Here is a 69,343-nt window from a genome sequence, read left to right on the forward strand (position 1 = left end):
ACGATTAAGGGCGCAATCCTATGACTGCTAGATAGCCATAGGATTGTTCGGTTTTCAGGAACTGACCTTGGAGCCCAGGCTCCCAGAACACTCCTCCCTGCTCCCCGTAGGCAGTGTGGATCGTCCCTGGGCTCCGCACTTGGAAGAGCAGCACAGAGCGGGGCAAAAGGGGGTGTTCCCGGGGGTGGGGAGGGGAAGTGCCGGTATGATGCTTCTTATACGTCGTCCGGCCTCCCCCCCCCCCGCAAGTCCCATGGCTAGACGGCTGAAATCAGCCATCTAGCTGCGAATGCAGGGCGGCTGGAGCACAGCGGAGAAGATTCCCCTCTGTGCTCCGCCCGCCCTGCATTGGATAGGTGGTCGCCTCCAAGTTTGGAGGTGGCTGCCCATCCCCATAGGATTGCTCCCTCCATGTGCCAACCCACAGCAAGAGCAGGAGGAGGAAGCCAACTGAAAGGAGAAGGGAGAATATTCCCAGCAGAGGAAGTTCACTGCAAGGGAAGCAACATCCTGCCTCTGCTGCATCATAGAAGCACCTGAGCCCAGAAGGAGATTGCCACACTGGAAACAGACCTCCAAGAGTGCCATCAGTGCATCAGCCAGAGGGGAGTGCACCTGACTTGCATTTGGCCTAGATGGTGTGAAGGGCCCAGCTCAAGAAGGCCTAGAGGCTTGCCCAAGCCAACCAATGACGGCCATCCCTCTTGCTGCTTCCATCTCCTTAAGCAACAGGTGGTCTGACTGGGCTCCAGCCTAGCCAGGACAGAAGTTGGGCTGGCTGGCTAGAGAGACTTACACTGAGAAACATTAAATACCCAGATTGTCACACAACTTAAATAGAGAAGGTACAATCGTCATTTTCTGCCAAAATCTCTCTCGTCGTGCTGAGGGATTTTGTGGCACTGAAGCCTCTGGCCAAGGTGCCACATCCCCCTGCACGGTCTCCAGCACCTGCTTCTTCAGGTCTGCAGCAGGAGCGCAGCCTCGGCACATCAGAAGTACACACCAGAAGACGAGGGAGGAAGTGCCCTCCACACAAGGGAAGCTTAGCCTGCTTCAGGCCGTTCATCTGGCATGGAATTTGACCCCTGCTAGGCCTCAAGTGGAGGGTGAGAAAAAGGTGCTGGAGGGACCTTAGATTTCTGACAGCGGCATTAACCAGGCCTGTGATTCTGCACCCCCTAGAAGGAATGCGCAGTAAAGCACATGGAAAAGGTACAGGGCTTGGGAGGGGCGGGGGGAGACATAATTCATATATTACTGTTTCTTACTGGGGGTTGTAAAATTTCCCACCTTGTAACTGCTCAAATTGGAGACCTCTGCTGATGCTTGCAGGGCCTAAAGGGCTGACCCACAACAAATATGAAAAATGCCCCACCCCATCCTGGGCATTTCTGGAGGGATGACATATGATAAGCGTAATGATTTTAAAAATGTTTAATTACAAAATACAAGTAACTGATTTAGGTTTTCAAAGTGTAAAGATGACAATAGAAAATAACGTGTGCTTTATCAAAACATGTGACATACCAAAATCAAGAGATAACAGCCTGCAGATCAGTCACTAGTTTAATATAAAAACTCACCAGAAGATTGAATAGGGTTTACAACACTGGTATTATTGTGGCTGCTGGTTCTTTTTATCTGTCTTGTGTTCCAGAACTAAAACGCTTGTGCTTGCCTTTACATCAAAATGCTTTAAAATACTGTTAAGATGTATAATACTCTGACCATACAAAATTATCTTTACAGACATCCTCCCTACAAAAGGATGAACACCCAGTCTTCACAGCATGCTCCCTTCCCGCAAAAGGAATTGCTGGATGAACTGCTGCGCCTTCTGCTTCTCTGCAATGCCCGGCTTGGGGCGGCTAGGAGGGGGACGCAGCAAGACACCCCCAAATAGACTAGCTGTAGAGGAAACATGAGAAAGCCAGTTAGTGCTTCATATACAATTTCCCTGCTGGGAGCGCTCTCTTGAGGGTCACTCTCCTCCAGCGGACCTTTTGGGGGCAAGGTGGCCTGTGTGCTTCAGGGCACCACAGTGGAGAGGTCAGCTCATCAACTTCTGGTTCAGCCCCTGCTCAAGGAGCAGCACACCCACTACTCAGTTGGGATGCATGCCAAACAGGTCACCACACCAAAAGGACCACCCCATGCATATCCCGATTCACTCTCCCACCTCACCCCAAGCCCAGATGATACCACCATCCAGATGGTGGCTCAGTTTTCCTTACCAAGAATATTCACATCCAAGTGATTTTTCCCAGAATGTTGCAGCAGTTCTCGCAGAAATGCCATAAGGTAACTGAAGACATTCTTATGACACTTGGGCAGCATGGAGACCACCTGCGAGCAATGGAAGAGGATGTCTGTTGCTCACGAAGGTGCCAGGCAGCAATGAGTGGAGAGCACGCTGCTCCATCCTACGTGGGAGCATGTGGGCCCCCAATTCTAGGGACCAGCCTCTCCCCAAGGGCGGCCTCACCTGACTGCTCAGCACGTAGCTGTCAGCATGCTCCAAGCTGCTGTCATACAGCTTGTAGCAGATGACCGGCTCAGGAAGGCTCTCCAAGAACAGGAGAAGAGCTTCGGCCACAGAATGGTTGCTGCCAACTGGCCAGGAGCAGTTAAAGAAAAGGCAAGAGCCAAACTGGGACCACCAGTTCCAACTATGTGCAATGCATGCTGAGCTTCCGGAAAAGCCCCACCCTCACACCAGGACCCCTCCTTCACAGCCCACATTGGAAGGCCCCAGCCTGGAGCACCAGGCTTGCTTGGGACAAGTGGAGACATCTGCAGAACCTGCCAGCCCATCAGTAGAATGGGAAAACACTGTCGGACAATTAACTATAGCAATAAGCCTATTGTTAATAACAAGTTATTTCATCTCTATACTGCCCAATACCCAATGCTCTCTGGGCAGTTCACAAAAATTGCATATGACAATACAAGGTAATAAAAACATAATATAGAACCTTTAACATAAAAATTTAAAACAACTTAAACAGCTAAAACAGTTTCAATAAAATACTGCACCTGATAAAAACAACACATAAATGTCCTATCATATTCCAGGGAGCAGAGGGCAATCTCAACTGGTGCTGAGAAGATGACAGTGTCGGCGTCAGGCAAACCACAGTGGGGAGAGCATTCCATAATCGGGGGGGGGGCACCACCGAGAAGGCCCTCTCCCTTGTTGTCCCCTTCCAAGCCTCCCTTGGAGGAAGGCCTCAGGTGCTGATCATAGTGTCCAGGTAGATTCATGTCAGGAGAGTGTCAAGTATTGTGGTCCCAAGCTGTGCAAGGTCAAAACCAGCACCTTGAATCGGGCTTGGAAACACAGAGGCAGCCAATGCAAGGAGGAGAGAATGGGTGTTGTATGCTCAGATCTTCTGGTCCCTGTTATTAATCTGGCTGCTGCATTTTGCACAAGCTGCAGCTTCTGAAGAGACTTCAAGGGCAGCCCCATGTAGAGCACATTGCAGTAATCTAACTTGGAGGTCACCAGAGCATAGATTACTGAAGCCAGGTTATCCCTGTCTGGATAGGGGTGTACCTGGGTTACCAGCTGAAGCTGGTATTAGGCACTTCATGCCACGGAGGCCACCTGAGCCTCAAGTGACAGAGATAATTCCAGGAGGACCCCCAAGCTACAAACCTACTCCTTCAAGGGGAGTGCAACCCCATGCAGAACGGGATGAACACCTTCCATCCAGTCAGAAGAACCAAACACTAACAGTATCTCAGTCTTGTCTGGATTGAGCTTCAGTTTATTAGCCCTCATCCAGTTCATTGTTGCAGCCAGGCACTGAACTAGCCCATCCACAGCCTCACCTGATGAAAAGAGAGGTAGGACTGCATGTCATCAGCACACTGATGGCAACACACTCAGAACTCCAGATGACCACACTTAATGGTTTCATGTAGATGCTGAATAAAATGGGGGACAAAACAGACCCTGGTGGAACCCCATACTGGAGAATCCATGGGGCTGAGCAATATTCCCCAGGCACCACCTTCTGGAGCTGACCTTCCAAGTAGGAGTGAAACAACTACAATACAATAGCACCCACTCCCAGCTCAGACAGTTGCCCCAGAAGGATACCATGGTCTCCTTGATCTGCTGACAGACAGATCAAGGAGAATCAACAGGGTCACACTCCTCCCATCTCTCTCCCTACGTAAGTCATCATACCGGGTGACCAAGGCTGTTTCCATGCCAAAACCAGGCCTGAACCCTGAAATGGATCCAGATAATTGGTCTCATCCAAAAGCATCTGGAGGTAGTTGGCAACCACCTGCTCAAGGACCTTGCCCAGGAAAGAAACATTTGCCACTGGCCTATAGTTGTTAAGATCTTCTGGGTCCAGGGAATATTTCTTCAGGAGTAGTCTTGCCTCTGTCAGCTGGCTCAGGACCACTCCCTCTTGCAAGGAGGCATTAATCACCTATCTTGCCCAGCTGGTCATTCCCTCCCTGTTGATTTTTATAAGCCAAGGGCAAGGATCCAATATGGAAGTGGATGCCCAAAGCTGTCCAAGCACCTAATCAACATCCTTGAGCTGTACCAGCTGAAAGACATCCAAGGCTGGACAAGGCTGTAACACTGGAGTCCAAGTCCTGACAGATGCAATATATTTTATCTTGGAAGTCTCTAGCAAACATCACAGTGGGCCTCTGATGGATGTCCTTATTTATTTATTACTTTTCTATACCTCCCAATAGCTGAAGCTCTCTGGGCGGTCCTTAGGGACAGCATGAAAGAAGTCCTGGACAACCCTGAAAGCTCTGCTGGGCAACACACAGAGGTTTCAATAGAGGCAGTGAAATATTGGTTTTTTTGCCACCTTTACTGCCCCTGAATATACTTTAGTATAGGCATTCACCAACATTCAATTATATCCGCTGGGAGTTTTCCTCCATCTGAACTCAAGCCTTTTCCTATTGTGTTTCATTGCTCTCAGCTCCAGGGTATACCATGGAGCCATATAAGCTCTACTGCAGAGAAAGTGCTCAGCAGCAATTGCATCAACTGCCCGGGTCATTTCTGCATTTACAGATCAACCAGGGATGATTTGCATTTGTAAATAAGCAAGATCATCTCCAGCCGTTGTCTTGTTCACCACAGAAGCTGGCCCTTGTAAAGGTGGCCGTGAGCTTCCCACCCATCACAGAAGAAGGAACATTAGACGGCATGGTCTTCTCCCTTCCAAGCAGCAGCTCTAACGGCAAGAGGCCGTGGGGGCAAGCAGCACCCCTGTGGGGAGGATCGGGGGCTCTGCTAGGGAGAAGGGCAAGGGGCATTTCTCAGCAGCATGGAAGCACAGCAGCCCTTCCAAACACCTGGCTTCAAAGGATACCGAGTGTATCCAGCATCCCTGTATCCAGACAATCGCGGATCTCTTCAAACTCAGCTGTCAGGCCTGGCTGCTGGAACAGGTCTTCCTGCAAACAGGGACAGCAGCATAACAGTGAGAAGCAAGCAAGAAAAGATCTGTGGAAAACACATCTCTTGTGTTCACATCCAGGAATGCTCTCAAACACACACTCACTTGCACACATTCTCTCTCTCTCTCTCTCTCACACACACACACACACACACACACGGCTCCTTCACACTGAGCTTTTATCCTGTGATTGAGATGGCCGTTTCACAGAAATTTGCGGGTTCTTTACACTACGCCATGACCCTGCCATGACCCTGCTGCACTAAATGCCCTTTGTTCCATTTTTAAATAGGTCGCAGATAATCAGCTCCCAAATTACCCCCTTGCGTTCAGCTTGAGTTCCCTCCGTGAAAAGAGGAAAAGCAGCAAGAAGAGGAGCGAGGTAAATGAAAGACAATGGAAGACATAGAGCATCTCTACAAAATCCTACATTTAAAACGGGGATTTCCGCTTCCATTTTAAATGCAGGATCACGACGACTCCATTTTTCATGCGCTTCCTCCCCCCCCCCCCCGTAGCTGAGTCTTCCATTGTCTACCATTGACCTCGCTCCTCTTCTAGCCACTTTAACTCTTTTGACAGAGGGAACTGAAGCGGAACACTACAGGGTAACTTGATAGCTCATGATCTGCGATCTTTTTAAAAATGAACAACGGGCGCTTAGTGCACGAGACACCCTGGAGGGTCACGGCAGGGTCACGGCATCATGCAAAGAGCCCGCACACTCCCATGAAGGAGCAATCTGAATCACAGGATAAAAGTCCAGTGTGAAGGAGCCCTCAGATACGGGGAGAAGGATGGGGGAAGGGGAGGGGGGAAAGGAAGCACGTATAAAGGGAGTCAGTTCTGATCCTGCATTTAAAACGGAAGCAGAAAGCAGAAATCTTAAATGCAGGATTTTAGGCTGGTGTAGAGATGCACACACACACACACATGTTCAACACAGCCAGGCTACCTAGCACAAGAAAATGCCTGGACACAGACTGAGCTGTGGTGGTGAAGCGGGGGCAACTTTATTTCCAAGAGCACTGAGCATCCACTGGGGCCCCTAGAAAGTATTTCTAAGCTCAATTGCCGGGGGGGGGGGGTCAGGGAGGGATCATAGCTGAGGGAAGGTTTCATTGCAAGCCCCCACCCCACCCTTAGGAAAGGGATGATTTCCAGGGGGTTACAGTTTGGGAGGCTAGGTCAACCCTCCCCTCCCTTTGCATTATGTCCCCCCATCTCTCTCTCTCTCTCTCTCTCACACACACACACACACACAGAAATTTAAGGGGAAAACCATCCATTGGTGCCAAAGGAAGCTTTTGGGGGGGCATGATTTGGATGGGAAATTAATTGGCTGGCTTTCCCTTCTGTGAGACCTAAAAAAGTCATAGTAATTATTTCTAAATTTGCACATATAGGTACATATTAGCATATGTACATTTTATGCAGACTTGTGCCCAATGGCCTGGGCCCCAAATGACCCTGTCCCCACATAATACCCCGTGAAAATTTTGAGGTCCAGAGATTTTCTGTGCTGATATGTGGTCTTGAGTATTGGGTTAACATAATAACTTGGGTAAAAATTCTGATTATTGCACAAAACATTTTTAGGTGCTATTTTCAAAATGGCAGACAATTTTCTTTAGTTTTCATCAACCACAGAAGTAACTATCTTGTGTTTGGTATCAAGTTATAGGTTTCGGGGGCCAAGGAGTTCAAAGAATACATTATTTGAATCATCGGAGTACTCCTTCCACCATTTTCCAAGAAGGCGCTGAAATGTTGTCTCATTTTCTTGACAAATCAATGTACAAACGTGATTTTGGCTTTAAACTATAGTTTTTTTGGGTCGCAGAAGTCAACAGTGGCATTAATTTTGATGGAAAGGCAGTCTTTCTGCCATTTTGAAAAATGGCACCCATACCTGTATTGATATATGCAATCATATTTAATAGGTTTTTCTCTTTTCAGGTTTGGTGAAATGAAAAATACAGAACTATGACTGAAATGGCTGGAATGAGCACAGTGGCCCGTGGTGTTCTGTTGCAACAAACATCTGAGAACTACTTTGACAAGAGAAAGTGCATTATATGTCAAAAAGACTCCAAAGAAAATATAACTTCTACCAAATATGGACAAAAGAGAGTTCAGGATGCAGCCGAAATATGGGAAGACATAGTGCAAAAACATTTGAAAATGATGAATGCAGAAGAACAAATAGTGTACTAGTGTAACAATAAGTGCTATAACAGATGCACCATGGAAAAATCACTTGGAAAAATTGCAGATGGCAAAACAGAAGTTACTGAAATGAGTACTGAGGAAGAGTTATCTCAACAGTCATCCAATACTGTTCACTGTCAAGTCAGGGGACACCAGACAATGTCAGCTGCATTATATGTGGCTTTGTTAGAGCAAACAACGAAAGGACAAAATACAGAATCAGTACTTCTGATCGAGCAAATACGTTTCTAGCAGCTAACATAACAACATAACATAACAACATAAAATATGTTTCTAGCTGCAAGTTTTTTTAAGGATGAAGTTTTTGACTGAGTGGCTGATCTTAATAGTGACAGCCATGCATTAGAGCAGATTTATATGCTCATCCTAACTGTACACATGCATATCTAACAAGATATGAGAAAAGCCTGAAGGAGCATCATGACTGCCAGCCACCAACCAAGTATCAGCTCTTCCAGAAGGCAAATGACATTTTAGAGCTACTTCTAAATGCTCAGTATGGTTTAACTCTAGCAGAAATAAAAGAACTGATGATAAATATTGATGACACAACCTTGATTTACAACAATGAAGTTAAAATTTTTCTTGTGAGAACATAGAATCGAATCTAGTGAGTGTGTTGCTCAAAACGACTAAATGAACCGTTAATTGTTTTTCAAATAAAATTACTCCTGAAGTTCTGGCTGCCAAAATAAGATCGCAAGAGGCTGTTAGCACTGCAGGATCGATATTATGGAAAGCATTGCAAGATGTGGATTTTAAATTACATGATAGGCTATGTGATGAATCTGAGCTCAAGGAGTCATGGGAATCAACAATGTCTTCCTCACATTTTTTTCATCTGTCTTTAACATTAGCAAATCGAAATTATTACAATGTAAATATTTCTCAGAAGAAAATGAATCAGATGATAGTTTCGATGACATTTCAGAGCTGCAAACTTATTTCAGACCTGCCATGCCAGAAGGTAAAAAACAGGCCAGTCATTTGACCTAGTCTTCCAGAGGCTTTCATTGTCTCAGATGATATGGATATCATGTCTTCTGGTGATGTTGTTGCAAAGGCAGCTACAAATGATTTTCTCATAATGCTTCTTAGGCGTGGACTGCCACATGTAGAAAAAAAGAAAGTTCCTACATGGTGTGGAATTCATGCCACAATCTCCAAGGATATAGTTTGTCAAGGGTTGGTTTCTTGCCAGTGATACCACATCCAGTTACCGACTATGCAACTGTGTATAAAGCTAAAAAATACCTTTCAAAATGTATGTGTCCAACTTGAAGACCAGCCTGTCCTACTAGTTTTCTGTGACAAAGAGGTTTTTCATATTGTAGCTTTTTTCTGTCTCATTCAGAAGAATTCACTGATCTGTATCCTATGATGTGCATGTTCCATATGACAAAAGTAGCATTAAGGTGTGCAGGAAAATACATCAGTGGAAGTGGCATGGATGATGCCCTTATTGAAGCAGAAATTTTTGGCAGTAAAACTATCTAGTCAGTACTGAATGGAACTCGTTATGTTTGGTCTTTCCAAGGTATAATAATATCAGAAGCAATACAAACACTACAGTGGAATGCTTTTTGGTGCAAAGAGGACAAATCAGTGTTTGTGGATGTCATTCAAGAGGTTAATAAGGTACAGAATGTACTTGACCTGTTGCAGAACCCAGAGTCAGAGAGACCACGGAGTGAAGGAAAAAGAGTTTATTTAACGCGCAGGCTTAAGGCTGGAATCACTTCCAAAGAGCCAGAAGGCCCGATTTACATCAGCACATTGTTTTTATAGATATTGTGACACATAGGAAACGGCTCCTCTTCTCCCTCCCATGTGGGGTTGCAGTCCTCAACATTTCTTCTCCTAGCACCATTGTTTATAATACAATAAATGGGTTATAGGGTAGCCATGATAAGCAGAGAACAGAAGAGAACAGCAGAGAACAAGACATACAATTCTATGACCTTAGCCTTTGTTGACAAGAAATTCTTGTCTCGTCAGCTTACAAACATATATTTCAGAGAGCAAGAGCTCAGCAAGAACATGAAGCATGAGGCTGCATGAGGCTACTTAGTCTGACCCCCGATATGGCTGCTACAGACCTAAGAGACACCCCCCCCCCGCAAGCTTACAAAATGTTGATGAACTAAGTGGGAAGGTTGAATATCTGAAAACCAAGTTTGAAGCTTTTGTTAAAGAATGTGGAGAGAAATCTGAACTGTGTAGGTACTGGGAAATCTTCCTCAAGATAGTTTCACTAGTGAAAAACTTGATTGTTGCTGATCGGGATGGTAACTGGAATCTACATGTTAAAATGGTTGAGTCTTTACTTTCTGTTTTTCATGAATCTGACTGCATCAATTACCTATGGTACAGCAGCTGTTACCTGGAGAGAGTAAGGAAACTGGACCATGAGAACCCCTTCCTTTACCAAAAATTAACTGAAGGACATTTTGTTGTGAAGGATAAAGAGGAGAGGTTCAATGCTGTAGCACCTGATATCAAGTTGGAACAAACCATTAAAAGGTCCCAGAAAAGTTCAGAAGGTGTTGTCGGGCAAACTCGAAGAGGTAATTACATTGCTGAGTGGCAGTTAGCGTACCACAAGGTTTTGATGATATGCAATTTGTTTCAAGAGCTTACCCATTCTGATTTAGTGGATCAACGTGATACTGTACACCATCATGATCTTCTGGGCAAAAAAGTTGAGCATTTTGATGAAAATATTGCACAACTCATAGTGTTCATATGACAGCATGGAAATCCATATGAAGTAACTGAGTCAGTGCAACTTTGTAACAAAACAATACCTGGATATTATAAGGGATAGACTTCTTGATTTCTTCAGACATGGTTCAGACCTTTATCAGCACCTCACACAGGAGAGATTTACATTAAAAAATAAAAAGCTGTCAGATGCAATCTTGAAAGTAAAGCTACCAACTTTTGCTACAAAAAGCATCCCAGAGCTTGCCACACCCAAACTTATAACTAAGAAATTAATTTCTCAAGCACACAGAGATACAGAGATTGCGAAAGAAAGGGAGAATCAACAGAGAAAATTATGGAGCATGATGTACAGCCAACAAACATGCTGTTTGATGGTGATGCACCTACAAAACCAGCAAAACACATTCTCACAGCACAGCTCGAGAAGAATTGTTCCCCTGAGGATTTGGAATTCAATGCATATTCACCACTGAAAGCCACTGCTGTAGTCAACTTTATGTCCCAAGCATGAATGGTTAAGATGTCAGCAATGAAAAGCTTTGGAGAAGTTGTTAATAACATAGTCAAAGGATCAACGTGTATCTGTTCTCCTCTAGAACTTCATTTTGTTTTCGGCAGCTATTTGCAGCTGTCAGTAAAAGAATGTGAGAGGATAAGAAGAGAATCTACCAGTGGTACAGTAATTCTGGCTGAAATCAAAAACAATACACCAACACCTGTTCAACTTGAAAAATTCTGGTCATCTACCTCAAACAAGAAAAGTTTGCAGGAGCTGGCATGAACAAGATTGCAAGAGGAAGCAGGAAAAGCCGTATTTCCATGGATATCTAGCGCTTCAGTCGTTGATGATGAGCTGGAACCTGCAGTTCTATTCACAAGAGAAGGGAGTCATGTTCTTGAACAACTAAAGAATATATTGGAAGAGGCTGACCTTAGAATTGTTCCACATGTAGACTGGGCAGTTAGCAATGGTACAGAGAGAGTTGTTGTGCTTTCGAATGATACTAATGTCATCGTCTTGCTTCTTTGGTTTATGTCCAATTGGGTTTACAAAGGTATGTCTCCATTATCGGTATGTTTTGGAACAAGGAAAAATTGTCACTTCATTCCAGTTCATGTACTCTTCAAAAAGCTAGGTCCACAGATATCAAGTGGTCATAAAGGATCATATTCTAACAGGAGATGACAAAATGAACAAAATCGAGACCAACGTTCAAGTTCTAACTGCTGAACCAACAAAATATCTCACTGAAGTTGAGGAAACACCCAATGAATGTCATTTTGAGGAAGTGGAGAAGTACCTTCTACATGTCTGGAAACCTCACTGAAAATGTGACACTTTTGCCAGTCTGCGTTTCAGTGAGTATAGAAGACCTGTACCAATCAGTGAGCTTCCGCCCATTTCATGCTCTATAAGAGGGCATATCACAAGAGCATTTTATCTGGTAAGATGTGCATGCCTCTTAGCGAGTGTTCGTCCAAAAGTATACCCATGTGATTATGGTTGGAAAAATGATGATGATGTCCTAAGACCAAAAATGTTCTTGAACTTCCTAACAAATTACCTTTTACGTGTATGTAACTGTAAGGTTTGTGGTATAATGAGATGTCCATGTCGAAACAGTGGTCAAATACATGCATTTTTGTAAATGTTTCGGGGGGGGGGGAAGCAAAAATGCTTATGTTGAAATGCTTTAATAGTTTTGTATAAATGTGGGTTTTTTATGTTTAAGTAAGCCTTTAGATACATACTGAGAAAAAAAGGTAAAAAATGTGAACCAGTAACAGTAGCTGATGAGTATACAGAATAAAATATACTCAGATTTCATTCATAGAATCATAGAATAGTAGGGTTGGAAGGGGCCTACAAGGCCATGGAGTCCAACCCCCTGCTCAATGCAGGAATCCAAGTCAGAGCATCCCTGACAGGTGGCTGTCCAGCCTCGTCTCGAATGCCTCCAGTGTGGGAGAACCCACCACCTACCTAGGTAATTGGTTCCATTGTCGTCTTGCTCTAACAGTCAGGAAGTTTTTCCTGATGTTCAGCCGTAATCTGGCTTCCTGTCACTTGAGCCCATGATTCCGTGTCCTGCACTCTGGGATGATCGAGAAGAGATCCTGGCCTTCCTCTCTGTGACAACCTTTCAAGTACTTGAAGAGTGCTATCCTATCTCCCCTCAGTCTTCTCTTATCAAGGCTAAACATGCCGAGTTCCTTTAGTCTCTCTTCATAGGGCTTTGTTTCCAGTCCCCTGATCATCTTTGTTGCCCTCTTCTGAACCCTCTCCAGTTTGTCTGCATCCTTTTTAAAGTGTGGTGCCCAGAACTGGACACAGTACTCCAGATGAGGCCTAGACAGTGCTGAGTTGAGGGGAATTAGTACTTCCCGGGATTTGGAAGCTATGCTTCTATTAATGCAGCCCAAAAGAACATTTCCCTTTTTTACAGCCACATCACATTGTTGGCTCATATTCAGCTTGGGATCTACAACAATTCCAAGATCCTTCTCGCTTGTAGTACTGTTGAGCCACGTCTCCCCCATCTTGTAACTGTGCATTTGGTTTCTCTTTCCTAGGTGCAAAACTTGGCATTTATCCCTATTCAATTTCATTCTGTTGTTTTCTGCCCAGCACTCCAGTCTTTCAATATCACTTTGAATGTTGTTTCTGTCTTCCAAAGTATTAGCTATTCTGCCCAATTTGGTGCCATCTGCAAATTTGACCAGCATTCCCTGCACCTCCTCCTCCAAGTCATTAATACAAATGTTGAAGAGCCCTGGGCCCAGGACTGAGCCCTGTGGTACCCCACTCGTTACCTCTCTCCAGTTTGAGAAGATCCCATTGATAAGCACTCTTTGAGTCCGATTCTGTAGCCAACTGTGGATCCACCAGACTGTTGTTTCATCTAGCCCACTTTGAGCTAGTTTGCTCCTCAGGATATCATGGAGCACTTTGTCCAAAGCTTTGCTGAAGTCGACATATATGATGTCGACAGCATTCCCACAGTCCACAAGGGAGGTTACTTGATCAAAAAATGAGATCAGATTCGTCTGGCAGGATTTGTTCCTGACAAATGCATGTTGGCTTTGAGTAATCACTGCATTGTTTTCAAGGTGCTTCCAGATGGATTGCTTTATCATCTGCTCCAGAATTTTCCCAGGGATTGATGTCAGACTGACTGGTCCCAGGTTCTTCCTTTCTACCCCTTTTTGAAGATAGGAACAACATTAGCCCTCCTCCAGTCATCTGGCACTTCACCCGTCCTCCATGATTGCTCAAAGATAATAGACAGTGGTTCTGAGAGTTCTTCTGCCAGTTCCTTTATTACTCTAGGATGTAGTTCATCTGGCCCTGGAGATTCGAACTCATTCAAAGTAACGAGGGGTTCCTTGACTATATGCCTATAGATCTCAAGCTGCAATCCTGCCCCTTCAGCCTGTACTTTGCCTTTGTTAGGGGGGGTCATAGACCCTCTTCTGGGGGAAGACTGAGTCAAAGTAGGAATTGAGCACTTCTGCCTTTTCTTTGTCATCTCTTGTCATTTTGCCATCCTTATTTAATAGCTGAACCACCATTTCTTTCCTCTGCCTTTTACTATGCACGTAGCTGAAGAAAGCCTTTTTGTTGCTTTTAGCATCCCTCGCTAGCCTCAGCTCGTTCTCCGCTTTAGCCTTCCTGATGCCATCCCTGCAATTCTGTGCTACCTGCCTGTACTCTTCCTTTGTTGCTTGGCCTTCTTTCCACTTCCTATATGTGCCCTTTTTTGTTTTCAGGTAATCTCTAAGCTCTTTGTGAAGCCACATTGGCTTCTTCTGTTGTCTTCCATCTTTTCTTCTTCTTGGAATTGTTTGTAATTGTTCCTTAAGGATGTCCTTTTTTAAAAGCTCCCACCCATCTTGGACTCCTTTTCTCGTTAGAGTCACTTGCCATGGGACCTTTCTGATCATTGTTTTGAGTTTGTTAAAATCAGCTTTCCTAAAATCCAGGGTACACATTTGACTACACTCGGCTTTTGCTTCCCTTAGAAACAATAATTCAAGTATAACATGGTCGCTTTCCCCCAGAGTTCCTGTAACTGCTACTTTATCCACTAAGTCATCTCTGTTGGTTAGGATCAAGTCAAGGATAGCCAATCCTCTAGTTCCTTCCTCTACTTTCCGTAGGAGGAAGTTATCTGACACAAAAGTCAGGAATTTCCTGGAGGGGCCATGTTTTGCAGAATGTGTCTCCCAACAAATATCAGGGAAATTGAAGTCCCCCATTACTACTACATCATGCTTCCTTGAAGCATTGACAATTTGCTTTTCAAAAGTTTCATCCTCGTCTTCTCCTGGATTGGGTGACCAGTAGTAGACTCCGATCACCAGGTTCCTTTTATTCTTTGCTCCATTAATTTTGATCCAGATGCTCTCGATGGGGCTACCAAGCTCATCCTCCTGTATTTTTGTGCAGAGGGATGTATTTTTCACATACAGGGCAACCCCACCTCCCTTTCTGTTCCTCCTGTTCTTTTTGAACAAGATATCCTTCAGTTGCTGTATTCCAGTCATGACAGTCATTCCACCAAGTCTCAGTTACACCTATCAAATCATAATTTCCCTCTTGTATTAAGAGTTCAAGTTCATTCTTTTTGTTTCCCATACTCTGGGCATTAGTATATAGACATCGAAGACCATGTGCTTCACAGTCTGGCTTTCTTCTTACATGTTTCTGAAGACTATTATTGGGCACTATTAGAGCTGTTCTCTCTGTTGCGGTGCATGAGCCTACGTCCACTGTTACCCCCAACTTTACGTCTCCCTTCCCCATAGGATTCAGTTTAAAGCCCTCCTGATGAAGTTCTTCATGCTGTGGCCAAACACATTCTTCCCAGCCTTTGTGAGGTGCAACCCATCCCTTGCCAACAGTCCATCTTCTAGGAAGTATAGCCCGTGGTCCCACAATCCAAATCTCTCGCACCTGCACCACCTTCGTAGCCAGTCATTCACCGGGAATATTTTTCTTTCCCTTTCTGTCCCTCTTCTAATTACTGGAAGGATGGATGAGAAAACTATCTGGGCCCCAAAGTTCTTGAGTTTCCTTCCCAAAACTTCAAAGTCTGACGTGATTTCTTCGTAGCTCTGCTTGACGGTATCATTTGTTCCCACATGGATGAGAAGAAAGGGATATCTGTCAGTGGGCTTTATGAGTGCAGGCAACCTTTCAGTCACGTCTCTAATCCGTCCTCCTGGAGACAGCATACCTGGCGAGTCCATGGATGTTCGCAACATACTTGGGTCTCAATCCCATGTAGCAAGGAGTCTCCCACTACTACTACTCTTCTTGCTGTAGGCCTGGGTTTCATCGCCTCTGCTTGACTGACCTTCAGCCTCTTGCTCACCCTCATGTAGGTTCCCCTGTAATTCTTCCTCTGAAAGTTGTCCTCCAGTCTCATCCTCAAGTACCAGGAATTGGTTCCACAGCTCCACTGCTTCCACTGGTGCAGAGTGGCGTCTAGTTCTTCTTCTCCTAAGTGTCACCCTTTTCCAAGGAGTATCCTCTACTCCATTTTTCCTCACCTCAGCATTTCCCACTTCTACCTCAGCTTACGGTTGCTCTTCAAGCTTCTGGTCTTCCCTTTGCTTCTGTAGTTCTACCATTCTGTCCAAGAACTCTTTGTGTTCTCTTATTCCCCGGAGGGTTGACAGTCGTCGCTCCAGTCCTCTTACTTTTCCTTCCAGCAGCGTGATCGACTTGCACTTGTTGCACGTTTAGGCCATGTTATTCTCAGGCAAGAAAGCAAACATTGCACACACCTTGCAGGTCACCACCACTGGAGAGTCTTGTCCTTCCATAACCTCTTTTCCCTTTTTGTGTCTAGCTTTCTGATTGTTCTGGACTAGCCTGTGCCTGGTCCTCTACTCACTAGAGGTTAAAAGCAGAGTACCACTGGTGTGGAAGCGTGTGTTACAAGAAAAATAATTTTAAAAAATGTTGGGGGCCTCCCCCTTGACCTCCCCTGGCCAACTCGTTTGCTCCCCCTGTTCACTCGCTCTGATCGCTCACTCTCTGGGAGCTTGCTTGCTTCTGTAGTCCCTGGACCAGCTGGAGCAGCTTCCTCTGCTATGCTCAGCTGGGAGGCAGGAAACAGACTGAAGCTTCCTGCCCACAGCTGCTGGGAGTACTCCGGCCACACACCCCAATTCAGTTGGAGCTCTCAGGAGCACCTGGTGAGTTCACAGCCACTCAGGAGGATAAAGGACCGCTCCCTGGGCATCCTGCAGCCCACTTATCTCTTTGCCTCTGTCTCCTTTGTCTCTTCTACCACCCAGTGAGCTCACAGCCACTCAGAAAGAAAAAGGACGGCCCCCTGGGCTTCCTGCAGCCCAGTTACCTCTTTGCCTCTGTCTCCTTTTTCTTCTTTGTCTCTTCTACCACTGCAACTCCCCTGGCCAACTCCTGTTTGCTCCCCCTGTTCGCTTGCTCTGGCCACTCACTCTCTGGGAGCTTGCTTGCTTCTGTAGTCCCTGGACCAGCTGGAGCAACTTCCTTTGCTCTGCTCAGCTGGGAGGCGGGAAACAGACTGAAGCTTCCTGCCCACACAGCTGCTGGAAGTACTCAGGCCACCCCCTCCCCCAATTCAGTTGGAGCTCTCATTCCTTTTTTTTAATGAATGGTACAATAAACCATTACTAATTCATAATTTTTTAGCATACATCATGAAAAAGTGACCATACAAGTTACACATTCACATTACGTGGCCTATTGTAGGGATAAAAGTTTGGGCAACATTTTTACAATGGTGGAAGGACTGCCTTTCCATCAAAATGAATGCCATTGTTGACCTCCTCGATCCAAAAAGCCTATAGTTTAACGCCAAAATCACATTTGTATATTGATTTGTCGAGAAAATGAGACAATTCAGCACATCTTGGAAAATGGTGGAAGAAGTACTCTGACAATTCAAATAATGTATTCTTTGAACTCCTTGATCCCCCAAACCTATAACTTTATATCAAACACAAGACAGTTACTTCTGTGATTGATGAAAACTAGTGACCTAAAGAAAACTGTCTGCCACTATGAAAATAGCACCTAAAAAAGTTCTGTGCAAGAATGAGAATGTTTACCCAAGTTATTACGTTAATCTAATACCTCAAGATCACATATCAGCACAGAAAATCTCTGGACCTCAAAATTTTTATGGGGGAATAATGGAGGGACTGGATTACATTTTTTGAGTGCCTAGCAATGCTCCTGTGTTGAAAGCACATTTGCCAGGACGTTTGCAAGTGCTTAGCATGACAGAAGCATTCCCCCAGTCTTATTTAGCTCTCCTATACCTGGTGCCAGAGCTAGACACCAACTCTACTGAGAAAGATACCATTGTACCATGCCTAACCCAAGCACAAGAAAGCAAGTTCAGACCCAAATGAATCCTAACCTGTTGGCACGCATTGTGATAGAGGTGGTCCACCATCATCCACAATTCCTTGGGGATGTCCAATGGCTTCTTGTCCCAGAAGGCATCATCTCCTGGCCACAATGGCATCAGGGTCTGAATGGGAGCAAGATTATGCTCTAAATGCAAGGCATCATGGGGCAAAGGGCAGTAATCCAGCTGACAGTAAAACTCACCAGATCTCTGATGGCCTCTGGCAACATGTCTTGGATCGGCTCCCTCATGTAACTAAGTGTCTGTATGGAGGACCCAAAGCAGCTGGGCAAGTAGTTCCCTGATACAGACAAAAAGTAATCCTTGCCATGATTGAGATGCAGCACCAAGATGTCCTCCAGGGTGTCCTCTCCAGAATTCAGGGTTGTTGCTGCTGATTTATTCACAAACAATTCCAACTCAATTGTCACCACAGCATCTTCAGGGAGAAGACAGACGTTATGACAACACCTAATTCAAACTCTCAGACAATCTCATGAGGGATGGGGGAACATGATGGGACTCTGTAAGAAATGACCCAGACAGAACATAAGAAAAGCCATGCTGGATCAGGCCAAAGGTCCATCTAGTCTAGCATTCACACAATGGCTAACCAGCTGTTGATGGGAAACTCACAAGCAGGACACAAGTGCAACAGCACCCTCCTGCCCATGTTCCCCAGCAATTGGTGTACACAGGCTCACTGCTTCTGGTACCAGGGGTAGCACATAGCTTCTCATCCATGTGGGAACAAATGATACCGTCAAGCGGAGCTACGAAGAAATCACGTCAGACTTTGAAGTTTTGGGAAGGAAACTCAAGAACTTTGGGGCCCAGATAGTTTTCTCATCCATCCTTCCAGTAATTAGAAGAGGGACAGAAAGGGAAAGAAAAATATTCCCGGTGAATGACTGGCTACGAAGGTGGTGCAGGTGCGAGAGATTTGGATTGTGGGACCACGGGCTATACTTCCTAGAAGATGGACTGTTGGCAAGGGATGGGTTGCACCTCACAAAGGCTGGGAAGAATGTGTTTGGCCACAGCATGAAGAACTTCATCAGGAGGGCTTTAAACTGAATCCTATGGGGAAGGGAGACGTAAAGTTGGGGGTAACAGTGGACGTAGGCTCATGCACCGCAACAGAGAGAACAGCTCTAATAGTGCCCAATAATAGTCTTCAGAAACATGTAAGAAGAAAGCCAGACTGTGAAGCACATGGTCTTCGATGTCTATATACTAATGCCCAGAGTATGGGAAACAAAAAGAATGAACTTGAACTCTTAATACAAGAGGGAAATTATGATTTGATAGGTGTAACTGAGACTTGGTGGAATGACTGTCATGACTGGAATACAGCAACTGAAGGATATCTTGTTCAAAAAGAACAGGAGGAACAGAAAGGGAGGTGGGGTTGCCCTGTATGTGAAAAATACATCCCTCTGCACAAAAATACAGGAGGATGAGCTTGGTAGCCCCATCGAGAGCATCTGGATCAAAATTAATGGAGCAAAGAATAAAAGGAACCTGGTGATCGGAGTCTACTACTGGTCACCCAATCCAGGAGAAGACGAGGATGAAACTTTTGAAAAGCAAATTGTCAATGCTTCAAGGAAGCATGATGTAGTAGTAATGGGGGACTTCAATTTCCCTGATATTTGTTGGGAGACACATTCTGCAAAACATGGCCCCTCCAGGAAATTCCTGACTTTTGTGTCAGATAACTTCCTCCTACGGAAAGTAGAGGAAGGAACTAGAGGATTGGCTATCCTTGACTTGATCCTAACCAACAGAGATGACTTAGTGGATAAAGTAGCAGTTACAGGAACTCTGGGGGAAAGCGACCATGTTATACTTGAATTATTGTTTCTAAGGGAAGCAAAAGCCGAGTGTAGTCAAATGTGTACCCTGGATTTTAGGAAAGCTGATTTTAACAAACTCAAAACAATGATCAGAAAGGTCCCATGGCAAGTGACTCTAACGAGAAAAGGAGTCCAAGATGGGTGGGAGCTTTTAAAAAAGGACATCCTTAAGGAACAATTACAAACAATTCCAAGAAGAAGAAAAGATGGAAGACAACAGAAGAAGCCAATGTGGCTTCACAAAGAGCTTAGAGATTACCTGAAAACAAAAAAGGGCACATATAGGAAGTGGAAAGAAGGCCAAGCAACAAAGGAAGAGTACAGGCAGGTAGCACAGAATTGCAGGGATGGCATCAGGAAGGCTAAAGCGGAGAACGAGCTGAGGCTAGCGAGGGATGCTAAAAGCAACAAAAAGGCTTTCTTCAGCTACGTGCATAGTAAAAGGCAGAGGAAAGAAATGGTGGTTCAGCTATTAAATAAGGATGGCAAAATGACAAGAGATGACAAAGAAAAGGCAGAAGTGCTCAATTCCTACTTTGACTCAGTCTTCCCCCAGAAGAGGGTCTATGACCCCCCCTAACAAAGGCAAAGTACAGGCTGAAGGGGCAGGATTGCAGCTTGAGATCTATAGGCATATAGTCAAGGAACCCCTCGTTACTTTGAATGAGTTCGAATCTCCAGGGCCAGATGAACTACATCCTAGAGTAATAAAGGAACTGGCAGAAGAACTCTCAGAACCACTGTCTATTATCTTTGAGCAATCATGGAGGACGGGTGAAGTGCCAGATGACTGGAGGAGGGCTAATGTTGTTCCTATCTTCAAAAAGGGGTAGAAAGGAAGAACCTGGGACCAGTCAGTCTGACATCAATCCCTGGGAAAATTCTGGAGCAGATGATAAAGCAATCCATCTGGAAGCACCTTGAAAACAATGCAGTGATTACTCAAAGCCAACATGCATTTGTCAGGAACAAATCCTGCCAGACGAATCTGATCTCATTTTTTGATCAAGTAACCTCCCTTGTGGACTGTGGGAATGCTGTCGACATCATATATGTCGACTTCAGCAAAGCTTTGGACAAAGCGCTCCATGATATCCTGAGGAGCAAACTAGCTCAAAGTGGGCTAGATGAAACAACAGTCTGGTGGATCCACAGTTGGCTATAGAATCGGACTCAAAGAGTGCTTATCAATGGGATCTTCTCAAACTGGAGAGAGGTAACGAGTGGGGTACCACAGGGCTCAGTCCTGGGCCCAGGGCTCTTCAACATTTTTTATTAATGACTTGGAGGAGGAGGTGCAGGGAATGCTGATCAAATTTGAAGATGATAGCGCTCTTCAAGTACTTGAAAAGTTGTCACAGAGAAGAAGGCCAGGATCTCTTCTCGATCATCCCAGAGTGCAGGACACGGAATAATGGGCTCAAGTTATAGGAAGCCAGATTCCAGCTGAACATCAGGAAAAGCTTCCTGACTGTTACAGCAATACAACAATGGAACCAATTACCTAGGGAGGTGGTGGGCTGTCCCACACTGGAGGAATTCAAGACGAGGCTGGACAGCCATCTGTCAGGGATGCTCTGACTTGGATTCCTGCATTGAGCAGGGGGTTGGACTCAATGGCCTTGTAGGCCCCTTCCAACCCTACTATTCTATGATTCTCTGTAACAACCTTTCAAGTACTTGAAAAGCGTTATCATATCTCCTAGTTTTCTCTTCTCAAGGCTAAACATGCCCAGTTCTTTCAGTCTCTCTTCATAGGGCTTTGTTTCCAGTCCCCTGATCATCTTTGTTGCCCTCCTCTGAACCCTCTCCAGCTTGTCTGCATCCTTCTTAAAGTGCGGTGCTCAGAACTGGACACAGTACTTCAGATGAGGCTGAACCAGTGCTGAGTAGAGGGGAACTAGTACTTCCCGGGATTTGGAAGCGATGCTTCTATGAATGCAGCCCAAAATAGCATTTGCCTTTTTGGCAGCCACATCACATTGTTGGCTCATATTCAGCTTGTGATCTACAATTCCAAGATCCTTCTCGCTTGTAGTGCTGTTGAGCCACGTCTCCCCCATCTTGTAACTGTGCATTTGGTTTCTTTTTCCTAGGTGCAGAACTTGGCATTTATCCCTATTACATTTCATTCTGTTATTTTCTGCCCAGCGCTCCAGTCTTTCGAGATCACTTTGAATTTTATTTCTGTCTTCCAGGGTATTAGCTATCCCACTGAATCTGGTGTCATCTGCAGACTTGATCAGCATTCCCTGCACCTCCTCCTCCAAGTCATTAATAAAAATGTGGAAGAGCACTGGGCCCAGGACTGAGCCCTGCGGTACCCCACTCGTTACAGCTCCCCAGTTTGAGAAGGTCCCATTGAGAAGCACTCTTTGAGTCCGATTCTGTAGCCAACTGTGGATCCACCGGATCGTTGTTTCATCTAGCCCACTTTGAGCTAGTTTGCTCATCAGGATAGCATGGGGCACGTTGTTGAAAGCTTTGCTGAAGTCGAGGTATATGATGTCCACAGCATTCCCACAGTCCACAGGGGAGGTTACTTGATCAAAAAAATGAGATCAGATTCATCTGGCAGGATTTGCTCTTGACAAATGCATGTTGGCTTCGAGTAATCACTGCATTGTTTTCAAGGTGCTTTATCATCTAACCTGAACCTTCCACCAATAAGCTTCATGCGTTGACCCCTCTGGGTTCTCCTATTATGAGGGAGAAAAATGCCTTGCTATATTCTCCACAACATGTATAATTTTGTACACCTCTACCACGTTTTCCCTTACCCTCTTTTCCCAAGCTAAACAGGCCCAGCTGTTGCAACCTTCTCTCATAGGGGAGATGCTCCACCCCCTTGATCATTTTAGTTACCCATTTCTGCACTTTTTCCTGCTCTAAAATATCTTTCTAAAGTGTGATTACCAGATCTGTACACAGTATTCCAAGTGTGGTCGCACCATAGATCTGTATAAAGGCAGTATGATATTGGCAGTTTTATTCTCAATTCCTTTTCTAATTATGCCTAATATGGAGTTTGCCTTTTTTTTTTTTTTTACAGCAGCCGCACACTGGGTTGACATCTTCATTGAGCTGTCCACCACAACCCCAAGATTTCTTTCTTGGTTGGTCACCGCTAGCTCAGATCCCATCAGGTTATACTTGAAGTTGGGATTTTTGGCCCCAGCGTGCATCGCTTTACACTTGCTTATGCTGAACTGCATTCTCCATTTGCATACCCATTCTCCCAGTTTGGAGAGATCCTTTTGGAGCTCCTCAGAATCCCTTTTCATTTTAACCACTTTAAATAATTTGGTGTCACTGGCAAATCTGGCCACTTCACTGCTCATTCCTAACTGCAGATCATGTATGAACAAGTTGAAAAGCATTGGTCCCAATACAGATCTCTGTGGGACCCCACTATTTACTTCCCTCCACTGCGAGAATTTACCATGTATTCCTACTCTGTGTTTTCTGTTCTTTAGCTTTACTGATCCATAAGAGGACCTCTCATCTTATTCCACAACTGCTAAATTTGCTCAGGAGTCTTTGGCAAGGGACTTTGTCAAAAGCCTTTTGGAAGTCCAAGCAACTGTGTCTACTACATCACCCCCTGTCTACATGTTTATTGACACTCTCAAAGAACTCTAAAAGGTTCTTTGAGACAGGACCTACCTTTGCAGAAGCTGTGTTGATTCTATTTCAGCAGGGTCTGTCCTTCTATATGGTTACTAATTTTATCTTTATTAATGCTTTCAACCACCTTACCTAGAACAGACATTAAACTAATCAGACTGTAATTTCCTGGATCCCCTGGGATCCCTTTTTGAAAATTGGTGTTACATTGGTCATCTTCCAGTCCTCTGGTACAGAGGCTGGCCTTAGGGACGTGTTGCATATTTTGGGCAGAAGATCAGCAATTTCATATTTGAGTTCTTTAAGAACTCTAGGATGGATATCGTCTAGGCCCAGTGATTTATTTACTTTCAATTTGTCAGTAAGGCTGAGAACTTCATCTTCGTCACCACTATTTGCCTCATTTTCTCAGACTCCCTTCCTGAAAACACCAGTTCAGGCACAAGTATGTGTCCCATATCTTCTGCAGTGAAGACCAAAGCAAAGAATTTGTTCAGCTTCTCTGCAATCTCCTTCAGTCCTCCTTTAACTCCGTTGTCATCTAATGGTCCAACTGCCTCCCTAGCTGGTTCTCTTCTTTCTGATATAAATAATTTTTTATTGTTGGTCTAGATATTATTAGTGATATGCTCTTCAAAATGCCTTTTTGCATCTCTTATTGTGTGCTTGCATCTCCATTCTGCAAGCTTGTGCTCCCTTTTGTTTTCCTCACCTGGGCAAGACTTACATTTCCTGAAGGAAGCCCTCTTTTCTCTAATAGCTTCCCTGGTCGTTATCCATGCTGATGACCTCCTGGGCTTGGTGCTTCTGAGTTTCTATTATTGTGGTTTTGAGTAACCTCTAAGCATTTTGAAGGGATTTAAGCCTCTTGACTCCCCCTTTCAAATTCCTTTTCACCGGTTCCCTCAATTTTAGAGAAGTTTCCTCTTTTGAAATCAAATGTGACTGTGTTGGACTTCCTGGGCAATTTTCCACTTAAATATATATTAAATCTGATAGCACTCTGGTCACTGTTTTCAATTGGTTCAACAACATTTACATTTCACATTGGGTCCTAGGTGACACCATTTAGGATTAAATCCATGGTCGTTTCCCCTCTGGTCGGTTCCATGACCAACTGTTCTAGGGCATAGTCATTTAGGGCAGGGGTCCCCAACCCTCAGGCTATGGACTGGTCCCGGTCTGTGGCCTGTTAGGAACCGGACCATACAGCAGGAGGTGAGCAGTGGGTGAGTGTCCCTGTTCTTCAAATAATAGGCTACATAAATCTTTACATAGCCTATTACTGCAAAGAACAGGGACGCAAATGGCGTAGCGGGCACCATTTGCATCCCTGTTCTTTGCAGTAATAGGCTATGTAAAGATTTACATAGCCTATTACTTGAAGAACAGGGATGCAAATGGCGTCGGCTATGCCGGATGCCATTTGCGTCTGCAGTCCGGGCGCAGTGCGTGGACAGCAGCGGATGGACCTGGACCAGCTGCCGTCAGGTAGGTTCCGTCCCGGGGGGATTTCGGGGGGTGAGTAATAATAATAGAAATAAAGTACAGAATAAATGTAATGCACTTACATTTAACCATCCCCCCGGTCCGTGGAAAAATTGTCTTCCACGAAACCAGTCCCTGGTGCCAAAAAGGTTGGGGACCACTGATTTAAGGCATCAAGAAGTTTAACCTCTTTGTTGTGACTGGAATACACATTTATCCAGTCAATATGGGGGTAACTGAAGTCACCCATTTTTACAACACTTCCTCGTTTGGAAGCCTCCTTGATTTCGTTTTCCATCTCAAGGTCACCAGGAACATTCTGGTCTGGTGGATGATAGCCCATTCCTAGCACTACATTAGTTTTGGAGCCTGGAATTGTCACCCGCAGTGTTTCTGTAGAGGAGACTGCCCCATTTAGGTGTGCTAGTATGTTCGACACTATGCCTTCTTTGATGTACAGAGCAACACCTCCCCCAGTATGCCGTTCCCTGTCCTTCCTGTAAAGTTTACATGCAGAGATGACCATGTCCCACTGGTTCTCCCCCATTACACCAATTAGTTTCCCTAATTCCTACTATATCTAGGTTCTCCTTTAAAACCAAGCACTCCAACTTTCCCATTGGCTCGGAGGCTTCAAGCATGTGCACAGAAAGACCTATACATGGTGTCCCTCCCCAGATGTCTCTAGCGCGTGCATCTTTTGTTATGGCCTCTTTGATAGGCTATCACATTCTACCATATACTCATGGCCTATTTCCTCCCCTTCTACATTTGGGTAATCGAAAACATTTTCATCTTCATCCCCTTGGGATGATTTAACCCAAACGGGATGCTTCCCAGCTCCTGTCAGCTCTCCCTCAGGGTTTAGTTTAAAAGCTGCTCTGCCACATTTTTCATGTTTAGCAGCAGCAGTCTGGTTCCATTCTGGTTCTAGTGGAACCCGTCCCTCTTGCACAAACCCAGCTTATCCCAAAATGTTCCCCGGTGCCGAACAAATCTGAACCCCTCCTTCCTGCACCACCATCTCATCCATGCATTGAGACTCCTCAGCATCACCTGTAGCTGGTCCTGTGCATGGAACAGGTAGCATTTCAGAGGAAGCCACCTTGGTGGTCCTGGATTTCAGCCTCTTACCTAGCAGCCGAAATTTGGCTTCCAGGATCCCACAATTACATTTTCCCACATCGTTGGTACCAACATGGACCACAGCCACTGACTCCAGCCCAGCACTATCTACTGGGCTACCTAGACAGCATGTGATATACGCAACCTTCGCACCAGGCAGGCAATTCACCATGCGGTCTACACACCCGTCACAAACCCAGCTGTCCCTGTGTCTAATGATTGAATCTCCCACTACCACAAGCCCCCCTCCTCCCGGAGGCACATCCTCGGCACGAGAGGCTATTTGTTCGTCTTCTGCGGAATGGGTCCCTTCGAAGGGATTGTTTCCCTATTCCTCAGAATGACGCCCTCCTTCCCCAAGACCCGCCTTCTCCACGACAGCAGAGCAGCTGGCACCCTGGGAGTGGGACACAGCTAACGGGTCCCTGAAGGTCTCATCCACCAACCTCTCCGCCTCTCTGAGCTTGCCCAGGTCAGACACCTTGGCCTCAAGGGAACACACCTGTTCCCCGAGAGCCAGGGGCTCATTACGTGGAGCACACAGCGTGAACAGTTACCCAACACCTCCTGCTGCAGCCTTCTGGGAACAAACGGAACATTCCAGAGCAACCAGGTCCCCCCGGCAAGTTACCAACAGGTTGGGATCAATGGTATTGAAGGCCTCAAAGGTCTGACAGGATCAACTGGGTGCCACCGACCCTACTGCTCTCGAGGCGCACGTCACTGCCCAGGGCCACAGATGCAGATCAAACCCCAAATGGGTAGGGCCCCAAACAGTCCAAGTGATCCAGGTGGGTCTGTAGCACTGGGGGCGAGGGAGACAACAGGTCACACAACTCTCTCAAGGAAGGGGAGGGGTGGAAACAAGTTGATAAATGGGGGGGGGAGGATTCCCTTTGAAGGCCCAAACATCTGTAGACACAAGACTGCCTGTGCTTGGGTCCTGTCCACCCGACATCCTGGCCCCACCTAGTGCTGTGTACTCATGCATGTGCAGAATACACAGCTCTGGCACCTGATAAAATGTGGGAGGTCATGTCCCAAGGATTTTATAGATTTCTTGCTTTTGCTTCAACAGATTAACATGGCTGCCCTGCTGAAACAGCCCTTCTAATCAACCAGGTAGGGACTCTAATCACTGCAAGTGACTGTGGGTCTAAAACCAGGGGACAGCAATTATTCTGGCATGATGAATGTGTAGCAAAAGGACGTGCATGCCCTAGCCTCAGGCTAAAAGAGCTGTCTATTTATTTATTTATTTATTGATTGATTGATTGATTGATTGATTGATTGCATTTATACCCCGCCTTTCTTCCTCTCGCAAGGAACCCAAGGCGGCTTACATTATCCTTCTCCTCTCCATTTTATCCTCACAACAACAACCCTGTGAGGTGGGTTGGGCTGAGAGTCTGTGACTGGCCCAAAGTCACCCAGTGAGCTTCCATGGCCGAGTGGGGACTAGAACCCAGATCTCCCAGCTCCTAGTCCAACACTCTTGCCACGACACCACACTGTCCATGAGCTATCCCCATCCCAGGCAAGAGATTAACCCAGACTCAGCAGGACTAGTTTAGCCACAACTCAGTGGGGCACAAACTGGAGCAGCACAGGCACATTCCCATGGTAGCAACATCACCTGGCAGCAGGAAGCCCTTGCTGGGGTTTGCTGTCAGCCATGGCTTGCAGTAGGTGTCTTCATCTGGCTTGCTGATGAACTCAAACTGGCAGGGGACTGGCCCATTATGGATGGTGAAAGACTCCACCTGAAGCTGCATGTACTTCACATCCTTGAACAGGAACTGCAGGTGGGAAGAGAACCACACAGAAAGGAAAAGCCAGTTGCCCTCCTTTCCGGTTCCATGGTGTCCTCCAAGGGACAAGCCAGTCTGTGGACCAGCTGTTAGGTGCCAGGCGCCATTGCCTACCAAGGCATCTTGGCACCTGGATCCAGAGGTCAGTCACGTGGACTGTGCCCTGGCCACTCCCGCCTCAGATGGGGCCCTCTCTAGCACGGCCAGGGGGTTGTGTCTTCAGGAGGAAACCTCTGGATGCTCCTCCCTGGCCTGGCCAGCACTGCCTCACCTCCCTCTTGGACAGGGCGACCGATGGGATGCTGGCATTCTCCATCTTGTCCAGGGAGCGCACAATCTCCTCAAAGGCCTTGCGATAGAGCTCCTCCACCACCACCTTCACCTGGGAGGGACGAGGGAAGCAGCATCATCAAGGGGGCTTCCCCTGCTGGGGACCCCCCAGCATCACAGACACCAGGCTGAAGAGAGGCAGAGTCAGGCCAGGCCCACGTCCCAAGGGAGTCTGCCCCCATTCCGAGATCTTCTGCACCGCTTCATCGGAGGAAGGCAGGAAGAGGAGCGTTTTGGACAGACGGAAGTGAGCCGCCAGCAGGGCCAAGCTCACGCTCTTGGTCTCCAGGAGCCCAGAGCCTCCCTCAGTCTTCTTTCCATCTGGGCAGCTACTGCCACAGCACATGGGAGGCTGCCCCGCCCTGCTGGCCCCTCACGTCTGGAGACTGGCAGTGAGAAACATGACCAAGGAGTCAGTCCCCAGCACTAAGCGCCCGATACCAAAAAAGAGAAGCTCCACACTGGGGCTGGGGGGAGGCGCAGCTGTGGAACAGGTGGCATTCGGTGGGGCCACATCTGTCCTGGGCATGGTGCCTGGCCAACCTCTGAGGAGAGAGGGGAGCGTGGCGGGATGGAGGAGGCGCCGACCCAAGGCTCGCCTGCCTCAGTTCAGCCCAGCACCACGGCAGCTGCCTACCCCGACATCGAACACAGCACTGACTGGCTTGTGGTCACTGTTCCTCAAGGACATGTGGCTTCGGTAACTCAGCTGAGAGATGTTCTTCCCTCTGAAGAGGATCCGGTCGCACCACGCTGGGGTGCGGCACTTCTCACTGCAGGAAGGCAAAGGAAGCAGATGGCCAGACATGGATGCAACTGGACGGGGCGCAAGTCTAGCAAATCAACTCCCACCCACTCTCAGGGGAAGACACAGCAGGATGGTGGAAGACAGCCAGAGTCTGGGAGGCCCCAGGCCCAATCTGAGCCACTTCAGACCGAGAGGGGCTCTCTTGCTGCTGGCACCCCAGCTTGGGAATGCTCTCCCTAAAGATACTCCTGGGACCGACTTTGCACTGCCTGGTTAGGATGTTTCCATTGGCCCAGGCATTGCCATTTGTATCATCCTGGGGTCCCAATGTGGTTCCCTCTTGGCGCCCGCCAGCCTCCTGAGTTTGCTTTTATTTCTTCAGATTTGGGGGTCTTTTAAACTGGGAGGCCGGCATGCTGCAGGGTGAAGGGCTGCCCTTCTGTGTTTCGGTGCTCAGACCCCGCCCACTCCTGGGCAAGCTGCTTCTCTTTCGGTCTCACCAGCCTGTCTCCTGTTTGGTGACTGGCCGTGCCCCCTGGGCAGCCCTTTTATGAACGGGGTGATGGCATGAGGCCAGTCTCTGGGGCAACTAGGCTGGGAGAGCGCACCCACAGTTTTGTGAGAGCATTCACAACCGCCTCTTTAAATCCCAAATGTACCCACTGACCTGAAAAAGGCTAGGGACCCCTGGTATAATCCCTCAGTCTACCCTCAAAATTATTTGCTGTCTTTTATTATGGTTGTCTGATGTCAGTGTTTTATTGTATTAGGTTTAAAACCAGTATCTACACCGCTGCACACTGCCCCAGAAGGGGCGGTACAGAAATGTTTAAGTAAATAAGGGTGCAATCCTATGCAGGTTTACGCTGGGAGTTGTAGGGCTTTTTTCTGTCTAAACATGAATAGGATTGCACCCTAAATAACTAAATGCTACATGAGAAATTCTACTCAGATTTCTAGAATGAAAGCAAAATGAAGTTAGAATGTGGTTCTTTGAGAGAGTACCTGGAAAAATTGGGAAGTACCCCTATGTCACTTACTTACTTACTTATTTATTTCATTTCTATACCGCCCAATAGCCGAAGCTCTCTGGGCGGTTCACAAAAATTAAAACCAAACAGCGCACAATAAAACAATTTAAAATACATAGAACATTAAAACCACAATATAACAGTACAACCACAATAAAACCTAGCAGCAATGCAGGAGTTTAAAATACAGATTTAACACAGCAAAGCTAAAAGTCTAGAAAGCTAAAATGCTAGAATGCCTGGGAAAACAAAAAGGTCTTCACCTGGCGCTGGAAGGAATACAATGTGGGTGCCAGGCAAACCTCACTAGGGAGCTCGTTCCAGAGCTGGGGTGCCACAGCAGAAAAAGTCCTCCTCCTAGTAGCCACCCGCCTCACTTCAAACTAATTTGCAAATATTCCTGGCTTGCAGATATGAATGTAGAAAACTGTACACATACTCTGAGTAACTAGCCCTGAGCACTATTTAGCAGGTACCTCTATTAACCAATTTTCAGTAAATACAGAATTCATCTGAACATCTGGGTGTGCTAAAAACCAGTCTTGGAAATACGTTTCCAGGGTGTGGTCGCCCCTGCAAGATCCCAACCTCTCCCTGCTGGACCCAGTAAGACTGTTCCTAAATCCAGTTAGTCCTGTTGGTCACTTGGATGGAAAGAGTAGAATGGCTTTGAATGAATACATTCAATGTAATTGCCAGCCCTTACTCATTTATGGTATTTATTTAGTTGTTCTTCCATCCTGCCTTTTCCTCCAAGGGGCCCAAGGCAGCATACATGATCCTTTTCCTCTCCATTTTATCCACACAACAACCTGGTAAGGTAGGTTAGGCTGAGAGTCAGTGACTAGCCCAAAGTCAGTGGGACTTGAGCCAGGGTCCCCCTAGTACAACACTCTCACCACTACACCGCACTAGCTTCCTTCCCTGCTCAGCCTGGGCTTTTCCTTTAGCAGAGCAGGGAAGGTGAGAAGTGGCTGTGTTAGACCTGCAGGGGATGCAAACCAATCTGATGGGAACCCTGGGGCTGGTGGCTGCAGGAGTCACTTGCTGGTGTCCTAACTGGACAAGTGGCGACCTTTGATGGGGGAGGCACTTGTCCTGACTGGCACGAGGCGGCAACATCTGGGCCCCATCGGGACCTTGGAGGGCGCCCTGCAGGACAGCTGGCCGGAGCAGTCTCGGAAGGAGCTGCTGTCCCAGCAAAGGACTGCTTAGGGCCACTGGCTCCACCCCTGCTGGATGCTGGCGGTGGCACTTGACGGGCCCACAGCCGTTTGTCCAGTCTCACGTCCTGTGGGGCTGAGGGTCAGGAGAAGCTGCAGGCAAGTTATCGTCAGAGTCAGGCTGGGACAGCCTAGAAGGGAGTGCTGAACACTACCCTGAAGGGGGGGTGACTTGTGACCTGCTCCAGGCACTCTGCTTGGGCACAGATGGAGGAAGGTGATGTCATCATGACACTGTGTTCAACGCCAGGTTTTTGCTGGTTCCTTCCCTGCGTGGCTAGCATGGGTATGTCTGTGTGCAGTGTCGTGACAAGGCAGTTCCTAGAGATGCTGTGGGAATGGCTGTCCGTCTTGCTCCACTAGCCTTTGTTTTTGCAGGGAACGTTGCGCTGAGGACTCAGCCACTCTAAGCGTGGAGGACTGAGTGCACTGGCCCTAGCACAGCACAGCCCCGGCACAGCCCAGCCCGTTTCATTTCTTGGGGCAGCGAGAGGAAGGGAAGCACGTGCCCTGGATGCAGATTCTTACCTGCTGGAAGGAAACACGTTCACTGCCCACTGACAAGGCCGCTGTGCGCTGCACCTGGGGAGGCCAGCCTCCTCCTCCAGGGATGCCAAGCCGGCCATCCTGCCTTTGCTTCCCAACACACCCTTGTCAGTTTGCAAGCTCTCCCAGGTAATTGCACCATCAGCTCATGTATGCAAGGGTTCGTCTCCAAAGCAGCATGTTAGATAGAGCTTCTAACTGGGTGCAAAAACTTGGTTATCAAGTTAACAGGGGCCCTGCGTGTGTGTGTGCGCGCGTGCGCATGCATGCGTGCGTGCACCATGAAAGTCTTCTGGATGTTCTTGTGTTTTGCCTTTCCCCTGGAAGAGAAGATGGAATGCTACAGGCATCCAAGATGGCTGCCACACACACACAGCCGGCCTACCTGGTGTCCCAGTCATCGGAGCCCACGTTGTATTTGTAAGTTGGTTGGAAGGAAATCTCTCCCTCCGTAAAGCCTTCAAATACCATCTTTGCCTCCATCTGACTCTTCAGCTAGAAACAGAAGTGAGCAAAGAAATGAAGATGAATGACTTCCACAGAAGAACAACTACATGCTCAAATCTACGTCTCCCTCAGGACTACACAGCTATGCTTCCCTCTTGGTGCTTCAGTCCCGCCTTTCGTCACTTGAGGAATGCCAGCAGGCTAAAGATACCCCCGCACCTGTGTGTGTGTCTTTTCCTTCTCCCCACCCCTCCAGAGGCCAAGCATTACCCTAAGCCCAGCCTAATGCTTGGAGGGGAGAATTCAAGCTGGTATCTTACCTCAAGCTTGCTTGCAAAAATACTAATTCATTTTTTGTCTGATGTGAATCATTTGTAGCTGTCCCAATGATGCACGTGCCAGAAGTTCAAGGGTTTAGTAAAAACTGTGCAAAACGTATAGGGGTCTATAAATTGTAGCTGAGCCATAATTTTGCTCCTAGCAACCTGCTCCAAAAGCAAATCCCTCCACAATTTCACTGGGCCTTCTTTCTAAGCACACATGCATAGGCTGTAATTCTAAGCATGGCTGCTTAGAAGGCCCCCTGAAATTAGGATAGGGATCAACTGCGTAGCTGATGGTTAGGGAAAATTGTACAGTTGTATATAGTCACTCAAATACACAAGCATTAGTGCTTTCTTGAAAACCTGGCAACTGAATGGCTAGATTCTCTTTCCTGTCTGTGTGCAGAGTAAACTGATGGTGTACGTTATTCAAGCATGCATAAAATTATATTTAATGTATTTCTGCCCCTTATAAAGTGTGATGTATTTATTTCAGTTTAATGCCTATCCAGATAACACCTCTGCTCCTGTGAATGGAAGCTGTTAAGACTCAGTGTTAAGATGCTGCTCTAGGATGGAGCCAGGAATGAGCCAAGGCCTTCTCCAGGTGCCAACTACACTTCCTAATGAACAGGGAGAAGCCTCTGGCTTAGAGGAGCTGAGCCTGGGCTTGGCATCCGGAGAGGCTCAGTCAGTCTCCTTCTGTCGCTCAAGCAAGCTGGGTGCTTCTGCTCTCTCCTCTTTGAGTTAACAGGGGCCCTTGGAGGGAGGGAGGGAGGGAGCGGTGTCAGAGAGAGAGAGAGAGAGAGAGAGGGGCTCTCCCCCTCCCCTTCGTTTTATGAGAATCCAGGATGGAGATGAATAGCAAGCTCTGTGTCTTGCCTGCAGAGAACCTTCCTTGCTAAGACTCTGCCAGCTCTGGAGAGGACGGGGAGGCGAGGACACAACTTGCTTTGCCAGCAGCATCTGCAAAATGGCTCCTGTACTCTCCCCACAGATCTCCACCTGCCTAACACTCTGAACCTACTCTGCATGTTTACGCAAAAGCATGTCCCACATAGCTCAAGGGAGCTTGCTGCCCACTAACCTACCTTGCAAGGTTGTTGTAAGAATAAAACGGGGTGGGATAACCAAGTGCGCTGCCCAGAGCAATCTGGAGGAAGGGCAGGATGCAAATGTGATAGATGAAATGCGCCATAGCAATGGCCAACTACAAGGACAGGAGAATGCCTGATGTGATGCTCCTCCTCCTCCTGCCTTGGAGTTCTGCTTCTCCGAGAACTGAACAAGCTGTTGCTGTTGTTCCAAAAATGCCAGTTCATATCCTCCTCCAAAAAAAAAATTAAACAGCAGCAAACATGTTCAGCCTGCCTGAGAAAAAGGACTTGCGGTTCTCACTTCCTTCCTTGCACTGCCAAGCCACAGGCAGGCAATGAGGCCTGGGAGTTCTGCTCCCTCCCAGCTCTCTGCTGACCAGGCCTCGGACGGGGCAGAACTGCCAGGAAAACTCTGCTTTCCAGGCTCTGCTCACCCCGGCTGTCCCTGCACGTTCCCCTAGGAAGCGCGGGAGAATGGCATCCACGCAGGCGTGCTGGCACTTGTGACCTACCGTGGCATTTGCTGATCCCAGAACTCCACCTGAAGGGACTCCTCCCCTCTCCTCATTCTTGGGGAGGGTGGAAGCTTGGTAGTGGCGATGGGGCACAAGCAGGAAGCCCTGAAACGGCCGAGGCTCTCCAGCCACTCAGGACCATCTCAGGGGAGCAGCAGCAAGACCCATTCGCCACCCCACGAGTGCTGCAGCGCTCTGCCCACAGGAAGAGGCTCTGCCCACAGGAAGCGGGTGGCTGCCCAGGGAGAGCTCTGCTGCACGCCTACCTGGTCATGCTGATAAAGAGCATGGAAGTCCCAGGCCTCAACCAGCTTCTTCACTCGCTCCATGTCCTGCTCCTCCAGCCTGTAGTTCAAGTCTCCTAACCACAAGACGACACTGCAAGGAAGGTGCTCAAGTGAGATCAGTGATGTGGGTTTTCTGGAAAATGCTGAATTAGGCTAATTCCCATAGGATCATTTGCATTGGGAAATTTCCGGTTTGCATTGGAAAATCACTAAAGGGTGATCTAATTTAATATCTTTACTAAATATAAGTAAAATAAACAAAGCTAATAAAGCACCCCATGGTAATTTTTTTGTCCCAACAGACCACAAGTATTTGACCTGAAATATTTCAGGAAAAGTATTAAAGTACCCCTTCATGGATCACTGCCTTGTTGTGGCGAAGGGGCTTGCGTAACTCAGTGAAGCCATAAGCTATGCCGTGCAGGGCCACCCAAGACGGACAGGTCATGGCAGAGAGTTCTGACAAAATGTGGTCCACTGGAGAAGGAAATGGCAACCCACTCCAGTATTCTTGCCAAGAAAACCCCATGGAACTTATCACAAGGCTAAAAGAGATGACGCCGGAAGATGAGCCCCTCAGGTTGGAAGGTGTCCAATATACTACTGGGGAAGAGCAGAGGGTATTTCCAAGTAGTGCCAGAAAGAGTGAAGCGGCTAGGCCAAAACCGAAAGGACACTCAGCTGTGCATGTGTCTGGTGGTGAAAACAAAGTCCAATGCTGTAAAGAACAATATTGTTTAGGAACCTGGAATGTCAGATCAATGAATCAAGGTAAGCTGGAGGTGGTCAAACATGAGATGGCAAGATTGAACATCGACATCTTGCAAATCAGCGAACTAAAATGGACTGGCATGGATGAATTTAATTCAGGTGACCATCATATCTACTACAGTGGGCAAGAATCCCTTAGAAGAAATGGAATAGCACTCATAGTCAACAAAAGGGTGGGAAAAGCAGTACTGGGGTACAATCTCAAAAACGATAGAATGATTTCAGTACGAATCCAAGGCAAACTATTCAACATCACAGTAATTCAAGTCTATGCCCCAACCACTGAGGCCGAAGAAGCTGAGGTTGATTGGTTCTATGAAGACCTACAACACCTTCTAGAACTAACACCCAAAAAAGATGTCCTCTTCATCATAGGGGATTGGAATGCTAAAGTAGGAAGTCAAGAAATCACCGGGATAACAGGCAAGCATGGCCTTGGTGTACAGAAGTAGGACAAAGGCTAATAGAATTTTGCCAAGAGAACACGCTGATCATAGCAAACACTCTTTTCCAACAGCACAAGAGGCGACTCTACACATGGACATCACCAGATGGTCAATATCGAAATCAGATTGATTATGTCCTTTGCAGCCAAAGATGGAGAAGCTCCATACAGTCAGTAAAAACAAGACCTGGAGCTGACTGTGGCTCAGATCATGAGCTTCTTGTTGCAAAATTTCGGGTTAAATTGAAGAACGTAGGGAAAACCACTAAACCATTCAGGTATGACCTAAATCATATCCCTTATGATATACAGTGGAGGTAAGGAATAGATTTCAGGGATTAGACCTGATAGACAGAGTGCCTGAGGAACTATGGACAGAGGTCCATTACATTGTTCAGGAGGCAGCAATTCAATCCATCCCAAAGAAAAAGAAATGCAAGAAAGCCAAGTGGCTGTCTGAGGAGGCTTTACAAGTAGCTGAGGAAAGAAGGGAAGTCAAAAGCAAGGGAGAAAGGGGAAGATATATCCAACTGAATGCAGAGTTCCAGAGAATAGCAAGGAGAGACAAGAAGGCCTTCTTAAATGAACAATGCAAAGAAATCGAGGAAAACAACAGAATGGGAAAGACTAGAGATCTCTTCAAGAAAATCGGAGATCTCAAGAGAACGTTTTGTGCAAAGAAGGGCATGATAAAGGACAAAGAAGGCAGGCACCTAACAGAAGCAGATGAGATTAAGAAAAGGTGGAAAGAATACACAGAAGAACTATACAGGAAAGATCTGAATGTCCCTGATAGCCATGATAGTGCGGCCACTGAACTTGAGCCGGACATCCTAGAGAGTGAAGTCAAGTGGGCCTTAGGAAGCATTACTAACAACAAAGCTAGCGGAGATGACAGTCTTCCAGCTGAGCTATTTAAAATCCTAAAAGATGATGCTGTTAAAGTGCTGCACCCAATATGCCAACAAATTTGGAACACTCAACAGTGGCCACAAGACTGGAAAAGGTCAGTTTACATTCCAGTTCCAAAGAAGGGCAACGCCAAAGAATGTTCAAACTACCGCACAATTGCGCTCATTTCACATGCCAGCAAGGTGATGCTCAAAATCCTACAAGCTAGGCTTCAGCAGTATGCGAACCGAGAACTACCGGAAGTACAAGCTGGGTTTGGAGAGGCAGAGGAACTAGAGATCAAATCGCCAACGTTCGCTGGATCATGGAGAAAGCAAGAGAATTCCAGAAAAACGTCTATTTCTGCTTCATTGACTACGCTAAAGCCTTTGGCTGTGTGGATCACAACAAACTGTGGCAAATTCTTAAAGTGATGGGAGTACCAGACCACCTTACCTGTCTCCTGAGAAACCTGTACGAGGGTCAAGAAGCAACAGTAAGAACCACACATGGAACAACCGAATGGTTCAAAATTGGGAAAGGAGTACAACAAGGCTGCATATTGTCGCCCTGCTTATTTAACTTATATGCAGAGTACATCATGAGAAACGCCGGGTTGGATGAATCACAGGTCGGAATTAAGATTGCCGGGAGAATTATCAACAACCTCAGATATGCAGATGATACCACTCTAATGGCAGAAAGCTCAAATATTTTGGCCACCTAATGCGAAGAGAAAACTCTCTGGAAAAGACCCTGATGCTGGGAAAGACTGAAGGCAAAAGGAGAAGGGGACGGCAGAGGATGAGATGGCTAGATAGCATCACGGATGCAATGAATATGGACTTGAGCATGCTCCGGGAGACAGCGCAGGACAGGAAGGCCTGGAGTGCTATGGTCCATGGGGTCACGAAGAGTCGGACATGACTGAACAACTGCACAACAAATTAAAGTACACTTCATGTGATTCGAATGTTACATTATGTAGACCATTTTATTGGAATACTTATAAAAATCAGAAGTCGATGGCATGTACCTCCCTTACATTGTTTAAACAAAGAAAGAAACAGAAGGTACTGAAACTGCTGGCACCCTAATCCAGCCCCCCCCCCCCCCGCCTGGCGCCCTCCAGATATGTGCCACCCACATCCCTGCATCAGACAAGGAGGAGGACTCCCACAGGCTGGGCTCCTCCCGCCAGGTGCACAGGTGGCCGAGGGGGCCCCTGCTGTCCCCGCCCACCACCCTTCTGGCTCACCGGAGCCTGCCAGAAAGGAGCAAGTGGAGGGGCGCCCCCAAGGCCTGGCTGCTCAGGGCAGCCCAGCCCCAGATCTCACGCCTCCGCAGCCCATGGTGGCAGTCTGTACCGACGGTGAGCTGCAGTGCAGGCCCAATCCGAAAGTTGCATGGCAGAGCATGTGCCCCTCTCCTGCTGGCAGCCCTAACAGAAAGCAGCAGAACAAAAGCAGCCCCGGGAAGAGGCCGTGATCCGGGGGAAGAGGAGCTGCTTAGCCCTTTTCCTCCCAGCTGTTCTCTACTCAGAATGCCCCTCCATTGCTTTGGTGCCCCTGTGCAGGGGAGATATGGGTCCCCCTGGAAGCGGAAGAGCAGTGGGGGTGGAGGGACATTTGAGCAGAGAAACAGAGGAAGAAAAAGGGTTAAGCAGCTGCCACGCCCCCCCCGCCCCGCCCCGCTGCTCTTCTGCTCCTGCAGTGGGGTGTGTGTGTTTGGCTTTAAATAAAAAGTAACAACACCCACCTTTGGGAAACTTTTACATGGGGTGGGGGGACAGTGGGGAGGCACAGCCTAAGAGGCAGGAACACACTTCCCACTCCCAAGCCCACACATTTTGGGCGGCTGCTTCCTCTGCATCACAGACGCAACAGGACCGTCCCACTTACTCATGCTTGCCAATTGTGAGGGGTGGGAGGCTGGGCTCCAGGTGGCAGAACTGCATCCGGGCGCAGATGTCATGGAAGTCCTGGTTCCGCCGCTCATACTCCTCAGTGTGGGCAGCCAGATGGGCATTCACCATGCAGATGGAGGTGTTGTGCAACTTGAAGCGGATCGCCACCCCACCCTTGTTGCCCTGAGCAAGAGGGCCAGGAGAGAGAGGAACATGGGGGGGCAGCATTCTTTCCCTGCACACCGCACTGGGGGAGGGGGACAGAGGTGGTACCAGTTCGTGGTACCAGAGGTGGTACCAGTCCTCAAGGTATGAGTTCGGACACCTCTGAAGCAAGCAGGAAGGTGCAAGGAGAGACCCAGCGTAGGCCGCAGGCGGCCCAGGGCTCCGCTCATGCCCACCGCCAGCAACACATTAGACAAGGCAGCTGCCCAGAGCAGTGAAACCTGCCGAGCAACGAACAGCCCAGTGCTCCTAGGAGGACAGCCACCAGCCCGCCCCACCAAGGGCCGGCGTGTGTGTGCCTGCATGACTCTCTGGCAGCCTGGGCAGCCCCAAAGTCACAGCAAGGTCTCCTGTAGCAGGGGAGGGGCACGATCTCCTTGCCCCACCCCCAATTCTGGGTGAACCAGGCCTGGGAACACTCACCATCCTCCCCATGATCCCTGTGCCAACCGCCTCAGCCTCCACCTCAGCAACATTCACAGCGAGCTCTTTCCTCACGTACAGCAGCAGCAAGATCCCAACAAGCCGGATAAGCTTTACCTGTAGAAAAGAAAAAAGTCTGCTTGTGTACAAGTGTGACATTGGACTTGCCATTCTGACGAGGGAGCAGGCAGGAAAGGATCAACCCATCCCCTGGGTGAAGGCACAGCCAGCCAGCTTGAGCTCGGCCCCCTGTCCCAGCCGAAAGCCCGACTGAGATGGGTCCAGATAACCAGTATCCTCCAGATGTGTCTGGACTTACAACACCATCTCCTTCTCAATCACCTTGGCCAAGAATGTTACATTTGAGACTGGCCTGTAATCTCCCAGGCTCCTGGGCCAAGGGAAGCTACTTTAAAGGCTGTATTACTGCCTCCCTTTAAGCAAATGGGAACTGCCTTCTTCCACATCATTGCCCTTAGCTGTGGCATCAGTCCTGCCCTGGTTGATCTAGTTAGCCAGGAAAGGCAAGCGCAGGCTGAACAGCTGGTGGCCCTCGCCGCTCCAGACACCCCATCCATGCCCTTGAGCTCTACAAGCGGAAAAGAATCCAACACAACTGGGGATGCAGTTCCTGAAGCCACATCCACCCGCCCTGCCCCACTCCTGGGGTCCAAGTCAAGGCAGGTCCGAGCCCGTTATCAGCAAAGAATGCAGTGAATTGTTCATAGCCACCAACCGCTCGGGCATCCTGGCGATGAAGGCCCGGCCCAGTGTGGAAAAGCCCCACTGGCTGGTTCTGCATGACACAGCAGCGGGAGAGAGGCAAGCTTTCTTTGCTGCCCTCGCCGCCACGGAGCTGGTCTCCAGCTGGACCCCGCCCATGCTCGGCCCGATTCTTCCTGAGCTTGCCTCCACCAGCATGCTAGCAGTCACTGCCTCCATTTTCCTGTGAAACCAGGGCGCTCAGCTGACTAACGGGGGGCAAAGGGCGCTTCAGAGCAATAGTATCAGCCGCCTGGGCCCTTTCGGTATACCACAGATCAGCCAGAGCTCTGACAGCACCACTGACAAAGGAGGCAGAGAACTCCCCAGGCGTGTGCAGGAAACCCACTGGCTCCACCAGGTGCCTGCGGCAGACCAGTGGCCCATCGCTCCTGCGGAGGTCCATGCCAGCAGTCAGCCCAAAATGTGATCTGCCCGTGACAACAGGGCCACAGATAACTCCTCCGCCTTCAGAGCACAACTCCACCAGAGCAGAATGCCAGATCGAGAGTGTGCCCTGCTGGGCACAGACTGACTAGGGGCTGGCCCAGGGGTGCGGGGGCAGATGTGAAACCATGAGCCACGCCCAACTCAGCAACCTCAGTGTGAACACTGAAATTCCCAAGAACAAGACACCTGGAATGATCCCGTGCCAGTCCTGAGATCGCCGCAGCCACCTCAGGAAGAGAGACAGTTGGGCCGTGGGGCGGGTGGCGCACTGACAGAAGCCCTATGCTGTCCTGGCCACCCAGCTGCAGCAGAATGTGCTCAGACGTAGCAGGGCTGTCAGATGGTACATCTGGCTGGAGAGGCAGGATTCCTACGGCCTGCTGCCAGTCCACCTGCCCACCCGCAGCCCTGGCCTGCTGTGGAGGAACGGGGTAGACAGAGCTGGTGGAAACACACTCCCCGCTCTTCCCTCTGCCTGGTCTCCGTGATATCTGCCAGATCAGCTTTTTCATCCCAAAGCCACCCAGAGTGAGGGAGGGGGGAGCAAGAAGAAAAAGGCTGTGTCCCTCAGGGTCACTACAGAAAGGCCTTCTCCCCCTTCAGCCCGGAAGAGGCACAAGACTGTTGCTGACCTGGACGGGGTACTGAATTGTCTCCTCCCCTTCAACCTCTACTGCAGGCCCCCCACCCCTTGCAACAATGCTAAATGAACTGGTTCAACTATGTGGAGAGCAGAACCCTGGGAAGAGACAGGAAAGGGGGCCCACGCAGAGGTCTATGCCCGGCCTACCTTGGCATACTTGGCTCCAGGATGAAGGCTTTCCGTCACAGCTTGAAACCATTCCTCTTCTTTGGGTGTGTCATTGAAAAAAAATGCCTCTTTGCTCAGGTCCAGCTCCTGAAAGCTGCATCCAAGACAGGAAGCCATGAGTTTGGGCCCTTGATGCTTCCCTCCTCCCCAGGAAGGGGAAATCCACTCACTCTGCTCAGTGACTTGGGAAAAACAGGTTCTAATGAACCAAACTGTAGCCAGGTGGTGAAATAGGCTGCACCTCTGGGCCACGCGCACACAAGAGCGTCCTGAGGAGCATGCCTCCGTCTTGAGATTCTCCCCATGACTGAAAACGGAGGCACAGGCACAGGACAAAGCTCACAGAAAGTGACTCAAGGGGAGGCAAGCAGGAAGAGGCCCACATACCCCACACAGTACACATCTGGAGGCTCAGCATCTTGGCTGAGCCAGGGCTGAAGGTTCTCTTTGGGCGACTGGCCATTCACGTTGTACGTCCCAACAAAAAACCTGCCAGAAACACACAAGTTGCTCCAAACCTTGCAAGCCCATCCTGAACTTCCCCCGGCCCCCTTCCCATCTCACACAGCCCAAGGCACTCCCCACTCCCAGCGGGCAAGCAGGGGGGCATGTGCTTCAGTGGGGGGAAAAGCTCAGCCTCGTTCAAACCCTCCCATTCATCAAGGGCTGAAGCTGCCTCCCTCCCATGACCCTCTCAGGACCACCATTACTTGAAGCTCTGCAGGTGCGTGTACAGATTCTCCTTTTGCAGAAGCTGGGACCGGATGATGGTGTCTCTCAGCCCAAACACCTGCATGGACAAGCTCCGGGTCTCATCTGACACCAGCACACTCGAGGAACGGACCATCTCGCTGGTTACCGTATTTCTGGGCTTATTTGGCCTGGAGACGAGGGAGGGAGGCAGAGGAAGGCCGTGTTTGGGGGCGGCAGCATTGCAGATGTGCCAACTGGTAGACATCAGATTCACCAGCAGCCCCAGCCTGGCGTGAAAAGAACAAGGATGGGACTTGCGCACAAACACATCTGGGTGTAACTGGTCCTGTGCCCAGTGCTGGGGGAAACCATGCTGCAGCCCATCCTCCTCAGCTAAACATCAAAACCCTGGTCTAGGCCTGACACAGCCTTATCTTCAGCCAGGGTCCCGCTGGCCAGGGCACACAGCCCAGGCACGGCTCGGGGAGCACACAGGCTGCATGCCCCCCCACAGCCTCTGGTACGATGCCTTTGGCAGCACAGCGCTGGTGGGGCAGTAAATGGCGGTACAACACAACGGAGGCTGAACATGCGTCCCCTTTCGGCCTCCATCACAGTTTGCCACTGGTGCAGCCAGGGTGGTCCACAAGGTGGAAAATGGCCCCCTAGGCCCGCCAAAGTGGCCCAGCTCTGCTTTAAATGGACTCAGTCAAAGGCGTGGCATTCTCTCCCCCTTCCCCGCTTTCATCTGTGATTTATCCAGTGCAGTGCATACAACTCTGATGGGCCCAAGACTGAGGAAGGGAACTGTTTTCTTTTGATAACGGAAGATGCAAATGTCCGAGCTCCGAAGAAAATATCGCCAGGCGAGACGAGGAAGGCCCAATGCAGCCTGTCTTTCTCCACACTCACATTGGAAGCACTGCCCCCCGCCTTCCACCGCTGTGCCAGAGTGGGGGGCGGCGGGAGGGATGGTGCTCTGTCCTGGAGGTGAGCTTTGGAGGTGAGAAGTGGAGACGGCCTGCGAAAAGATGCTCCCTGAGCTGCAAACCCAGTCCATAACCCCAGAAGCAGGTTGGGTTTGTCAGAGAGGCTCTCATGCATGCACAGGGGCACTCTTCTGAGACAACACCTATCCCCAGGGCTGGGCCTACCTGGGGGAAGCAGCTGGGCTGGCTCCACTCGCGTTGTGCAGCTGGTTCATGCCTGGTGCCGTCTGCCCTTCCTGCTCGAGGTCTTTGCTCCCAGCAGCTCCTGGAAGCAAAGGAAGCCCATAAGAGCTGCCCCTTTCCCCCCAGGGCCTGGGAAACCTCAGCCTGGCCCGAGCGTCCCAGGAAAGCTGCTCCTTACCTTGGCCTGCCCAGTTCCCGGGGGGGGGGGGCTGCAGACATTGTTCTCAGGGCCCAGCCACAGCTGGCATGGTCAGATAGCTCAGTGGAAAGCTGCCTTTTGACACAGACCACACGGGGAGGCAGGGCGGCAAGGCTGAGGAGCCATTTGCAGAATTGCTCCCACAGGCAAGGGAGAATCCCAGTGCAGCCGAAGACAACAAAACCCCTGTTCAGACTCACCCAAAGACTCACAGTCTGGCTTTGGCCAAGTTGCTGTCTCTCAGCCTCTGTTCCCAGCCTGAACAAAGGTCCCAACAATGGAATACCTCACGGAGACATCACCTTCCCATTGTAGACTAGCCAGTACCTAATTTACCCTGTGCTTCTCCTGACATTGCAGAGCTCCAGAGCCCAGAGGGGGAAGGCATTGCGCATGGAGGAAAAACCCAGCAATAAAACAATAGCACACAGGGAAAGGACCACGCACAGACAGAAAGCTGCCCATCTGTGAGTTGCACCTCTCCCACTACGCTGGGCCTGCCTGAACAGAGCCAGAAACAGGATTTCAGCTCGACAGATTTAGCAAGTCATTGTAACATCTTTCCTTTTAAAGGGAACAGAATGGAATTTAGGCCTTTTGACACAGGTGGACTGTGGGAATGCTGTGCACATCATATACCTCGACTTCAGCAAAGCTTTCGACAAAGTGCCCCATGATCTCCTGATGAGCAAACTAGCTCGAAGTGGGCTAGATGAAACAACGATCCGGTGGATCCGCAGTTGGCTACAGAATCGGACTCAAAGAGTGCTTATCAATGGGACCTTCTCAAACTGGGGAGAGATAACGAGTGGGGTCCCGCAGGGCTCAGTCCTGGGCCCAGTGCTCTTCCACATTTGTATTAATGACTTGGAGGAGGAGGTGCAGGGAATGCTGATCAGATTTGCAGATGACACAAAATTGGGTGGGATAGCTAATACTTTGGAAGACAGAAACAAAATTCAAACTGATCTGGATAGACTGGAGCACTGGGCAGAAAACAAGAGAATGACATTTAATAGGGATGCCAAGTTCTGCATCTAGGAAAAAGAAACCAAATGCACAGTTACAAGATGGGGGTACTTGGCTCAACAATACCACAAGCAAGAAGGATCTTGGAATTGTTGGCTTATATTCAGCTTGTGATCTACAATGTGATGTGGCTGTAAAAAAGGCAAATGCTATTTTGGGCTACATTCATAGAAGCATAGCTTCCAAATCCTGGGAAGTACTAGTTCCTGTCTACTCAGCACTGGTTAGGCCTCCTCTGGAGTACAGTTCTGGGCACATTTTAAGAAGGATGCAGACAAGCTGGAAAGGATTCAGAGGAGGGCAACAAAGATGATCAGGGCACTGGAAACAAAGCCCTATGAAGAGAGACTGAAAGAACTGGGCATGTTGAGCCTTGAGAAGACCGAGGGGAGACATGATAGCGCTCTTCAAGGACTTGAAAGGTTGTCACAGAGAGGAAGGCCAGGATCTCTTCTCGATCATCCCAGAGTGCAGGACACGGAATCATGGGCTCAAGTGACAGGAAGCCAGATTCCACCCAACATCAGGAAAAACTGCCTGTTAGAGCAATACGACAATGGAACCCATTCCCTAGGGAGGTGGTGGGCTCTCCCACACTGGAGGCATTCAAGATGAGGCTGGACAGCTCTCTGTCAGGGATGCTGTGACTTGGATTCCTACAATGAGAAGGGGGTTGGACTCAATAGCCTTGTAGGCCCCTTCCAACCCTACTATTTTATGATTCTAGGCTATAGCCCTAAAACAGGACCAGTTCTGCAGGCCTGAGGCGGGTCCAGACGCAAATTATTCTGAACTGTGTCTAGTTATTGGCACCGCTTCTAAAGAAACACACTGACAAACCAGAACATGGTTCAGCGAGAATGATCAGGGGGTCTGGAAAACAAGCCTATTTGGAATGCTGGGCAGCGCTGGGAATCTTTCGCCTGGAGAAGAGGGGCTGAGACATGATGGCCATCTTCGAACATCTGAAAGGCTCTCACACAGAAGTGGGAGCAGACTTGTTCTTTGTTGCTCCAGGGAGCAGGGCCAGAACCAGTGTTAACCACCCCTGCGTGTGCTGGTGGCATGCTGGCGTCTTCCCCTAATTATGCTCGCTGGGTGTGCATTGCCATGATGTCCGAACCCAGTGTGGGTGGCTTGTGCGGGCACTTAACAAACCACCCAGAACCCACGGCCTGCCAGAGGGCGGAGGAGAGGTTTGTTATTCACCCCAGCAAGTCACCCTCGCCGGGTTCACAAAACATGAGACGCTGCGGAGGGGGGCGTGAATCGTGCAAACCAGGTCAATGTGTGGAAATGGCAGGGCAGCAGATATGGCTAAACTCAGAAGAAACTACCTACTGGTCTGAGCTGTTCAACAATGGCACAGACTGTGGCGGGGGGCTGGGCTCCCCCTCCTGAGGCATTCAAGCAGCAGCTGGATGGCCCCGTGCTGCTGATGCTGTGGGGGCGTCCTCCATCGGCAGGTGGTTGAAGATCCCCTCCCCTTCCACAATCTGTTTCTGTGCAGCGCTGCCTGCAGTCATGTGGGCTATAGTCCCTTCCATTCTTAGGCACTTAAAGCACAGGCGTGTTTTAAGCCAGGTTTCAAGGTTGCAACAGAATTGAAAGAAAAGTACATATGCATTCAAATTTCAGCAGAACTTCAAACTTTTGAGCTCAAGAACTTCGAACATTTCAGCTTTGAAATTTAGTTTTGAGGGATACTTTGAGAAACCGTAAGATTTCATAAGTGACCACGTTAAACAACCACTTGGAAAATTCAACACTTTATACCTGGGGTGGGATTTTTTCCTTGTAAAATCCCCAAATCCAACAGTGTCCCCATTTAGGAATGTTATAAGAATTTGCTTTGGGAATAATATAAGCAAACACTTTGCAGGAAAGTTCTAGTTTGGCCATGCCATCCCACCCCACTGACTTCAGCTCGGCTCCTTGGGATGGAAGAACAGCTGCCCCCTTGGACAACCTACACTGGCAGGCTGGCGGGGGGGCGGGGAGGCGACCAGCAGCAGAAGCAAAATCCCCGACTTTGCACAAAGCCCTCCCTGGTAGACACATTTGTCTGCAACTGGCAGGAGACGCGGCTTTCTTCCGCTACTCCCACGGGGCTGGCGTGGCCTTCCCAGAAAGAAGGCTGGGGCGGGCAGCGGGCTGGGCGAGCGGACCCCGTCGGCACCGGCGAACGCCGCTGCTCCACCAGACGAAGCCGCCGCTGAGCGCGCACTCGGCCCGGCGACGGCGCAGCCTCGGAGGGCGGCCGCGCACGGCGCCTCCGCCGCCCCGCCCCGCGCCGCCCCGCGCAGCGCGCCACAGGGGCCGCGCGCCTCGCGCAGGGCGGGCAGCCCGCGGCCCTCCGCCTGCTCTGGACTGCCGCTCCCGCCTGCAGCCCCGGACAGCGCGGCCGGGGTCGGGGGTGGCGAGCGCGGCGTCCGGCCGCGGCCCTCGGGCGGGCTCCAGGCTGCCTGGCTGGAGCCGGGAAGCGCGCCAGGCGCCCCGGGGCGAGGCCGGGCGCGGCGCGGCGGGCGGCGCGCCCCCTCCCGCGCCCCGGCGGGGGCGGCCGCCCAGCCCGCCCCTCCCGGGCCGCGAGGCGGGCGGGGGCGCCTCCCTGGCAGGCGCCGCGCCGCGGCAGCGAGCGCCAGGAAGGCCGTGCCCGGCGCCGCCGCCGCCGCCGGCCCAGCCGCGGAGCGCGTCCCTCGGCCGCGGAGCCGGGGGGAGGGCGGGCCCGGCGCGGGCAGCCGGCGCTCCCGCCCGCTGCGGCCGGGCGAGCGCGGCAACGAGGGGGGCGAGCGGCCCGCCCTCAGCGCGCCCCGCCCTCCTACCTACTCGGGACTGCCGGGAAGCGCGCCCCTCGCCCCGAGCCGGACTAGCCGCCGCCCGCCAGGCCGCGCCCGCTCGGCTCCACCCATCCCGGAGAGGCTCGCCAGCAAGCCCCGCCCTTTCCCGGCAAGCAGCCGGAGTTCGCCGCCCCTCCTCGGCAGGGCGCGCCCGCGGACCCCGGTTGCCGCGGGGCGGCGCGCGCAGCAGCGGTAGCGTCCCGCTCATCGTGAGCCCGCGGGGCAGAGACCCGGCCCCCCCGCCGGACGTGAGGGAGCGGGGCAGGCGCGGCGGGGGCGCCCTCGGCCCTGCGGGAGGCCGGCTCCGAGGGCGCCTCCCGCCCTGGCGGCGGCCAGTGCGCCAGGCTGCCGCAGCGGGGGCGGCGAGCGGGGCGCCTCCGCCGGCTCCGCGGACAGACTGGCGACATTCCGCCAGTGGGGGCTGGCGGCCCGGTGTCGGTGGGGCTGCGAATCCAAGCGGGGCTTCAGCCAGAACCCGAGCGGAGCTATCCGAGGTGCTGAAGCCTTTCCCCCAAATCCTCTCCCTGAACTGACCGCATTCCCGCCAGCCATTACAGAACTACTAAGCAGGGATTAGCGCCTGACTTTGCTCGTCGCCTCTTCCTTCCTCATCCCTTTCTCTCTTTTGGTTGTATGATTTAGCCGAGGGGTACAGAACTGGTTTGGGATGGGGGGCCGGATTGCCTCCTCACCCCAAGGATGTCAGGGGGCCCCAGCCCATCCGGGGTGTGTTTGGCACCCTGACCTCACCTCTCCCTTTTACTTCTTCCTTTTTTTTGTCTTCACGCTCGAGGGAGGCACAGAACTGCCTCCCAGCATGAAGAAAGCCTGGGCGCTCCCCCACCTGCTGCTATCTTGTCTGATGTGGGACGGCCTGGGCATTGGGATTCACTCAGTGGTGTAGTGGAGGCCAGGCTCGCAGGGACTCTGATGTCATCTGCCACCCCCCTCAGAATTCCCTGTTCCCTCTGAGCTTAGCTGTGATCCTCACTGCAGCTATGGGGGAAATGAATTTTCCAAGCAACAATATATTGTTCCATGTTGGAATGCAGAGTATTTGGGATGACTTGGTCTGGAATGGGCAATTAAGACCTACTCGCTTTGCCAGAGACGTGCTCCTGGTGGAGATGAAGACTCCTAGGACTGGTTTGTTGATATGGATCGACAGCTGCCTGAAATTTTTGGACTGCCCTTGGAGACTGTCTCAACGAGCTCCTGCATTTCCAAATTTACCACTACACCAGTGTGTGTGTGTGTGTGTGTGTGTAGCTGGGTGTGTCCAGCTGGGTGTGTGGACATTTCTGTGGGAGGGGAGGGGGAGATATAATGAAGGAGCTTAGGGAAGGCTAATGGGTAATGTTGGGGCGCTAAGGGAGTGTGCAAAGGGGCTGTTTAAATGTGAAGGGATCTGTCCATGAGGGCTGAGTCGAGAGGGTGAAGCTTCCATAGAGTATCATACTTTGAAAACCTAAAATGTGTGTGTTTGAGTGAGCGAGTGAAAAAGATTTTCACACCCCTGCCTTTTTTCTCAGACGACCAATTGAAATACCGCTGCCTTGCTCTCAGCTGTTTTTTCGATCCCAGGGGAATATCTTACACACTCTATAATCTTAGAAGGGGGCATGGCTGTGACTGTCACGAAGGGACCCTGCACTTCTGAATTTGCCACTGCACTACTGGACTCGCTGGTGTGTGGGGAAGAGCGCTTGCTCCACCCCCTCGCCACCCCCCTCTCATTCCTGCTGTTATCTCTGGTCTCATCAGACATAGCGGTGGGGATGCCCTCCCTCTGAAAGGAGCCCTCTGGAGGAACCCCAAGAAGCGGTGCAGGCCAGGCTGGGGTGCCCCACAGGATGGGACGTTCTGCACCCCTGCTTTAGCTTGTAAGCCTGCAGGCAGAGATTGTCTAGTTTTTACTGACTGTATATCAGGCATATATACACTTTCTACTGGGATCCTACTCAGCAGGACCAGCCTGTCAAGCAACACAGAGAGGAGGGATGCCATGTGGGTCGCAGCCACACAGAGGGGTGAAAGGCGTGGCTGGCCAGGCAGAAGTAGGCTATTGCTCCATGTGAGCACACCTTCTGATTGGCTCATGTGTGTCTGGAAGTGGCCCCCTCCCCTTGGGCAGGGTCGCCCCATTCCTGGGCTCCTCTTGTATGCTCATTTACTTCTGTTACCCCGGGTGTTGCGGCTGGGGGTGGGGGAAGAGACAAATGCTGCAGGGGAGGGGTATGATTGCTGTCTGCTGCTGTGGCTGAGTAGTTAAGGAGCTGCTCTGTGGTGTGGGTTGGAGTCCTGGCAGCGCCCTCCCTCAGTTGCCCTGGCTTCTTTGTATTTTTTTCCCTGGCATTTCAACCCTACCATGCTGCAAGGCCTGACCATGCACACGATGTGACAGACATTCTGCCAGCATAGCAGTGGCATCTCTATGGCCTGGGTTAGGATTGCTCTGTGATTCTGCAAACCGAATGGGGAGGGGGTGAAGCCAGTGGTAGGGAAGGAACTAATAACATATGGAATGAATGGTTCTGCTTCTTTGCTCCTTCAGAAAAGATGAAGTGGAAACACAGCATCTTACCAAGGAGACATTTTGGATGTTACGCAACTGATAAGCTATGAAGCTGTAGTTTAATAGTGTTACATGAATGAATTTGGGGAATTGTAACTTCTGGCTGTATCACTGCCTGATACTTTCTGTTGATTAGAAAAACAGACTGCTGATCCTGATATTGTTAATACAGTATTTTAATTACTGCCTTAGCCAATATCTGACTTTCAATCTATCAGCAAGATCTTAAACCACACACACACAGCCCAAAACACAGTCTGTAGCCAGCCTAGAGCCACCTAAGCTTTGTGTCCCCCCAGCCCCCTAATAAGTGGGGGGAAACACAGAAGTGTACACATTCCCTGCTGAGGCAACTCTGGGCGGTGGCAGGAGGAGCCAGGCTGCTGCTGCACCTTCCTTCCTGTCAGAGCCTGCCTCAAAGAGCTCAGTGACCAGGGGAAGTGAGCAAGGCCAGAGGGTGGCCTCGTTCCCCCCACCTCCAGGCAGAAAAGGGCTCCACCCTTCCTCCTGAATTTGTTACATTTTCAAACTGCCCAATAACCAAAGTTCTCTTGGTTATGTACAAATTAAAAAAAAAACATAATATACAAGGTACCAATAAAACGACCCAAGTCAGATAAAATGAGATAAAACAAATAAAAAGAAAAGAAAGCAAACCGGATAAAAACCAAGATGAAACAATTGGCAGCACGTAATAAAACCAGCAGCATGGATAAAAGGGTGTGAAGATCTAAAAGCAGAGGGAATGGAGAATAATCTCTGCGCTTCCAGATGGAGAGTTGCCTACGGACACATCCTCCTTCCTTCATACACACCCGGGGCATTCCGGAGCCAAGGTGGGGCCATGTTTTGACCCGAGAAACCCGCTCCGCCATGATGCTCACTGGGTGACACTTGCTGGATGCATTCACGTGACCACTGGGGGAGGAAACCATGGCAAGCGGCCCCCTGATCGTGAAACCACGGCAGGTGGCGTGGCTCCTGAACCCACCTCCGTTCCATGGGTCCGCCGTCCTCCCACCAGCATGACTACCTATCCCAGCAGCCATCGCAGCGGGAACAGACCACCGGCCGCTCCGGCCACTGCTACGTGGCTGCAGCCATGGAGTTCGGCTATGCAGGCCTGGCATCGTGGGAACTTCCAGGTGCTTGGCGGTCGCTGCAATGTCCCGCGAGCCCCAGCCCCACCTTCTCTGCACAGCATGGATAACGAGGGCAGGTAACTCACCAATTGTGGATGGGGAAACGCTCCCCACATGACACGCCAGCCCACTGTGGATGCGCTCGGGAGCAACCACGGTGGGCTGGCATGTCGTCTGAACCTGGCCACATGGCTGCGAGGCTGAAATGAGGGGCGCGTGTATAAGCTTCTTGGAGGAAAGCTGGGGTACAGATGTGCTAAACTCATAAATTTAGGTGCTAATTCCTCCAAAGCAGGAGCACACCATGGCCAAGCGTTTGTGTAAATCAAAAGGTCTTTAGCTTGAACAGATTTGGTGAGGGCTCATTGGCCCTCACCTGACAGGGAGTTCTAGAAATGGGGGCCTGCCACTTAAGATGTCCTCTGTGACCAGCACCCAGCTCCCGCACACGAGGTGCTCTATGCTAGGTAATACGGCCCTGCTCTCCTTTGCAAAATGAAGCACAAGCCAAGTCCCATGGCCTGCCCAGCAGCGGCAGCGGTGCCTCGTACCTGTACAGCAGCGCTTCCTGACTTCTTTCAGGAACATCTGTGTCTGTGAGCCAAAAGGCATCCGCACCAGCAAGTTGGCATCGCTCGAGACGATCCGAACAGTTACATCAGAGCCTGCACATGGAGAATGAAGGGGAGAGTGGCATCAATATCAGGGTTTGACCTTGCAGAAACTCATCTGGGGCAACAGCACTCCCTTGGCTGCCCACTGCATGGCACAGTGAACTGAGCATACCAGAGCTACCAGAAAGCACGTGATTGTATTGTTTCTATTCCTTATTCTGTAAGCTGTCCTGGAAATATTTATGTTGAAGGGTGACATGTGCATTTATAAAATACTATACATACATAAAAATGGGCAGAACAGAAGGGCTGAGTGGCAGCACATGTCCATGTTCAGAGAGAGCTCTGCATCTGTGCACAGTATACAACGGCACATGTTTTAATGTAAATAAAACAAGCTCTCATGGGCTACAGAGATCAGCTTGGAATGTGTGGTTGGTGAAGTCTCAGAATTCAGAGTGGGCTGCCCTGGACTTCCAGGTTTGGTTGGGCTGACCGCAGAGTGCCTTGGCCCTTCTCCCCCATGGTTGGCAGAAGCAGAATAAGCATTGGTTGGCTTTGGCCTGTATTGCTCAGCCGTGCAATTTGGCTTCCTTAGGTGCACAAATTTGGTTATTTTTAGCACAGAGTACAATGACTGTGTTAAATATGCTTGCAGTCCTGCCCGCCAGGGTCTGTGGACCAGGAGTCCTAGAAGGGGGCAGCACTGCAGTTTTTAGGAATCACTATTTGCAATAGCAGCAAGCAAGATACTTACCTAGAATGGGCATGTCACTCTCCAGGACAACTGCCAAAAGAGAAGGAAAAAAGTTCGCTGCCCTGGCAGTTGCTGGTGGAAATGCCATGACAGGGTCCCTGCAAAGACCCCCAGCTGCTAGAAAGACATGACTCCTGACAACTTCTCATGGTCTGGGGACATAGGCATGGGCACCAATGGCTGACACTGCCTTCTACTGGTGCTGGGCAGAGAGCATGGCCATCCCATGGTTCTGGTTGCCATTTATCCTGGATTCCGCTCCGCTGGTGGGATGACTAGGAGCATCTCAAGGGCCCAGAGGCACTGGGTGTGGGGGAGCTCTGCTCCAGAATGCATCTGAGCCAAGGGCGGGGATGGGGGAACGCAGGCACAGACCTTCTTCCACAGCAAATCCTTCGTGCAGGAGAAGGACCCTCTCCAAGCACACGTCCTCTGCAGAGATGGCCATACGCCGGTGGGTGTATAGGCAGATCCTGCAAACACAACGCAGAGAGGAGAGCCACCCCTCTGCCCCGTTAGCACCCAGCACCCTCCCCAGACGCCACGAGCTGGGGTCGTGTGCCCAGCCACTGCACCATGCATGGTGTCCCCAACTAGGGCTAGCCGACTTTCGCCCCTCGCAGCCTCCCTGAGCCTCCTCCCCACCCCCAAGGGTAGTGGCGAATGGAGCCACGGAGGACCTCCGACACCACCGGGCCTGAGGGGGCCCCTCCCGGTCCTAGAGATGCGGGCTGCCCACGCCGCCCTGCAAGCAGCGTGCTCGGCCACGCTTCCTCGCCGCCGCCGCGCCTCGTCCTGCTCGACGCCGCCTCTTCGGCTCGCTCCGGGCTCGCCCCGCTCCTTCGCCACGCGCCCTCCCAGCGCCACCTCCGTCCTGACCCCGCCCCCCGCTTCTCCTTGCGGGGCGGCTGGCAGTAGCGCGGCACTCACATCGCCTTCCCGCGGCTCTCCACCAGGCCCAGGAGCCGGCTGGCCACGCTCCCCGCGCCCGCATCCAGGGCTCCCTGCACAGCCTGCAGCGGACGGTCAAAGAAGGCTCCGTAAAGCTGCCGCCGCCGCCGCCTCGGGCTCCCAGGCAGGCCTCGCTGGCTTGCAGTCCCGCCCGTCGGGGCAGCCGGCGCGGCGCCCGGGGGACGAGGTCCAGCCCGCCCTCAGAGCCGCTCGCGAAGGATACAGCGAGGCACGTCTCCCCCGCAGCCAGCGTCTCCTGGATGGCGATGGACTGGTCCATCGCGGGCGGGACGAAGGCCGCCGGAGCCCGCCCGGAGTGCCCGGCGACGGCGGCTTCAGGAGGCTGCGGGGCAGCCGAGCGAGGCCCCCTAGGGGCTGCTGTCACCCGGGCAGGACGAGGATCCCCTCATGACCCGGTCGCGCGGGGACGACTCGCCGGGCTTCGAAGGGGCCGCCCCGTCCAGGGCAGCAGCAGCGGGGCGAGGCTGCAGCGCGGCGGGAGAAGGCGGCGGGCTAGCCGTCGCGACCGCGGAAGCGCAGGAGCCGGCGGGCCTCTCTGCGGACTGGCCGGGCGGAGCGCGGGGAGAGTCGCAGCTGCGTTGGCAGCTCCCTCCCCCGCAGCTGGAGAGCGGGCGGAGCAGCCGACGGCGGCGAGAAGAGCCCGCCCCGGAAGACCCGCCCGCCGCCCGCCGCCCGCCGCCAGCGATGCCTCCCGCGCCGAGGGGCGCGGAGGGGGAAGGCGGCTCCTCCGGCGGGCCGCGCTCGCTCTGCGCGGGCCTCGGAGGACGCCCCTGCCTGTGTGAGCCGGAGGGGCCTGGCCGCCGCGGGCCTGCCCGTCCACCGCCGAAGGGGCGCGCGGTGCGGCGCAGCCGGCAGGGACTCCCCGCCTGCCCAGGAGCCCGCGCTCGCCGTCCCGCTGCGGCTCGCGGAGGGGCGCCTTCGGCGCATGGCTTGTTGGCCCTGCTCCGTGAGGACGCCCGAAGAGCCGGGCTGGCCTCAGCCAGCTCTCCACTGGCCTCGTCCCTGCGGTAGCCGGAGAGTCGCCGCCCCCCGTGCAGCCTTGCCGCCCCCCCGAGTGCCGTTGCTCCGACGAGCGCCCCCACCCCCTCTGCTTCCGGGCGACGTCGGGGAACGTCGCGTCCCCGGGGCTCCGAAGGCTGCCCTGGGAAGCAAGGCCCGCCCGGCCGCCGCGGGAGCGACCCCGCCCGCCCCGCTTTCGCAGACCACCCCCGTCGCCAGAGCTGCGCCCGCGCACGGCAGCAACCGCGCGAATGAAAGCCAGCGGAGCATCGGTGGTCCAGTTAGACAGATTCGCAGCTTTTATTGGAGGGAAACGGTCCTTACACAGCGAGCACCGCGGGCGAGCCCCGGCAGGCTGAGCGCCTACCGTGGCGGCAAGCGCTGGGGGCACAGCAGCCCGGCTCCCCCTTCGCTTCCCCCCTCCCTCAGCGGAGCTCTCAGAGCCTGCTGGCTACCAGCAGCGGCCAAGGCGAGAGACCGGACTCTGGGCGGGGCGGGCGGGGCGGGGCGGGGCCCCAGCAGCACGGAGCCAGCGGGCACGTGGACCAAGGCCCCCTCTCGGCCCGCCCTCTCGTGCGCGTGGAGCTGGCAGAAGCCAGGCAGGCGGAGCCCGGCGGAGGCAGCAGCCTCGGGCGACAGCGCGCCCCGCACGCCCCTCCCTGGCGGGGCTCGATCTGGTAACTGCTCCCAGGTACGAGGGTCGCTGCCGTCTGGACCATCTGCTGCAGCCCAGCTCCGATCATTGAGAGAGAGAGAGAGAGAGAATGCCTCCTCCTGCTGGAGTTCTGAACTCTGGCAAGGGCCCCAGAGCCGTTCCACTTCTCTAGAATAAGGAGCCCAACGAGGCGGGGGGGGGGGTCTTTTCTATCGGCTGCCTGAAGCCTGCTGCAGAGCGCGAGTCGCCTGCTTCAGTCGAGTCCAGCGGAGGAGGAGCGGGCAGAATAGCTCAGGCCCAGAACTACTGCGCAGGCCAGAAGCTGGAGCAGGGGGGGTGCTAAAGCCGGGCGCCGTGCGCCGTTGAAGTGCACTTTGCCATCCCGTTTGAGACAACTGGTTTGGGGCATAGCAGGGCAGCACTCCTGGTAGCAAGGAGCAGCAGATGTTGCAGCACAAGCTGGGCCAGCTGTTCTGCAGGCTTTGCTACAGCCTGCCACAAAGAGGGGTCCTGTTTTCTTCATCTGGAAGGAGAAAAAGAAGGAGTTGGCCGTGGCTATTGTTTCAGACACTGGGTCCCTGAGGGGGCATGGTGTCAAGAGAGGTGTAGGGGAATGGTCTCCCCTTTTAAAGGGCAGCAGGAACTCAGGGCTGCAAAGTGGACCTGGTTAGCCTTGCTCATTTTCTCAGCCTTTGAAGGAAGGTTGGGTTAGGGGTGGTTCTGTCATTTTAAGAAAGGACCTCTCCTGTGGTGTTCTGGCATCTGTTTTGCACACTATTTCCATTTCAGAATGCTCTCGTGATCTGCACTTCCTTTGTGGCTCATGGGACTTGCTGGTATCTTAAGCCACATGTGTTCTGCAGGCCTCTGAGGACATTCTGGCCTACAAAAGGTCACTCCTCAAGGAACCAGCTGGTTTCTAAGGCATGGCACCACAGCAACTCTTGGTTGCTTTTTGTTGCTATTGAATAGCCCAGCAACTCTTCACCATCTGCTTGGGGCAGGGGGGGCGGGGGGGGCTCCACTGAGAGGATGGACCTGAGCTGAGGATCTCACAGTCAGAACTCAGAAGGTGGAAGTGGGTCAGCTCAGAAAGGGTACCTCACAGAAATCATAGCCCACGAAGCAGGCAGCTGAGGGCTTCAGGCCTTTGAAGCATCCTTCTCCGTGGCAGGTGAAGGCTGAGCACACTTTCCCCTAGGAGGCAAGGAAGGGGAGAGTCAGGCAGCCCACCGAATGAGCATTTCTCGGGCCAGAGACGTGCATATCAAGTTGGGGGGTCATCAAAGAGAGAACTTTGTTCCCACCATGAGATAGTTATGGCAACCATCCAAACTATGGTTATGCCACCTGCCCACCCCACCGCCGAAGAAGCCATCCTGCTAGAACGTGAAGTAACACCTACGTTCTTGGGGCGTGCTGTGGTGGTGGTGGTGGTGGTGGTGGTGGGAGCCAGGGTGGTGGTGAGTGGCAGGTCTCCTAGAACAGGCAACGCAAGAGAACAAGTTGACTGAAGCCTTGAAGGGCCTCCTAGCCTCTGACGGAAGCTACAACACCAGAGACAAGTTAGGTGCTGAAATCCTTCTCTTCAGGCAGCTCGTGCTCCAGAGATCAAGCAGGTAGCGAGATTCACACACAGGGCCAGGAAAGGCTTTGCTGAGAATGCAGCTTTGCCTAGATGCCCACCCGACCCGCTCCTTCTCTACCAAGCAAGGTCCAGTGTTGGAGCCGCCATCGGCAGGAGTGGCAGCGCCAGCAGCAACGGGCAGCGGGCAACCCTGTTGTTGGCTTGCAGCAAAGCTGCCTCCAGTTGGGTAAGCTTACCGTAAGCTGTGGCATTGAGGCGCAGGCAGTTTGGTGAGCTGCAGCACTCCATGCTGCACAGGTCCCTGCCAAAGCTGCTGTTGGTCGGGCACATCTCGGTGGCATTGGCACACTCGCTGCTGCACCCTGCCGTGTAGCTGGTGCTGTTGAGGCGGTAAAGCTGCAAGAGCCACAGAAGCATTAGCAGGGCCCGCAGGCAGCGACAGCTGCTACATCTTAACAGTGTGTGTGTGTGTATGTGTGTCCCGCTTCCCCACCCCAACTGACAAATCCACTCAGCAGTCCAGACTGGAGCCCAAGACTGCCCCCATTCTTCTCCCTGCCCCAGTGGGGTTCAAGGTCTGGAAGAGCTCCAGGGCTCCCTACCTCACAGTGTGATGCATTGTGGCAGGGCCCTGTGTTGTTTCCATGTGCTTCGTTCTGATAGCATCTCTCCCCGGAACACTGGAAGCTCTGGCAAGTGAGCTGCAGGGAGAGAAGGAGCAGAACCTGCACAGCCAGACCTGGACTCCTGCCTGGCGCCCGTCCCTCCATGTCCTCCACCAAGCCTTGCCCTGGGAGCAGCCCCCTCTGCCTCGTCTCTGCCACCCTGCCGGGCAAGTGCCTCCACCAGCAGCCTTTCCTTCCCATAGGACTTCAGGCTTCCAGATGCAATGCCCCCCCCGCCACCCGTTGTTCTCATTCTCACCAACCAAGGAATGCCCCCCCCCCCGCCGCCATGTTAGGGGACCAAGCCGTGGTTGGGTTTCCTTACGGGCACCATGCCTGTCCTGTTCACTGAGCTGTTGGAAAAAAGGGGCACTCCTGAGATGGATCCAGGCTCTGGAAGAGAAGGGCATGGGGGCAGGGGGAGAGAAGAGGGAGGTAAGCAGATCCCTTGGTGGGGGTAGCGGCACATCTGCTCCTCCCAGTGGTGGCCCTGGAGGAGCAGAACTGACGTTGTGCTGGACTCTTCAGAGGTGAGGGGAAAAGAGGGGTGGGGGGCAGTCTGAATGATTCATGGCTTTCCCAGCCTTCCTGCTGAGACCACGTTTGTCCAGGCCACTGTCTTCCCTTCCCAGAATGTACACATCCATTTAGCTGTCTGCCTCACCTGCAAATGCACAAGAGCTCCTGAAATGCAGAACAGCCAAGAGCAGGAGAAAGCCTACAGACAAGACACAAACAAGGTTTGATTTGGGGTGTGGTGGGGAGAGAAATGCCACATCTCTATCTATGGGGGTGGGGTGACTGTCTGCCAATGTCACGCCCAGGCATTTATGTCATCACTTGCAAATCACTTTTCTGTGGGGCAGGGCTCTTGTACCATTAACAGATGTTTGGCAGGCAGAAGCTCAACCAGTGATGCTTTCCCCCCTTACTACCCAGGTTCTCCTGACTTGCTCTGAAGGTGCGCAGGTACCTTCCACAGCTCCTCTTTGCCAGAAGCCACAGTGCCAGCTTGTTCATTTCCGTCAGCAGCCCCCGAGAAAGTGCCAGTTGCACAAGAATGACGTCTCTTACCTTGAGCTGGAAGGATCCAGTAGCTGGGACATGCCATCTTGAACCAAGGGTACCTTCTCCTCTAGGATCCTGCTTGGGGGGATGGGACACATACATGCGTTGTTCAGATTTCCACCACTACCTCCCACTGCTGCACAAGGAAATGAAGATGGCACCACAAGCCGTGCGTGGGCATCGGACAGTGCAGCAGAAGGGGCCCACTGCCAGGCACAGGCCAGAGCCCTGCCCCAGTTCTTTCTCTCGGATGTCTCTCCTTGCAGCACCCCCAGTCACCACCTGTGGAACAACTGCTGCTGTGCCCACAGCTTGGAAGGCATATCAGGGATCTGCTTGTGCCCACAGTCGCTGGGGGAGGCAGACACCTGCATGCGGAGAAGAGGGCTCAGGCAGGGATGGGAACTTCCATCATGCAACCCAGATCTGGCCCATGGACATTCCCCATTCAGCCTGTGGAGCCTCCTTGGATTCCTCTGGAGGCCTCCAAGCCCTGCCCCTACAGACATCCCCCCGCTTGATCAGAGAGCACAGGGGAGGTTCCCCTGCATGCTGTACTCCCTCCCAGTTGGGTGGAGGGCAAGCGGTGTGTGGAGGGCAAGCGGTGTGTGGGGGAGGGGCCCTCCCGTGATCGGAGATACCAGCATGGACACGGGTGCAGGCGAAGCCAGGGCGCAGCTGGTGCGTGGAAGAGTGGCACCGGCCGAGTCTTCCGTAGCACACCACTCAGCACCCCAGATGGGGAGAGGTAGGTGGAGGAAGACTCCGCTGGTGCTGGGCAGGGTGGCTCCTCCCAGCGCTCGAGAAAGGCAAGATGGGCTGGGCTGGGCAGGGCAGGGCAGGGCAGGGCAGGGCAGGGCAGGGCTGGGCTGGGCTGGGCAGGGCTGGGCAGGGCAGGGCAGGGCAGGGCTGGGCAGGGCAGGGCAGGGCAGGGCAGGGCAGGGCTGGGCAGGGCAGGGCTGGGCAGGGCAGGGCAGGGCAGGGCAGGGCTGGGCAGGGCAGGGCAGGGCTGGGCAGGGCAGGGCAGGGCAGGGCTCCTGGCCCTAGTGGGCGTGGTGACGCTCGCAAGCATCGTGCAGCTCCTCACCCTAAAGTGGTGCTCCACCCCTGGGCTAAGGCCCGGTCCCATCAGACCATTGCTCCACTTAGCCGCTATAGGTGGGGCCACGTGGGCTGGCCCACAGCAGATGGCCAGACTGCCTGGCTCCCCAGAGTGGATCCCTGGGCAGACCTTGAGCTGCCCTGCCTGAAACCTCCACTCCTGGGCTCCACTAATGCCCACAGGGAGGCTGGGCTTCGAAGGAAGGAGGTAGGCGGAGCACTCATTAACCCTGCCAGCCCAGGGGAAAGAGCTGCTCTTTCTGGGCCTTGGACCAGAACGACTATTTCACTGGGCACCATCCCCGCCCATCCCGCCTGCCCCAGCAGCCCACGCACCTCAGGCTGCTGCTAGACCCCATCACCACACCTCTTCCTGAACCCGACGCTGCTGGTTTGACCCATGAAGCACTAAGCACCTGTGGTCTCAACCACACACTTCAGAAACCTCCCCTTAGGTTTCCACAGCATTATTTATAGATTGCACCGGCAGTGCACAGGTGCTTTACAGAATACAAGGGGGCCAGAAGCAAGAGAGGTGGCAGCACGCAGATGTGCTAAGCAGAAGAGGCAGCCAGGATGGAGATGGTTGCAGTAGAGGAGACCCTTGAAAAATGGCTGAGCACCCTGGAGAGAAGGTCCCAGACTGGCACCTATTGGATTTTAGAGGGGGAATTATGGGGGAGACTCGCAGGGGTCCTGGGGGGCTCTGGGGATATGCGCAAGGCATTTGCACTGGTTCTGGGAGTGGACAGGGAGCCAGGGGAGGGGCCACATGGTCAGAGTGATGTGAAATTGTGAATAATTTTGGCAGCAGACTGCTGGATAAACTTGAGGGGACCAAGCTCAAGCAACAGAAGTTGAGCGAGGCCTTTGGCAGGTAAGCAGGTCTGCTGTTGAAGGGGGGGTTAACTGGTTGGGCGCTGTTTATTCCTCTTACTATTTTCATGTTGTTTGAATTTTGTTTTAATCTCCATTTTATTATTATTAGCCACCTGGAGCACCATTTTTGGTGAAAAGGCAGAATATTAATATTGATGATGATGGATGATGATTGCAGTCATCTAGGTGAGATATGACCATGGATGGGTGTGGGTTAATTTTTGCCAGGGGACAGAGAAGAACGGCTGTATTTTTGCAGTTATAAAAACCAGCATCAGGAACTGGTGGCCTGCAGCCTAATTTCATGTGGGGTGGCACACACAGCACTATGCAAGGCTGCTGATTCTGCTCATGTTTAACTCTGGTTCCGCCCAACATCTGCTGCAGCCCCCAGCTGACTTTTCACATGGGCCACCGATGGCCCTTCATAGAAAAAAAGTCCCCCAGCCCTGCTGTAAAGGGAGCAGCAGCAGCTAACCTCGGCCAAGAGCTTTTTCAAGAAGACTCCCAAATACCATCAAGCGCACAGAGCCACATTTTTGGTGGGTGCTGCCCATAGCCTTCCTTCATCAGGAGACTCAGCAAATCCAAAGACTGGGCAGCTTTGTGGAGCCTGTCAGATGTTGGCTGCAAGCTGATGGGTAGGAAGTGATGGGGGTAAGGATGGTGGAGAATTCTGCCACGGATTTCAGTAAGGCTGAATGCACTGGCATTCGGCCCCCTAAAATCCGTGGCGGAATGGCCTGCCACCCCCCACGGATTCCCCCCGGGACGAGGCTTACCTGGGGCGGATGTTCCAGACGGCGGCGGCTCTGGCGGCTGGTCTTTCGACCGGCTGCTGCGGCCGCCATTGTTGTCCTGGTCTTTGCCGTGATAGGCTACGTAAGTATTTACGTAGCCTATCACGGCAAGCCAAGCAAAACCCTCACAAAAAATGGCATACTCAAATGGCGGCCGCTACGGCGGCTGCCATTTGCGTTCCTTATTTTTCACCGTTTTAGCCTACGTAAATATTTACGTAGGCTATTACGGCGAAAAATAGGGAACGCAAATAGCATAGTGTGCGCTATTTGCGTTCCTTTTATCCCTGCCGTTTTAGCCTATGTAAATATTTACGTAAGCTATTACGGCGGGGAAAAAAAGGAACGCAAATAGCGCCCACTATGCTATTTGCGTTCCCCCTTTTTTCGCCATAATAGCCTATGTAAATATTTACGTAGGCTAAAACGGCAAAAAATAGGGAACGCAAATGGTGGCCACCGTAGCCGCTGCCATTTGCGTATGCTGGGTTTTTTTTTTTGCCCAGCTGCGATAGGCTACGTAAATACTTACATAGCCTATCACGGCTGCCTGGCTGGACACAAATGGAGGCTGCTATGGCAGCCGCCATTTGCGTCCGCAGCAGCCCGTCCGTGGCCGGAACTCTGGCTGCGGACGGGCCTGGCTGGCTGTGGAGTGGAGCTGGCTGGGCAGGATTCCGGGGGCGGGGGGGACCGGATCGCCTCCCCGCCCCACCGAGGATTCCGGCGGGGGAGGGATGGAGCCCCCCCCACTGCGAACACAATCCACGAAAAGGTAAGTGACTTTCATATGTCCCTAGATGGGGGCCAGCAATGGGCTGCACCTTCATCATCATGGATTTTCATTACCCGGTTAGCTCTCCGTCCCAAGTGATGCCTTTGTATTCTGTTGCGTCCCCCCCCGATTGGCTGTGTTAGTTTATTGCCCATGCATGCTCTGAGAGCAAACGGGTGTTCTCGGTGTTGTGACAGTCTCTTTCAGAAGGGATGGAACGCCCTTCACTTTGGGAAACCTCACCATGTTTTAGGAACTCATTTTAACAAGACAATTCTTATAAGTATTGTTTCATATTATTTTAAAAGCTACCTTTAATAGGATAGTGTTTATGGCAATACCTTATTTTTGAGGGTAATGACATCTTTATTCACTATTATTTCATTTCAAAGATACACAGGCCACCCATTAGCATTACTGTTCAGAGATGGCTAACAGATAAAAACAAATGTAACAATGAAATACCCCCCCCCCAACACCAGTACAAAATACTGCTAATCAAAGCAGCAATATAAAAAGACGTCAAAGTAGGCATCACATCACAGCCTCCCTGGGAAGAGATAATCAGGTTGCCACCACCTAGAATGCCTCGCTTCCCATCAGCACCTGCCTCTCCTCAGAAGGCAGGGACAGCTGGAGGCCTCTTGGGATGACGTTGTGTGGGAGAAGGGACTTCATCAGGTACCAGAGGTCCAAACTCTACAGGGTTTTGTTGACAAGCACCATAACTTTGAATTATGTTTAGAACCAGACCAGCAACCATTTAAAGTTTCAGAACTGGTGAGATGTATCCCCACCAGCTAAAGATGTTACACCAAGCATTTGCTGATAAAGTGGTTTCTTAAAACATCTGGCTGCTTTGGGTCTCACTGCCTGGGTATATCTGCCTGAATCATTTATCCACCTTCCAAGACCTTTTTGCTTAGGACCATTAATGGAACTATCACAACAAACTCTGGCAAATTCTGAAAGAGATGAGGGTACCAGACCACCTTACCTGTCTCCTGAGAAACCTGTACGAGGGTCAAGAAGCAACAGTAAGAACCGGACATGGAACAACCGATTGGTTCAAAATTGGGAAAGGAGTACGACAAGGCTGCATATTGTTGCCCTGCTTATTTAACTCATATGCAGAGTACATCATGAGAAACGCCGGGTTGGATGAATCACAGCTCGGAATTAAGATTGCCGGGAGACTTATCAACAACCTCAGATATGCAACCCCCTGCTCAATGCAGGAATCAAAGTCAGAGCATCCCTGACAGATGGCTGTCCAGCCTCAACTTGAAGGCCTCCAGTGTGGAGAGCCCACCACCTTGCCAGGTAATTGGTTCCATTGTTGTATTGCTCTAACAGTCAGGAAGTTTTTCTTGATCTTCAGCCGGAATCTGGCTTCCTGGAACTTGAGCCCATTATTCCGTGTCCTGCACTCTGGGATGATCGAGAACAGATCCTGGCCTTCCTCTCTGTGACAACCTTTCAAGTACTTGAAGAGTGCTATCCTTTCTCCCCTCAGTCTTCTCTTCTCAAGGCTACACATGCCCAGTTCTTTCAGTCTCTCTTCATAGGGCTTTGTTTCCAGTCCCCTGATCATTTAATAGCTGAGTACGATAAGGCTGCATATTGTCGCCCTGCTTATTTAACTTATATGCAGAGTACATCATGAGAAACGCCGGGTTGGATGAATCACAGGTTGGAATTAAGATTGCCGGGAGAATTAACAACAACCTCAGATATGCAGACGATACCACCCTAATGGCAGAAAGTGAAGAGGATCTCAAGAGCCTCTTGTTGAGGGTGAAAGAGGAGAGTGCAAAAGCTGGTTTGAAACTCAACATTAAAAAAACTAAGATCATGGCATCTGGCCCCATCACTTCCTGGCATATGGAAGGGGAAGAAATGGAAGCAGTGACAGATTTTACTTTCTTGGGCTCCAAGATCACCGCAGACGGTGACTGTAGCCATGAAATTAAAAGACGCTTGCTCCTTGGGAGGAAAGCTGTGGCAAACCTAGACAGCATAGTAAGAAGCAGAGACATCACCTTGCCGACAAAGGTCCGTCTAATCAAAGCTATGGTTTTCCCAGTAGCAATGTATGGCTGTGAGAGCTGGACTATAAGGAAAGCTGAGTGCCGAAGAACTGATGCTTTCGAACTGTGGTGCTGGAGAAGACTCTTACGAGTCCCCTGGACTGCAAGGAGATCAAATCAGTCAATCCTAAAGGAAATCAACCCTGAGTGCTCATTGGAAGGACAGATCCTGAAGCTGAAGCTCAAATATTTTGGCCACCTAATGCGAAAACTCTCTGGAAAAGACCGTAATGCTGGGAAAGACTGAGGGCAAAAGGAGAAGGGGACGGCAGAGGATGAGATGGCTAGATAGCATCACCGATGCAATGAATATGGACTTGAGCACACTCCGGGAGAGAGCGCAGGACAGGAACGCCTGGCGTGCTATGGTCCATGGGGTCACGAAGAGTCAGACACGACTGAACAACAAAATTAATGGAACTGGTCTTTCAGAAATTGGGGGTGGGCAGAGAATTACACGCTAGGAAGCAGCCACTGTGAGAAGAGAGCTCACACAGATATATACAAGATCTAGGAACGCTGCAGGCTCAGTTCCAGGGTCCCCGAGGGACTAGTGGCTGCCACAGAGACTGGAAAATGACAAGCCCAAAGGCCCCATGCTGCTTGCTCATGACACACACTGTTGGCCCAGCAACAGTATGTTTGGTTGAGCCTCAGAGGGGAAATGGTGAAGCCATAGACAGATGTCAAGGATAGCGGCATAGATGCTACCATACAGTTCCAACCAACGCCCAACTGTCAACAAAACCTGATCGGCTCAGCCCGGGGTCTCTTGTTGCTCAGACTTTATCTCCAAACTTTCTCCAGCAACCACTTTTGAAGCTTCAGGGAAGAGACTGGGCCCACTGGCTAGAAAGAGGTGTCAAAAGGGTTCCTGGCTTTTCCAGACCTATGCCCTAAAAATGCTGGTCAAAACTGGGTAAGAGAAAGATCTGCGTTCAAATTATGACACACACAGCACCCTCTTGACCAAAATGGAGGCTGTCAGAGTAAAGAAAAGGGTAGAGGAAACACAACAGGACCCAGGCTGAAACATGCTGCTCCTTTGCCCGTTTTTTTTTACCTTCTGGCAACCCTGCTGGCTCTCAGGATGTGTTCAGAAGCCAAAACACTAAAGTTCTCTGTGGCTCTTCCTCAAACATGCAGTCCACATGTTGTTAGTTCCAGCAGAAGAACTAGGGATTGGTAGGTTTGGGGAGGGAACCTCTTCGTCTCCAATCCCCAGTTGTTCAGGATCCCATCCTACATTGAGGCTGCAGGTTAAGGGGCTGCCTTGCTTCAGCCAGATGGATTTTCTCAATGGGACCCCAGCTTGAACATGTAGCTTGCCAGCCCTTCTACAGCAAGCAGGTCTCTCTCTCACACACATGCTGCTACCCGCTGCCCCCTTCCTTGGCTTGTTGCCCAAAGGAACCCGCCAGGTGCTCACTCACCTTGCTTGTCTCTCGCCTGCAGGGCTGCCCGTCTGAGCAACGTCTGCCTCCAGCGCTGGCAGGAGATGCCTCTTGGGGACCCCTCCTCCCCGCCCAGCCAAAGATGGCACCAACCAGCTAGTGGCTGCAGGGGTGGGGTAGTGGTGGTAAGGAGGGGCTTGGCTCCCTGATGTGCTGCGCCACAAATGCTCTCGCCACCTTTGGCTGAGCTATCACTAAATCACCAAACCTGGCTTTATGGGGACTTTTCCCCTTCCTGCATCTAAAAGCACTTCAATAATTCTCATAGAAGAAAAAGGAAGAGCTCCCTCCCCCCAACAGCCTCACGTTCTTTCCCAAAGGAGTTACAGGCTGCGCAGCTCTGAGGGCAAACAAAAAAAAAAAGGAAGACAAACGTTTGGCCCTGGCCCCTCCCTCTCCCCCAGGGCCTCTGCCCATTGCAACATCTTTGGTCATCTGTGAGGACCTTCTATGTGCCAGCTGTGGCAAGACACAGACAGGTATTCTCAAGGGCTCCTTTCCTTTTGTCCAGTGGCTGCTGTTGGTGTCGTTTAGAAGGGGAAGGGGGGACGTGGAGGCCAAACCTGCATTCAGAGAGAACAAGGTGAGGGCACGTAACTACTAAGAAAGGATGTGCACAGAAAACCCTTCAGTGTTCTCTGTAGGATAAGCTGTTCCATTCTGAATGTAGCACAAGACCCTCACCCCACCCCTGAAAACTTTGCTGTAGCAGAGCACCCCGAATATCGCCAGGCCAGGCCACTCAAGAGTGCAGCCCAATTCTTCTGGGAGGGCAATCACCGTGGGCCCACCTTTGCCAGGAATGCCTCTGCCTTTCGCACAGCCTCAGCGTCCTGGGGTAATCACAGCAACAAGCCCGCCCCAATTAGATTAATTGGCCACTCTGCCCATCCCCAGGGCACCAGCACAGACATCGCAACAAGGAGGAGGAGCAGACGCAGTCTCTGTAGGCTACTGAGTGCTCCTCCTGCTTGGCACACCAGGCCAGTGGCAACCTTCCACATGTTCTCTCCTTTTTCGGCCATACCGCGAGCCTTCCGTACATGTTGACCTGCAACAGAAGCAACCAGCACTTGTGGAAATGCATCCATAGGAGGCTTCCTCCGTTAAAGCCACACATGCTCTTTTCCAAGGACGGATGTTCCCCTTAAGCAAAAGCTTGCCTCTCTGAGCACAGGCACAGGCACCAGCATTATGCCCTCACAGTCACAGGAAACAGCAGCAGGGTATTCACAAGTCGCTGCTGAAGCCATGGCTGGATTTGCAGAGGCCGAGCAAACACAATGGCCACTTGCAGCCAGGTCAAGCTGAACACTTCCCCCCTCCTAGATAGAAGCCTTCAAAGTGTGCCTAAAGAACTGCAGGAATGGTGGAGGCGGGCACAACCCCTCTCTGCTTCTTTGGGAAGGGAAACCTTAAGGTCCAACTCCTGGCTCCGTTGTCAGTGAGGTGGTGAACCAGGGCCTGGGCTGTACCACTTTGAATCCTAGTGAACAAGGATGGACTAATACATGAAAGAAGCTGGGAGAGTCTGAAGTGCTCCACTCAACAAGGCTACAAACCACACTAGATGCCCATGCCTTCAGCCTCTACAACCATGGTTTATTTTTATGTATCAGTTCCTTACAAAGAAAACTTGTTGCAGAATCCTTCCTGCTAGCCATACGCATCCTCAGAGTGCCTGCTCACGTGGAAGGAGGAAATCCAGGCACCTAAAGGAGCAGGAGGGAAAGAATGGAGAGGGTGCCTTGCGCCAGCCGCACCATCCAATCACAGCAGGCCTTGGCGTTTTAGGTCTTCATACGTCTTCTTGTTGACCACGTTCCCACTGGAATCCTCATACTCCTCCTGGGGTGAAAAAGGAAGACGCTCGTTGAGTCTCAAGCGTGAAGCAAAGCAGGTGCCACGAGGAGGTTAAGTGTGGCCTCCAGGTCTCTCCCAACTCCTCTCTCAGGAGGGCTGCCTGGAGAGAGCCAAGAAGCACAAGCAGTAGAAGCACCCTGCTGGATCTGATCATGGCTCTTCAAGTCCATCATCCTGTGGCCCATCAGATGCCCCAAGCAGGCCCTCAAGGCAACAGCCCTCCACCTTGCTTGAGGTGTCTCCCCAGGTCTTTGCTGACATACAGACTGCTTCTGAACATGGAGATTCCATATAGCCCCCTTCCTTCTATTTCTGATATTCAGTCATGAGTTCTGGTCCTTACACTCCACACTGCAACATTTTGAATCTGACTAATAACCACTGATACGTATCCTCCAATTATCAAGGATTCACTAGACTTCCCAAGCCTTTTGGTTCTCTTTTCTAATGGGCCTGCACCAATAACCCTGCAGTCCTCTTCCCAACAGGCTCTTGTGAAAAAGGGCCAAGAACATCGTTCCAGGCCCAGCTTACTTCTGTGTCTGGCTGCCACCTCTCCGAAGCCTTCTGCTGCTTCAGCTTTGCCCACACTGCAAGACACACATATACACAGGGTCAGATGCACTGCCAGTCCCCAAAGCCACTCCTGGCACCCTAGAGGAAGGCAGGGCTCTGCCTTGTCAGTGGACAGAAAATGATGGTTCTGAGTGGAGAAGCTCCCACCAGGGGTCTGAGGGTTACAGCTCCTGCCACTCCAAGGCAAGCTCAATCCACCTGGCCACTTCCCCCATCCTGACAAAAAAGCCACCAATTCACCCAACAAGACAGTTGCCAGAGAACATCTATTATTCCAACAAGGAGACCCCCTCCTCACAATGGTTCTAAGCAAATGGAGAGCCACAGTGCCCACAACCCAGCTACGGCCAGAACAGCCATTTCCAGCCACTTACGTGAAACAGCATCTTCAATCTGCGTGACGTTTGCAAAGTGAGCTGTGTTGGGGATGCCCAGGCATCGCATCCCGTGGGCATGGCGCCATTCCTACGGAGCAGAGATGGACATCAAGGAGAGGACCCGACAAGAACTGGCCGCAGGGGCTGCTCTCAGGTAGACAAGACGTGGTCCAGAGCCACAAGCAAGAGGGAGAGGCTCTTTCCAGGGCACCACTGTGCTGTCCCCAGGACTGTCCCAACATCTGGGTCCAAACGCAAGGCCAAGGACCCTGCCGGGGGAACTATTAACAGCCTTAGCAGATAACGAAGAGGGCTCCTCTTCCACGCCTCCCCGCCCCATGCTCTCGGTGTCAAAGATCCAGGGCTGCTGCAGAGCATGCACGCTATACAAGCTGCTGATCTGTTCTGTGGCTCGCTAGGAAAGCCTTCCCCCACCCCACAGCCATACTCTGCTGGCGCTCTGCAGCCCCCCTACCGCAAAGTGCCGTTGGAAAGCTTTGGGCCCACGGTACGTGTAGTTCCCACAGATCTCACAGTTGTAGTTGATGTTCAGGCCATGGAGCTTGTAGAGCCAGTAGGGGATCGGCTGGAAGACAAGGGAAAGCGTGAGCTTCCAGGGCAGAGCGGCACACCAAGCCCCGGGGGAGCGAAGGCATCCCCTTGCCAGTCGTGGGGCTCACCTTCCCATCCCAGCCCAGGGGCAAGTTCTTGGGGTTGTAGATGATCTCGTTGTCTTCATCTTCGCTCTCGCTCTCACTGATCTGCTCCTCTTCCTCCTCCTCGCGCTCCTCGCCAGTGCGTGCCTGCTTCCGCTGCACGTTCTCGTGTGTCAGCTGCCGCTGCTCCTGCAGTCGGGAGGGGAGCCTGTGAATGCCACACCCTCGCCCCTGCCTTGGAGAAGGAGCTTGGGGTGCTGTGGTCAGGGAGACTCACCCCGAGGATCTCCACGTGCTCGTAGATCTGAGCCTCCAAGAAGGCCAAGTCCTTGCTCCGCTCCGTGTCCCTGTCAAGGCAGCAGCTCTGTGAAGGACGAAGTGCTGCCCCGCTCACGATGCCGAGATGATCCACACGAGCCCAGCAGCTCACACAGCATCAGGTAGCAGCAGCCCCTCCCACAATACCTTCCAAGGAAGCGGGCATAAAAGCAAAGGGCAGCTTCCCCCCGCCCCCCAAAGAGTCCAGAGTACTTCAGAAGCGACTCGAACAGACAATGCTGACCTCAAGCACACGTAAGGGCATGCATCCACACACAAGGGCATGCAGTTGACTCACCGTTTGCTCCCCTTTGTCTTTGGGTTCTTAGCAAAGAGGGAGGGGTCCAGGGCCTCCAGGGACTTGCCCTTGGTGCTGAACAATCTCTGAGCACGTTCCTCTAGTGTCCTGAGCAGGAGGAAGAGACCCATGAAGGGAAGTAAGCCAGAACTCACCCTGTCTGCGAGGCCACTTCCTGGACCTGGCTTACCCGAGGGCTCCAGCAAGAAGCCTGCAGCCAACCCCAAGC

At 51.3% G+C, this 69,343-nt stretch overlaps 3 protein-coding genes across 11 annotated transcripts in view; all 3 read right to left on the reverse strand.

Annotated features, from left to right (window-relative positions):
- Positions 1-1,422: 1,422 nt before the first annotated feature.
- Positions 1,423-53,558, reverse strand: INPP5B (inositol polyphosphate-5-phosphatase B). Of its 8 annotated transcripts, XM_084816241.1 has the most exons (22): positions 53,155-53,558; positions 52,911-52,993; positions 52,356-52,453; positions 51,981-52,010; positions 51,161-51,274; positions 42,810-42,909; positions 41,673-41,843; positions 41,350-41,451; positions 40,942-41,056; positions 38,940-39,056; positions 38,287-38,474; positions 34,258-34,369; positions 31,995-32,104; positions 28,699-28,834; positions 28,003-28,113; positions 27,557-27,719; positions 18,025-18,260; positions 17,831-17,944; positions 5,364-5,448; positions 2,489-2,616; positions 2,238-2,349; positions 1,423-1,911 (listed from the first exon to the last, which is right to left on the reverse strand). In XM_084816241.1, exons 1-22 carry the CDS (start codon positions 53,209-53,211, stop codon positions 1,787-1,789), a joined length of 2,607 nt encoding a protein of 868 aa, XP_084672367.1. In that variant the 5' UTR covers positions 53,212-53,558; the 3' UTR covers positions 1,423-1,786. The 8 variants fall into 8 exon arrangements, with proteins under 8 accessions (XP_084672367.1, XP_084672368.1, XP_084672372.1 ...); XM_084816242.1 differs by lacking the exon at positions 51,981-52,010 and having other exon boundaries at positions 53,155-53,554; XM_084816246.1 differs by lacking the exons at positions 51,161-51,274; positions 51,981-52,010; positions 52,356-52,453; positions 52,911-52,993; positions 53,155-53,558 and adding exons at positions 45,397-45,611; positions 46,882-46,958.
- A 1,212-nt stretch (positions 53,559-54,770) lies between these two features.
- On the reverse strand, positions 54,771-58,052 carry LOC146338259 (uncharacterized). Of its 2 annotated transcripts, XM_084816250.1 has the most exons (8): positions 57,934-58,052; positions 57,524-57,577; positions 57,185-57,252; positions 56,797-56,895; positions 56,431-56,590; positions 56,012-56,085; positions 55,708-55,803; positions 54,771-55,129 (listed from the first exon to the last, which is right to left on the reverse strand). In XM_084816250.1, the coding sequence occupies exons 1-8, from the start codon at positions 57,968-57,970 to the stop codon at positions 54,860-54,862; spliced, it is 858 nt and encodes a 285-aa protein (XP_084672376.1). In that variant the 5' UTR covers positions 57,971-58,052; the 3' UTR covers positions 54,771-54,859. The 2 variants fall into 2 exon arrangements, with proteins under 2 accessions (XP_084672376.1, XP_084672375.1); XM_084816249.1 differs by lacking the exons at positions 57,185-57,252; positions 57,524-57,577; positions 57,934-58,052 and having other exon boundaries at positions 56,797-57,072.
- Positions 58,053-66,607: 8,555 nt separating this feature from the next.
- SF3A3 (splicing factor 3a subunit 3) overlaps positions 66,608-69,343 on the reverse strand; it is a 9,114-nt gene continuing 6,378 nt past the window's right edge. Inside the window, exons 11-17 of the mRNA XM_084816259.1 lie at positions 69,115-69,222; positions 68,776-68,845; positions 68,523-68,687; positions 68,318-68,428; positions 67,840-67,930; positions 67,424-67,479; positions 66,608-66,874 (exon numbers count right to left, since the gene is read on the reverse strand). Of these exons, the coding sequence (XP_084672385.1) occupies positions 66,797-66,874; positions 67,424-67,479; positions 67,840-67,930; positions 68,318-68,428; positions 68,523-68,687; positions 68,776-68,845; positions 69,115-69,222 (679 nt within the window). The 3' untranslated portion in view covers positions 66,608-66,796. The remainder of the gene's footprint in view (positions 66,875-67,423; positions 67,480-67,839; positions 67,931-68,317; positions 68,429-68,522; positions 68,688-68,775; positions 68,846-69,114; positions 69,223-69,343) is intronic.

The sequence above is a fragment of the Heloderma suspectum genome, chromosome 10 (genome assembly GCF_057233095.1).
Source record: "Heloderma suspectum isolate Gila_16-S chromosome 10, 16-S_ref, whole genome shotgun sequence".
Lineage (NCBI taxonomy): Eukaryota > Metazoa > Chordata > Lepidosauria > Squamata > Helodermatidae > Heloderma > Heloderma suspectum.

Excerpts from the sequence above, each read along its gene's own strand:
- INPP5B (XM_084816241.1), bottom strand. The coding sequence starts at position 53,211 with ATGGACCAGTCCATCGCCATCCAGGAGACGCTGGCTGCGGGGGAGACG. Across the intron at positions 41,452-41,672 it reads ACGCACCTGCAGAGCTTCAA|GTTTTTTGTTGGGACGTACA; the intron begins GTAATGGTGGTC and ends TGTTTCTGGCAG. Across the intron at positions 18,261-27,556 it reads CAAGGGCTTCCTGCTGCCAG|ATGCTGTGGTGACAATTGAG; the intron begins GTGATGTTGCTA and ends TTCTCCCTGAAG.
- LOC146338259 (XM_084816249.1), bottom strand. The coding sequence starts at position 57,060 with ATGGGAAGGAAAGGCTGCTGGTGGAGGCACTTGCCCGGCAGGGTGGCA. Across the intron at positions 56,591-56,796 it reads ACAATGCATCACACTGTGAG|CTTTACCGCCTCAACAGCAC; the intron begins GTAGGGAGCCCT and ends TGGCTCTTGCAG. Across the intron at positions 55,130-55,707 it reads TGGGCTATGATTTCTGTGAG|ATGAAGAAAACAGGACCCCT; the intron begins GTACCCTTTCTG and ends TTCTCCTTCCAG.